The sequence below is a fragment of the Silene latifolia genome, chromosome 9, assembly GCF_048544455.1.
Source record: "Silene latifolia isolate original U9 population chromosome 9, ASM4854445v1, whole genome shotgun sequence".
Classification (NCBI taxonomy): domain Eukaryota; kingdom Viridiplantae; phylum Streptophyta; class Magnoliopsida; order Caryophyllales; family Caryophyllaceae; genus Silene; species Silene latifolia.
Window position 1 is genome coordinate 54,448,810 of NC_133534.1, and position 72,089 is coordinate 54,520,898.

The window sequence follows — 72,089 nt, forward strand, 5'->3', positions numbered from 1 at the left end:
CATATAAAAAAACAAATTCCAATAATGAACTAATTGCCTAATATTGTCCTCTTAAATAGCGCATTTTGTCGACGTAGATTCATTATTTATAACATTCAATCGCATCTATTAACAAAGTAATCCTAACCTCACAATATGGACCATATGAATGGATTGTCGATGTTTTGGGTGAAGGATGGCTATGGTAAGTTTGATGATATGCTAGTTTATTACAATGATTATAAACACAGACCATAAATTCTACGAGTATTACTCAATGACTTAAGCCTCGAAATGAGAAGAATATGGTCATTCCACATTATGGAATGTACCAAGGCAAGTATAATTTGAAACCAATAACATATATTTTCTTCAATCCAGACAATCCAAACCATTCTAACTGAAAATTTACCTTATACTCCTTATAAGATACACTTATTTATACTAATGACATTGTTTTATACCTTTTTTTATAACATCATTAGCAGGGGTAGTCTTAGGATTTCACCTATGGGAGTTCAAGTATATAACCTAAACTTTTGTTGCGTCTAGCAACATAATCGCAAGCCTAGTATCCTCCTTTGTTAGGTGCAAATCACATGGTCAAAGGGTTACTTTGATACCATTCATAACACCCGCGCTTACCATGGATCGTAAGCGGTGACTTACGGTAGCTCGCTAGGCTAGATACTTGGCCAATAATCAACACGAGTCCTTTCTCGCACATTTGAGCCTCACCCATTGCGGTTCTAGTCAGTTTATGGGCAACCTTATTAAGATTACGAGGAATAAAACTAAGACTAAGACAATGGAAAGATGGTAGAAGGAGATCGATATCATTAACAATGCTTTTGGTTAAATGATGAGGAGTCGCAACACCTGTAATTTGTAAAAGGATCTGGACACAGTTTGAAGAAGCCTCGAAATGTAGGAGGTTGAATGCACCGTCCATCTGAAGAGATTACGGATACCTACAGCTTCGGCTTGTAGAGCCGATTCTGCTCTCAAGGCAACAGCAGACATGTTGAGGCAAGACCCATCAGGGTTATAGACTATCCAACCGTAAGAAGCCGCAAGGGTTTCAGACCAGCTTGCGTCGACCTTTGCTCTAGCACAAGGACAATTATAGTTTTCACCTATCAAATAAAAAGGAACGCTATTCTTGATATTATCAATCATGACTAAATTCAAGTCTGGCTCCCTCATTAAGAGTGTTGCTCTGCTAGAATCAGTGAAGGAGAGAGCAGAGATTGCAGTTTGTGCCACCTTAGCCTGAAGATGAAAAAAGTGGTCAACCGAGAAATCGACGCCTCTAAAAATAGAATTATTTCTAGCACACCAAATACTCCATAAAACAGAAAGGAAAATAATGGTAGGAGTAGAAGAGTCATTCATCTTAGAGAACAGAGAAATTCAGCTGAAGATCCAATCAGACAAGGGCAAGCTTTCTGCATAATTAGCATTAATACCAAGGGAAGATAAAGCCCAGAGCCTTTTCACCACATTGCAGTCCCTAAAAAGATGATCAATAGATTCCGTCGACATTGGGTCATTACATAGGTGACAGTGATAAATAACCATCAAGTTTCTCTTTTGGAACTCGGTTCCGACAGAAAGCGAATTAGTGATAATTCTCCAAATGAGAATCTTCCAAACTTGGGGCCCTGACAAGTACCAAAGCTTAGTTTTGCAGAACTGTTTAACATTGCTACTAGCTCTACTATTATCTTTTCTCAAGCCAAACTTCTAAAGGTGAAAGCCGAGAGAAATGACATATCCGCTTTTAACAGAATATAGGCCTGAAGGGGAGAGGATCCAGAAAACCGTATCACTCACAACAGACGGGCAGATGGGTATAGCGCAAATTCTATTGGCCCATTCTCGATCAAAAAGTTCGTGAATAAGCTCATAATTCCATGACATAGACGGAAGAATAAGATCCTTGACGGTCAAACCAAGCATGAAAAAAGGCGGTTCAAAGCCAAAGCTAGTAACCTGCGATGGAGACTGTCCATCAATCCATTTTGAAGACCAAATATTCAAATTGGAGGTTAAACCAAAATTACATCCAATATTATGAAGGACAAGATGCATCCTATAAATAATACTTCGACAACCCCACGATAAGTTAGAGCTATGTTTAACCGAATCAGGGAAAATCATCAAATCGTTGCATAGAACCTTTGAGAAGAAAACACGGCTAAGAAGTAAGTCCCTTTCAGAAATAATTCGCCAGACTACCTTCCCCAATAATGCCTGATTCATACAATTAAGATTCCGGATGCCAAGGCCACCTTGAGATTTAGGCAAACATAGAAAGTTTTTACTACACCAGTGAATAGGAAAACATGATCTCGTGCCCGCCCACCAGAAATGCGACAACAAGGAGTTAATTTTGTTGGTCACACTTACTGGTATTTTAAATACCAATAGGACATAATTAGAGAGGGTGGGAAGGATAGACGAAATAAGGGTTAACCTACCAGCTGGTGATAGAAATATATCATTCCAAAAAGATAAACGTCTCTTGACCTTTTCAATAAGGTCATTAAAAATAGACTTTTTGAGGATCCAGAAGCGGTTTCAATAACCAAATACTTGCCAATACCATTGTGATGATTAACGCCCAAAATATTCAATGCCATAGAAGCCTTACCTAAGGTAGTGCTTGGACTAAAGACAACACCCGACTTTGCAGTACTAATAACCGCCCAGAAGCTTCCCAGAATTCGTCAAGAATATATTTCAATTTTAAAAAAGCCTCCCCTTTATCTTTTAAGAAGAACACAGAGTCATCAGCAAAAAATAAATGGGAAATCGAAAGGGAACCTCTAGCGAGAGAAATTCCATGTAGGGAGCCATCACTAACGGCGGCGCGTATATTCTGTGAATGAACTTCCATGCACAGAATAAATAAGGATGGTGAGATAGGATCGCCTTGACGTAATCCGCACAACGGACTGAATTGTTTTAGCGGAGCACCATTAAACAGAACTTCATAGGAAACAGGCGACACACAATTCATAATCAACTTGATAAGATTAGGAGGAAAACCGTAGCGATAAAGCGTAGCTTGGAGAAAGTCCCATCGTTTACAGTCATAATATTTGCTCATATCAGCTTTAAAAGCAAATCTACCAGATTTACCATATTTATGTTTATGAATATTCTCAATAGCTTCATTAGCAATAAGCACATTATCACAAATTTGCCGTCCTGAAATGAAGGCATTTTGAAAGTCACCAACCAGATATCTCATCACTCGGGAGAGTCTATTAGTGATACATTTCGTAATAATCTTCATAATAATATTGCAGAGACTAATGGGACGATACTCTCCAACTTTTTCAGGATTAGCGTACTTCGGGATCAGGACAATGAAAGTACGATTAAGCTCTTTTAAAATATGGCCCCCATTAAGCACACTTAGGACGACATTGATAACATCATGTTTAATTATAAACCAGCATCGTTGGTAGAACAGAGCCGGAAAGCCATCAGGTCCGGGCGATTTAAGTGCCCCCAATTGAAAAACGGCCCGTCGGACATCCTTTGCAGGGAAGGGTTTACCAAGAAAATCAACATCATTTCCTTAACCTTAATGTTAATCGACTGGAAAATAGGGTCATTTTCAGTGATAGGCGTAGAGTCAGTCATACAAGGATGGAAAAGATCGTAAAAATGAGTGTAAAAACGTTTACTGGCCGCCTCAGAATTATACTCCCAGGCCCCTGAGTCGTCTTTAACCCCCCCCCCCCCCCCCCCAAAATGAAATTACTACCGGCACGACCCTTAACCCAGTTAAAAAAGTATCGTGTGCAAGTGTCATCATCAATAGTCCATTTAAGTTTAGCTCTTTGTTTCCAGTAGAGAGTCGCCGCCTTCGCAAAATCAGTCACTTCGCTATTAACAGAAACAAAAGAAGCCTCATCACCTGTATTAATAGTTGTTTCCAGTGCATCCTCAAGTCGTAAATCAAAGTCCTCCCTTTTGTTTCGCCAAATAGATTTTTTATCAAAAGACCATTTCTTCATAAGGGTCCTTATCATAGACATTTTCCTTGCAAGTCTAAAAGCCGGAGGACCTACAAAAAAAACTCGACCAGGCAGAGTGTATAAGGGCAATACAGTCTTCGTTATCAAGGTTCCAAGACTCAATTTTATATGGCTTTTTATTGTGATTTTTCGTAAGGTTAAAGTCAAGCTCAATAGGGGCATGGTCCTAAATTTGTATCGGGAAATGCTTCACACCCGTATTAGGGAAGACATGGAACCAGTCCTTAGAACCATAAGCTTTATCAATCCTCTCATACACACGGTCAATACCCTTCCGATTATTACACCGAGTGAAGCGAGGCCCTTTAAACGGAATGTCGAGGAGTTCATGCTCAATACGCCATTTGTTGAAGCCAAGTGCACCAATAATGGCTCTTTTGCTCTTGCTTTGCTTTATCATGACAAAACTCTACTTGGTTGAAGTCCCCCAAAATAATGAAGGGATGAGTAAAGGACTCAATCCAAAATCCCAACTCTTGAAAAACAAACAGTCCTGAAGAAGAAGCAGGTTCACCATAAAAGAAGACAATATACCAAGGAACAGTAGCATATTTTTCCACTAAAAAGATGATGAATTTATTACAACTCATAACACATTTCACCATCGAGCCCTTACGCCAACCAACCCACAGCCCACCAGATGCTCCAACAGCATCAACCCCAAAAGTTTCCACAAAACCTAGAGCTCTAAAAAGAGGACTTACAACGTCCACATTACATTTAGTTTCCGAAATGAAGAGAAAATCATAAAATCTAATACCTAGGAGTGCTCTTATTTTAGGAATTATAGGAGAGAGCACATTATTGATTTCCCTACAATTCCATGCAAGACCTATCATATCTTCAGAGGAGGTTGAATAGGGCCACCCTCCGCAAAACTCAAATCACCATCATTGGCAGAATCTTCACTAGAGCAGAAATTATCATCATCCCCTACCTTGATACGGAAGCCGCAGCAAGAGTGAGACACAGTCTGACCATGTTGAACTCATGAGTTAAAACAAGCTTTTAATTTATAGCCAAGTGCGTGAGATAAGACTTAGCATGACCAACTGATGCCAAAGTAGAACCAGGGATATCAGCAGAGCCAGCCTCAGAACAACACTTACGTTTCTTAATAATAGAAGAGCCGTCAGATTCCTTTAAAGTAACAGCAGGTTCAGCAACAATATTCAAAGAGCTAGTCTTCTTGTGAGAAATACGGGGTTGATCAGTTATAGAGACACAAGGAAACTTAGTGCCAGAAGCACCAGAAAAAAATGACCATCAGACTGAACTGGCATAAGAGAAATTGAAGGGACAACAGACTGTAAATTGACAGGTTCCTTAGCCACATCAGCATGAATAATGCCCAGATTGAGGCTAAGCATAGTATTAACCTCACCCTCCATCTCAGCTTTAGAGTCTGCATCAGACATCAAATGAGAATTTCCATTATCAGAATCAGGGCTATGGATGGGCCACTCAGGAGTTGAATAATGAGAACTTGAAGAATCATCAATATTTATGACATGATCATCGCCCCCATAATTCTGAGGGTTCATAGCAGCTTGAATCTCAGAGTCGGTAGGCCTGTCAGAAGGTGCCTCAGAATTATGCTGGTGATAGTGAAAGATAATAGGTAACCCTTCCGGAGGTGGATCAAAGGTTTGATTGTAGCCTCTACTATCATCATCCAATCTCGACCAGCCAAAATCACTTTCAATCCTATTAAGTATTGCTTCCTGAATATGAATATCACGATCAAATCATATTGCCACTCCTCCATAATTAGAATACATAGCATATAGATCTCCTTCAGCCAAAAACCCCCCATCCCAATCTCATCATTATTAACCTATACCGGTATACCAGTACCAGAAGCAACCGTAACAGAAGGAGGGATGTCATTAAGAGCATCGGACATGACTTGGTCAACAGTAGGAATATGAGGCAGGTTAGAAGGATTATAACTGATACGAGCAGGTATATTAGCACCATCAGAAGTAGCCAAATCAGACGAGGGCACGCCATTATTTACGAAGGCCACAACAGGAACTTCGACAAGCAAATGAACCGGTACAGGAGCAAAAATAGTATCTTGGACAGGAGGATTAACATGTTGGTTATGAGTAACATGAACATCCGCGTTGGTATTGTCCCCCATAACAGTGTCATTATTATTATCATAATTATGAGCAGCAGTAGCCTCACCATTAAGGTTAACATCGTCATTGACATACGAAGACTGAACTCCACTACCAACATTAAACAGAATAGGTCCTGCGAAAAGCTAGGCAGTGACCGCAAACCGCATACCAGGGTGAACTTTACCACCAGGTGTAGTGCCCAGTTCAAAGTCAATAATATGTTCTTCTTCAAAGTTGGAGTTAACATCAGCGCCCAGATCATTATAACTACCAAGACGCACTTTAGCAGTAACATATTTAGTAGTGGAAGGGGTGGCCCTAAGATCCAAGTTAAACATTGTATGATTACTTTGAGCTTGAAAGATTGTAAACCCCCTTCCAGAAGCCTTGTCCAACATACCATTGACCCCAGAGACGATAGTCATAATATTTCACGACAACAAGCCCCAATATGACCAATTTTACCACAACGAATACAATATTTAAAGACGTCCTCGTAGGGAAACTGAATCCATAGAAGGTAATCGCCATCCATCGAAAGAAAGAAACCAGGAACTAACGGTTCATTTAATTGGATACGGACCTTGACCCTTATATAATCACTAACAGGAATTACCTCAAAAGGCTCCACCTCAAAGTGTTGACTAAGTAAATGACCAGCAATATTAGCCATCTCCATATTAAGGTACTCAAAAGGGAGACCGCATACTCGAACCCATAAATCTGCATATGGAAAGCAAATAGTCCTAGGAACACTATCTGGGAACCATCTTGTAAAAATCATCATAGCTCCATCAAAAGTAGAATAGGTGCGCTTTATTAAATCCTCACGATCATCATCAGATTCGCAGTGAATAGCGTAAATATCACCAAGCTTCAAAGCAGTGACCCTGCCTCTAGTCTTCCATTTTCGCCTAATCAGATCGTTAAGTTTATCAACCTTGAAAATACGATAATCAACGAGAAAACCCAGGACACACTGACCCCAGAACTCCCTTGACCGTCCCAGTGTAGCAGGATCAAGATTAAACATGGTACCAGTTCTGGGAAAACGCCAAGCACTTGCATGCATGGCATTTTGAGGCTGAAATTCAGCATTTGGGGTTGGACATGCATATATTGGTAGTTAGGGTAGATATTGTGTGGATCAGGCTTATTTTGATACACACCGGGGTTAAAAGGTTCCTGATTGGAGCTGTTGTAGTACCCAGAAACATTCGGGATTGAAGTAGCCATTTAAAGCTCCCAAAAAGAAGAAGAAAATTAAATGTGATAAAGAAGAGGATGATTAAAACGAAATAAATGAACCCCTTAAATAGGCCTCAAAGAGCGCATGCAACCCTATTGATGGAAGCTCAAAATCCATTTAGCTGCAGCCTAAGAATCCAGTGATTGGTCAGCCCTTGAGAAACCCTAGAAAAACATGCATGCCCAATGAAGAAGACAATCAGCAATGATAAAACTTAGATTTACACGAAAACAATCTAAACAACTGTGGGAAGAGAAGTGGTTTTTCATGGAAGCCAATACAATTTTGGGGAAGCATTGGGAAGATAAAGAGAAATAATAAAATAAAGCTCTCGCAGGGAGAGAAAAAAGCTCTCTCTACTTTTAGAAAGAGATGAATATGTTTATCTTGAGTGATTGGTTAATGATACTGTTAGGCCCAGTTTAACCTGGTCTGACCGTAACCTGGTCCGACTCAATGAAGCTGAATGGTAGAGACAAAGACCGGACAAGACTAACTACTATCTGGCTGGTGAAGAATATTATGGCAAGAAGACTACTAAATCCTGGAAGAGAAGCCTGATAATCAGTATATCATAGCTTGGCGGATTCCTGAAAATAGCCTGGATTAAGCAGATAAACAAGAAATACGATTGTATAAACTAAATAACCGTGCCCTATTCTCAAGGAAGACCAAGTCCAAACCTAGAACTATTTAATCCATGAATCTGGACGGAAAGAAAGGAAAAGGCTAAGGATTGGTTGAGTTGAGAACGGGTCAAGCAAGCTAATAGGAAGCATGCCCTATTATTCCGGTGACAGCTCCTACAATTTGGGGAAGAGGTTGCTGATTATGAACGTTGCTCATTATAACGTTAAAGGGAGAGAAAAATATAAATAGGAGATTTTGAACATTTGTAAAGGCATTCATTATTAATTTGATCCATACTTTATCTTCTTTTTACTCTAAAACTCTCAGATATTCATACAATATTGTGCCCGGTCTATCAAAGTAATAAAAACGTTATCCATCATACTTGTTTCATTCTTTATCATTTATCCATACCATTCTAATTTTATAGAACTAGATACCCTGATCACTATATAAATAAGCCGGATCCCTTCAGGAAAATCCTGCTAAAACAATTGGCGCCCACCGTGGGGCATCTAGTTCTTCAACCAGTAAAATTCTCCTTATTATCTTTCAATTAATATCCACACACAAAAATGGTGGAACTCACCGCTGAACAACAACTAGCGGCTGCTCTGGCCAAAATCAAGGAATTGGAAACAATCCAAGAGAAAGCGGCTCGGTGAAGGTAAATCGATAGGCTGAAGGAATCTGAGTCTAGCCTGAAGAAGAAATTGGAAAATCAGGCTTCGGGCTCCAGGACCAGATTCGAACCAGGAACCCCATTCTCCTCCATCATCAAAAACATAGACTTCTCTAATTTTGGAACCCCGGAGAAGGATACATTATCCGGCACTCCAACTATTCCCAATGATGAGACAAACAAAACTGAAGCCGCAATAATGATGGCTATGCTTCAGGAAATCCAAAAACTTCACAATAAAATAGAAAATATACCCGGAGTACGGACCACTCGTGGTCAAGTAGAAGTTGATGACTTTGCGGATTCACCCTTTGCGAGATGAAATTGCAAAGATTGATCTACCCAAGAAATTTCTTGTCCCATCCATGAGAACCTATGATGGAACTTCTGATTCACAAAATCATGTTGCCATATTCAAACAAAAAATGTTGGCCGCCTCAATACCCAGTGAACTCAGGCAAGTCTGCATGTGCAAAGGCTTTGGCACAACCCTGACTGGGGCAGCATTACAATGGTTCATCAATCTCCCAAATGGAGGTATCAAGAATTTTGCAGAATTGATCAATGCCTTCAATCAACAATTCGCAAGTAGCAGAGATATGGCCAAGAGACCAAGCAACCTGTTCAGGATAAAGCGACTTCGAAGAATCTCTCAAGGAATTCCTGGCCAGATTTGTCAAAGAAAAGGTGGCCATTCCAAGATGCGATGAAGAAACAGCAGTAGAAGCATTCAGGCAAGGAGTCCTGCTTGACAGTGATATTTATGCAGATCTGACCAAGAAAGCATGTCCAACCTTTGCCACCGTTCAATCCATCGCCTTAGAGCATGTTAGATTAGAAGAAGACCTCAACTTCAGGACGAACTCATCCGGAGGAAAGCAGGGCTATGGACATACTAACAGGAAAAGCTCCTACCAGAAAGGAGGCAATCCCAGATCAGCACCCTATTCCAGGCCTGAACGATCCGAAGTCAATATGGCACAAGAACATAAAGGTAACCTCTCTAGCCTCCCAACTATTCCTGAATATAACTTCTCTATTAATACTGCAGGATTAATCAAACGCCTGGAAAACCTGGGAGATACAGTCAGATGGCCAAAGAAGTCCGACAACCCCAGGAAGGATCCAACAAGATGGTGTGACTTCCATCAGGACATCGGACACACCACAGAAGAATGCATTCAGCTCAGGAAACAAGTGGCATATCTTCTAAAGAAAGGCTACTTGAAAGATATAATCCAATGACCAAAGAATAAAGATGAAGGACAAAATAAGAGAGACCCAGGAAGCGGCAGAGATCCTCCTCCTCCTCCTCCCATCTATGAAGTCAAATTCATAAATGGAGGATCGAAATCGTGGTCCGACCACTCTGCTGAGCCCAAGAGGATATCCAGGGAATCCGGACTTCAACCTCCTCCCAAGCCCGTGTCATTGCCTCGCTATCACCTTTGATGACTCGGACCGCAAGGAATATCGGTCTACACCATGACGACCTGGTAATCACAATGCAAATCGGCAAGACGACCAAAGTATCAAGAATCGATAGATGGAGGAAGCTCAATCAACCTGGTGATGCTTGACGTCCTTAAAGCTATGAAGATAGACGAAAGCAAGATCATAAAGAAATCCAGCGTCTGGTTGGATTCGGTGGAGAAACAAAAAACACCCGGGAGAAATCGGCTTGCCTACCTATGTGGAGGGCGTGGCTTCATATGAGAGATTTGGAGTAATGGATTGCTTATCCTCGTATAATGTAATCCTGGGCGGACCATGGATCCACAATGTCAAAGCAATCCCATCAACATACCATCAATGCGTGAAAATTCCAACAGAATGGGGGATAACCACCATCAGAGGAGAACAAAGGACTGCTCAGGAATGTTACACTCAGGCTTTGAAACCCTCAAAGTCAGGTAAGTCCCTTGCATAGCAATTAAAGTCACTGTCGGGGAAGAATACATAGCACAAACACAGATGGAAACAGGAGAAGTCATATTAGACCCAGAATTCCCCGACGGGAAAGTACTTGTAGGGTCGATGCACCCGACTCAATCGGACCAAATCTGGTCAGCTTTCTTAAAACTAAAATGTCTTGTTTTGCTTGGTCACATTTTGATATGGTGGCATAGATGCTGATGTTATTACTCATAAGTTGAACATTGACAAATCCTTTAAGCCTGTACAACAAAAGAGAAGAAAATTTGCTGCAGAAAGGCACGAAATTATCAACCAAGAAGTTGACAAGCTATTGGACATGGGAATGATCGGGGAAGTGATGTACCGACTGACGGCTTGCAAACGTGGTAGTTGTCCAAAAGAAAAATGGCAAATGGAGAGTCTGCGTAGATTATCTTCGACTTAAACAAAGCTGCCCAAAAGATCCATTTCCCTACCACACATCGATGCAATGGTAGATGCCCTGCAGGCCACGAAATGTTGACATTCATGGATGCCTCCAGCGGATTCAATCAAATAAAAATGCATCCAGCAGACCAGGAAAGCACGACTTTCATCATCGAAAGAGGTATATATTGTTATCTTTGCTATGCCCTTTGGATTAAAAATGCGGGTGCAACCTACCAAAGGCTAGTCAACATGATGTTCAAAGATCAGATAGGAGACACCATGGAAGTCTATATAGATGACATGGTAGTCAAATCAAAAAAGGCAGAAGACCATGTCAAAGACCTGGAAGTAGCCTTTCAAATATTGGAAAAATTCAATATGAAGCTCAACCCACAAAAATGCCACTTGAGTCTCGTGAGGCAAATTCTTGGGCTACATGGTGACAAAGAGAGGAATAGAAGCCAGCCCTGAGCAGATCAAAGCTATCCTGGAACTAGAACCACCAAAGACAGTCAAGGACATACAAAAAGCGACGGGGAGAATAGCATACTGAATAGATTCATCTCAAGATCATCGAGAAAGATGCAAATCATTTTATAACCTGCTAAGGAAGAACAAGGACTTTCAATGGACCCCGATCATCGACCGCCTTTGAAGACACGAAAATATACCTATCCTCTCCACCCTTGCTGGCTAAACCGGTCAAAGATGAACCCCGACAATATACACATCGATCCACGAAGCTGTCGGTGCGATCCTGGTCAAAGAAGCAGACGGACAACAAAGCACCTGTCTATTATGTAAGTAAAAGTCTGCATTGGATGCGAGAGATCGAGTACGGCCTACTAGAAAAATATGTTTTAGCTTTAATAATGAGTTGCACAAAATTAAGACCATATTTTGAAAGTCACCCTATAATAGTCAGAACAAATCTTCCTATTAAGTCCGTACTTAGGAGATCGAATTGTCCCGGACGAATGTGCAAATGGTCATCCCTAAGCACATACAATATAACGTTTGAACCAAGGACAACAATTAAGTCACAAGCACTAGCAGATTTTGTGGCTGATTTTAGTCCGACCCTAGAACCTGACCTAATAAAAGAAATAAATAAACTGACCAGCGACCAAACAGACCTAGAATGGACCCTATTTGTCGATGGAGCAGCCAACACAAGGGGCACAGGCCTAGGTGTAGTACTAAAATCACCACAGGGGGATAAGATAGTACAGGCCATAAGCTGTGCATTTGAGGCCACCAACAATGAGGCGGAATATGAAGCCCTGATAGCTGGGTTAAAGGTATGTATTGATCTTGGTGTGCAAAATTTAAAGGTACGCACCGATTCCCTTCTTGTCTCCAACCAGGTAAATGGCATATATACTGCAAAAGACCCCAAAATGATGCTTTATCTAGATGTTGTTCAAATGCTAAAATCAAAGTTTAAAAACTTTGATATTGACCAAATTTCCAGGGACTTAAATACCCAGGCCGATGCTTTAGCCGGCCTAGGATCCAACTTTAGTCCCCTTGATTTTGACAAAATACCCATTGTGCATTTATTAGAACCTGCAATAAACAAACAAAATGAAAGTTTCCCAATCTACATTGCTAATTCTTGGACGAAACCTTACTATGACTGGCTACAACAGGGAATCCTACCCTTAAATAAGCAAGATGCCAGAGCACTAAAAATAAAAGCTGCTTCGTATACTATTATTGACAACGTGCTTTTTAAGAAATCGCAGGCCGGACCTTACCTCAGATGCTTGGAACCACGGGAAGGCGAGCGGATATTATCGTAAATCCATGAAGGATCTTGTGGAAATCACAAAGGTGGAAGAAGCCTGGCAAGCAAAGTACTCGAAACAGGATATTATTGGCCCACCTTAAGAGCCGATTGCCTGGATTTTAGCTCTAAATGCAAAGCCTCGATTCACGGACCATATATCCATCCATCACCATCCGAAGAACTACATTCCATATCCGCACCCTGGCCATTTATGAAGTGGGGCATGGATATAGTAGGAAAACTACCTCAAGCACCCGGACAGAAAGTTTTCATGCTAGCAATGACTGACTACTTCTCCAAGTGGATAGAAGTTTCGAATCATACGGGCAAGTCAAGGAGAAAGATGTCATAGCATTCATCAAACATAATATCATATGTAGATATGGCATCCCCTCCGAAATAGTATGCGACAATGGCACACAATTTGTGGGAAAAAGAACAATGATATTCCGTGCTCAATGGAACATCAACGGTAACATCCACGCCAGGATATCCAAAAGCCAACGGTCAAGTGAATCCAAGTAACAAAGTGGTGATCACCGCATAAAGAAAAAGTGGAAAGAAGAAAAGGTAGATGGGTCAAGAGCTCCCCTGGTCCTTTTGGTGACAGAACCACGCCTAAAACATCCTTTGGCCAAACCCCTATTCCTTGGTCTATGGATGTGAAGCGAAGAATTCCTACCGAGGTGGACATTCCATCAGCCGGTGTAGCCTAAACACAACAACAAACAACATACCTCTAATGGAGGATAGCCTGGACTTAACGGAGGAGCTAAGAGATGCAAAGCAAGCATCGATTAGCGCAAAGATACCAAAGCAAAGAGTTGCGAGAAGCTACAACAAAAGCTGTCAAAGCCAGGGTATTCAGGGTAGGAGATCTCGTTCTCAGGAGAGTTTTCCAAAACACAAAAGAAAAGAATCTTTGGCAAATTGGCCCCAACCTCGGGAAGGCCCCTATCCGATTGATTCAATTGTTGGCCGGGGAGCTTATAGACTACAAACCCGGACGGCGAAATGATCCCGAGAGCCGGAATATTACACATTTAAAACTATTTCACATATAGAATATATCACACAATCCAGGTATAACTTTTTACTTCAAATACTTCTTGCCTTGAACCTACATGTATGATACTTGCAATTACATGAATAAATGCCATATATGATTTCTTCAATTTATATGTCCAAACACTTATTTATATTCTCATATTCATTTAGCGAAATCTTCAACACTTGTTTTACATATTGCATTTTAATTAAAACAAATCTCAAAGATTGGGGGCCACCCCCACCAAATATCCAACTGATACCCAAAATTCAGTTGCAAAACAGGCCTTTAAATACTGAGCTCAACATACAAACCCGGAAAATCTATTCCTGAATTGTATGACATAGGTGGGTCATAAGCCCTCCGCATGTGCAACAACCCCACCCATAACACATTAAGCGGCTCGATCAGTCGAATAAGCGGCCTCGATCGATCGAATAAGCGCGCTCGATCGAGTCAAAAAATCGGCTCGATCGATCGAACAATGGCGAGATCCGAGACATGTCCAACATCAGTACCTTATCAAAACACAAAAAGAAACAAAACAGAGACCAAATATTTATTCACCCAAAATACTGGTCCCACCTAATAACCATCCATCCCAGGGACATTCCCCCTGGATGGGCCAAAAAATTCCTTAAAACTCTAAAAATTCATTCCAGGGACATTCCCCCTGGATAGACCAAAACCCAAAAGAAAAACTAAGTTATTTTTGAGCCGAGAATCGACTCACAACCATCCACCATCTCCGATCACCGGACTTTGCCTTGGAAGGAGGAGAATCCACTTCTTCTTCTTGACCCATGTTGGCCAAGTCGGGATCTCGAGCATCCGAGTGTCTCATCTCGGTCCGGATTCCAATCGCCCGATCGATTCGGGTCCCTCATAGCATCAACCCGACCTTTTAAGAAGTCGAGTGCATCGCCCAACCTCGCCTCCACTAACTCCTTTTCAAAGAAGCAAGCTCTTCATTCTTTTTCAATCGATCTGCATTGCACGCTTCTCGACCTCCAACTCCAACTGACTGAGACCTTCTCGGCATTTTTCGCACCACCTCACAAACTATAGCACCCTGGTTGACTCCTTAGCCGCCGCCAACCGAGATTGGAGCACCACTTCATTACCCCTGGATGAGTGCGAGTCACGGTTTAGCCTATCCAGCTTTTCCTCCAAGTGGTAACCTTGGCACAGGCGTCCCTAAGCCGACGACAAGCGAGTGAGCCCAAAGATCCAACCCTGCGTACATACAAAATCAATTAGGCAAATACAAGGTAAAACAAAAAGCATATAAACTATAAAAAACAGATCAACTAACTCTCTCTAGCCGGGAAGCGAGTTCGGCGACCCTTGTTACAAGAGAAGTCGAATAGAAACCACCCTGGTAGACGAATCAAGGGTACTAGCAGACAACAGTTGGTCGCTCATCCTTGCAGAAAACTCATCTATCCGAGCCCGGGCATCATCCATGTCATCAATCCTAGCAGGCACCTGCCTTATACTCTGAGTGGCCGAGCCGGGATAGGTTGTTTCCCTCCTTCCTCCTCTTCCGAATATCATCCTCCCTCTTTCTTTTTGAGCTTGTATGACCCTGGTGACACTATCGGGCGGATCTTGAGGAGGTGGACATCGAAATCGGGATATCCAAAGTCTTGTCACTCCCACTAGTTTCTCGGCTCTTGGACTCGCTCGGCCAATCCTAGCCACCCCTGACCTTCAAATCCTTTGCAGAAAAGCTAGCTTGCCCTAGCGAGAAGATCTAAACACCGGATATATAAAAATATACGTAAATATTAAACTAAAAAGTGTGAGGAAAGAGACAACGCCAACATAAAAGCAAGTAGAAGGCGTACGGGGAAAGAGCGAGAGAGCTAGGCTTGCCTTTGGGTACTTTAACCCTTGATCGGCTTGGTCTTCATATACCGGGGCAACAATTCCCGCCCCAAGCAGGTGGCGTGTCCTCTCTTCCTCGGGAATGGCAAGGAAAGCATCTATCCTTGCAATAGCCTCTTCATCCAGAGGATCGTGATTCCAATCAGGAGCTACAAACATTACAAAAACAAAATATACAGGTAAGATTTATGTACCTCACTCTCACTCAATATAACCGCAAAATAAAAATACAGAAACCTACCACTCTCCAAAGGAGGATATCTCGAGTAATCAAAGCCCGATCCCGAGTCTCGGTCCCAGGATAAACGGGAAAGTCTTTGCCCAACTCTTGTCGTCTCGAGAATCCAGGTTAGTAATTAATGGAGTCATCTTTGACTTAATTCTCAAATTAAAACGACCAACAGAAGGATTTTTAAAATGATATAATGCCTTAATATCATTGAGAGTAATCACAAGATTGTGTTTAGCGCATAAATTTTCTATGGAATGAACAAGTTTCCAAACCATCGGCATAATTTGAAAAGGTGACACTTCCATAGCACGGATGGTGTCAATCATTAAGGGAGTAAAAGGTAACTTACAGCCTGCTTTGAATGCCCATTCAAAAATACAGAACCAACCAGGTGATACCCAGTTAGCCCTAATGGACAAGACTCGAGGAATCCATACCTCGGTCGATTCAGAATTATTTTCTTCTCCCTTAATATCTTGTCATAATTTGTTTTCAACAAGTTCTCTTCAGGAAAGTAAGGATCCAAAGATTGAAGGGCGGTGAATACAGAATCCTGGTACTTAAAAGCAACAATGCGGAAAGGAGGATCAATCTCCATCACTTCTTCTTCCGGACGTTTACGGAGTTCGGAGCTCGCAGCAGACTTTTCGGGATGTAGGGCGTTTCTTTGCTCCCATGTTCTTAAGTGTTTGATTTATTATAGAAATTGTTGAGAAAATACGAACGGGATTCTTGAGAAATATGGAAGAATTCGGAAGAATTTTAGAAGAATATTTAGCAAAGAAAGTGGAGGAAATTTGGTGGAAGATAATCTTGCCCTAAATACCGAATTTATAGAAAATCTATAACGGTGTGAAAACCCTAGGGATTGCAAAACTCTCAGCATGACATCACCTAGCCGTTATAGTGTCCAACGGTAACTAGGAGTCTAAGAGTCATTAATTAAGTGTAAGTCTCTTTATTGTTTAACCCGGTAAAAATTGACATTTCACCCCTGGCCTGACCCAGCACGGGTAAAATGTCAAGGGGCAATTGTTAGGCCCAGTTTAACCTGGTCTGACCGTAACCTGGTCCGACTCAATGAAGCTGAATGGTAGAGACAAAGACCGGACAAGACTAACTACTATCTGGCTGGTGAAGAATATTATGGCAAGAAGACTACTAAATCCTGGAAGAGAAGCCTGATAATCAGTATATCATAGCTTGGCGGATTCCTGAAAATAGCCTGGATTAAGCAGATAAACAAGAAATACGATTGTATAAACTAAATAACCGTGCCCTATTCTCAAGGAAGACCAAGTCCAAACCTAGAACTATTTAATCCATGAATCTGGACGGAAAGAAAGGAAAAGGCTAAGGATTGGTTGAGTTGAGAACGGGTCAAGCAAGCTAATAGGAAGCATGCCCTATTATTCCGGTGACAGCTCCTACAATTTGGGGAAGAGGTTGCTGATTATGAACGTTGCTCATTATAACGTTAAAGGGAGAGAAAAATATAAATAGGAGATTTTGAACATTTGTAAAGGCATTCATTATTAATTTGATCCATACTTTATCTTCTTTTTACTCTAAAACTCTCAGATATTCATACAATATTGTGCCCGGTCTATCAAAGTAATAAAAACGTTATCCATCATACTTGTTTCATTCTTTATCATTTATCCATACCATTCTAATTTTATAGAACTAGATACCCTGATCACTATATAAATAAGCCGGATCCCTTCAGGAAAATCCTGCTAAAACAGATACTATTTCCAAGTTTTTGCGCCTTAAATGTATGTTGAATTGTTTCTTCCAACTTCCTATTTGACTTATCTATCTATATCATCAACTTTAACATTAAAAACGTAGGTTAATGGTTAGAATTGCATAAACTTGGTAGGAATAGATAGAAAGTTTGCGAGAGCCAGCTAGTTTAACCTAAGACGGTCATAAGACCAATAGGACGTGACCCAAGCCTAGGTAATACCTTAATCTCGACCCCAACAATTGTTTAGAACCTTTGTTATTCTCTTATTGATAAAATATTATTACCCTTTTGTTGTCTTTGTTTGATCTTGTTGATTTATTCTATATCTTCTTGTTTAGTAATTCTTAGCTTTAGTCGTAACTTAATCCAAACCCAAACAACGTGACTTAGTGTATTCTGAAACGACAAATCTAACAGCTAATTACATCTCGAGTTTTTGTGGTTCAAATCCTACTCCACTAGTTACCTAGTTAGTTGAACTTTCGATTATTACTTTCATTTGCGTAGATTAGGGGTGTTAATGAGACGAGACAACTCATGAGAAATTCGAGATCAACTCGGTCAAAGCTCGGCTCGAGAGCTTAATGAGTCAAGCCGAGCAAACATTGGCTCGGCTCGAAAAGTTCGCGAGCGGCTCGAACTTGTGTGATTAGATAAGATATTGCTCATATTTTATAAAAATATTTTATCATGATTATATCTTTGTATCACGCATATCAAATGTCTCACTGATTTGCCAAATATTTTTACATATAACCTTCGAGCTTTGTTATTGAAAATATCGGAAGGAAAAAAAATAAAAAAATTAACATTATATATAGGCTCGATTTGAGCTCGAGTGTGGTTCGAATTCACATTAAAGCTCACAAGCTTGATAACGAGCACATTTTTTTCAAACTCGAGTTTTGGTTCTTGAGCACAAGTCGAGCAAAGCCAAACTCAAGCTCGACTCAACTCGTTAACACCCCTACCTTAGACAACCTAAGCCCTATAAAAAAACAAGAAGTATGGTGGAAGGTGCCAATTAGTTATTATTGTATCAATATTTAGTGGGTAAAATGTTATCACAACTCAAATTTGTTCCAAAGTAGAGGTGACAATTGGGTCAGTCAAGTTAGGACATATCGAGTCAGTTTATCCTTTTAAGTCGTGTTGGTTCATTTCGGGTCTAATGATATAACGGGTCGTGTCATTATCGAGTCAAGTTAAACTTAATAATTTTTTGGTCATCAATTTAATCGGGTCAATATCAGGCCGCGCTCATATCAGGTCGGGTTTGGATCACTGATCATCGGATCGTGTCGGTTACGAGTCAATTTCAGTTTGCAAAATTCCCAAATTCTATCTGGTCGAGTTTTCTCGGTTCAGGTCGAGTCAGACTTGCAAAGTTGCAAGGTCTACCCAAAATCCCAACTCAACAAATTTACAAGTAGGCCGGAAGCCCAAAAACAACTCCAAAAAAGTCAATTCTTATACCATGCACCCAAGAGTATGGTGCATGGTACTCCCATCAGTTTTTTTTTTAATTGTAATGTATAATGGGTAGTTATTAAAAGGTGCATATATATTTAAAATGACTTTATTTTTAATCTAACTACCAATTTTAAAAAACAAAAAATCACTAATGTTCATAATATTGTTTACTCAATAAAAAAAGATCATATTTGCTATATTTTTAAACTCGTTTATAATATTTAAATATATATTCACAAAATTTATTAAGTGACATATTTACATGTTAAATTGTGTGAATATGTATATTTTGTTAAATGAATATCTGTGAGTAACTCGATAAAATGTTTGTTGTTCTTATGAACAAGTAATTTGTGAACATGTCTGTTATATTGTTTGAATATCTATATTAGTTGTGTGAGTATGTGAGTTTTACTTTGTGAATATAATTTTTAATCTATGTGAATATGCTAATTATGTAATATGAATATCTGATGAGTATGTTAATTACGTGATGTGAATATCTCATTGTTATGAATATGTTAATTATGTGATGTGAATATGTGAGTAAAATTAAAATAAACACCAAAATATATCAAAAGTGATCTCTATTTATAGAGGAACGAAAATTATAAATTGTAGTACTAATTTTTATATTTTTCAAATGTATCAAATTTAAATTTTAAAGGTTTTAAATTTTAATTTTATAATTTTTCAATAACTAAAATTTTAATTTTATAATTTTAATTTTATACCCTACTCATGGAGTAGGATATAATTGTGACCACCAAAACAAAAGATGAAATAATCACCACCTCATCCACAAATCCTCTCATTCCTGAAATCCAACCATCCCAAAACCATACAATGTCACTCACATTATCCCTCTTCAAACCTCCACTCACCTCATCCAAACCCACCACCACATTCCTCCATGGGTCACTCTCCAACACCTTCTCCACCCTCTCCATCTCCTCAACATCACCACCACCATCCACCATCACTACCAAAACCCTGACCATCAAAGCCATGAAATCCATGCAGGGCAAAGTTGTTTGCGCTACCAACGACAAAACCGTCGCTGTGGAAGTCACTCGCTTAGCCCCCCATCCTAAATACAAACGCCGGGTTCGCAAGAAGAAGCGCTTTCAGGCTCATGATCCAGATAATATTTTCAAGGTTGGTGATTTGGTCCAGCTTGAAAAGTGTAGGCCTATTAGTAAGACCAAGACTTTTCTTGCTGTTAAACCTCAAGCCAGGAAGGTTTCTCCGGTCGCGGCCGATGTAGTTGCTCCCAATGAGCTTGGTTTACCACTTCAGTCTCAACAGCCTGATGAGGATAAGACTGTTTAAATCAATGATTTTGTTTTTAGTAGATGAGGTGTTTGATGAAATGCCTCAACGAAAATTGTATTGTAACTTATAATTCTGTGCATTCTGTACCGTTTCGGTTTAATTAGAGATTTGTGTTATTTTTCAAAATTATGTGTTTATGTTTCGCAATGCTTCAAATTTACTGCAATTTTGGAATCCACAATCTTCGCCCGTCTTGGTTAACAGAATTGTATGGTACTAAGGCCCTATTCTTTGCGGCTGATAGAACGGTCTTTATTAGAGTATTCGTGGACAGTTTTAGGTAAAATGTGATGATGTGGTTTTAAGTTTCCTTACCACAATACTTGAAATATTATCTTCTTGTTCAGTATGATAAGATTACCCAAACATATTTTCAGTTTTTTTTTTTTTTTTTTTTTTTTGAAGGGTAAACATATTTTCAGTTTTAGTTAGCCTTGTATGAACCCGTTGTAGGCACATAACAGTTTCGTTCAAGTGAGTTTATTGTATGCATAGAAAAATCTCATTTGAATTTTTGTGTTGTCGGGTTGAACTGTTTTGAATTTTCACAAGTAATTCAGGCTATAATTGTTTTATAATGGATAACCATGGACTCGGAATTGATGACTCATCTATAGATTATACGGGGAAGCTAGTAGTATTGATAAGTGATCAACAATGCAAAGAAATATAGTCATAGTTATCCATCGTCACATTGCAAGCTTCTCTTTATGTTATCTAATACAGTTAATATAAGTGAGCTAACGGGTTCTACAGATTCTGCAGTGAGCTTTGCTGTTGGAGAACCATTGGTGACAACTTGTATAGCGATAGTGAGCAAAGACCCACCTTCTGTATTCTTTTCTTTTCTGGAAGTTAGCACAAGGGACCTAGACTCCATGCCATCAGGGAGGATTGAAAAACCTGATGGCAAAACCGCGACACTGCTAGAGTCACAGCCTGTCATCACTGACTGTATGCTACTTGTGTCGACCGGGGCGTACACGACCATTGATTCATAAGTGTTGGTGCTGCTGTCCTGTAGTGCCCAGGTCATGTTTTCCTTTGAGTTCAGCGTCTGACATGAAATCAGGGAGTCAATTATGTTTATGAAGTTAAGATGTCTCTTAAGAAGACTTGACAAATGGGTTTATTCATGTTCGGCTTGGGTGGTGATTATTATCAGGTTATTTGAATTGCAGTTCAGTTTCAGTTAGGTCAGGCAATCCTGTCATTTGTTTGGTTCCTTCGAGCCCTAGCTATTTAGTTTTTTTTTCCAGATTAGTCATGTCGATTACTTTGGATTGAGTCAGTTCCATTAGGTCTACTCGTGAAAGTAAAACTCACTTGGATGCTGACAGCATTGCCACGATCTTGCCCCTTGGCCAAGTTCGCAATGGATTTTACTTGACACCCTTTTGCCATTACATCCCACTTCATTCAGACAGCAACTATTATCAGAAAGAGTTGGCACTAAAATAGTGAAACATTAGCGGTAAAACGACGACAAATTCAGGTTCTTTCGGTTAATACCGACTTTTACCTCATGGCGGTGAGCATCATCTCGTAAGAAATCGAAAAGAGCACTGGGAGATACAGCAAGCCAGACCGAAAAGACAGCACACAGAATTACTCCGATGGGTTCTCCGTGATTATTCAAGTTTTTCCGAGAAGTCACCTTAACATCTTCCCCCGACTTAGTTGTTACCTTTGTCCATGTATTGAAGCTGGACGCTCCAAGTGCCCTGCAGAAGTTACATGTCATTCTTTGGGCTAACTTTAGAATGCTCTTCCTCCCGGCTAATGTGGCAACTCCTACATATAATACTGATATCAGATTTCCGTTTGTTGTTTTATTTCTGGACAAAAAAACAAACAAACAAATCTTCCAAGATTTATCAGAGATTTTGTACCACTTGAATCCTTTGTGGGAACATTAGTAGCCATAAGGAATACTGAGCGTTCGCATTGGAGTTGCAATGTAGAGATCCACCGCTTTGCTCCGAAGGCTAGACCACTATTAACCATGCTTCTGTACAAGGAGTGAACTGTAGTCTTTTGGCAGTCCAAGTGCTCTACCCATGTAACCTAATCAAGTTAACAACACCAGATTAGAACCTGGTAATACTCTTAATCGAGTGCAAGTGTTGGATTGACGAAAAAGAAGTTTATGGCACCATAAGAACAGTCGTAAGCATTATGTTGTGTTGTTGGCACAGGACATGTAGCCATAAGTGATGTGTCGAAATTGGAAAAATCTACACACTTGCATCAATGAGCTCTGACTTTCTAATCGTCTGAAACTATGTTACTTGGGCACTATGCACTGGGCACTTCAGTTTGGCAGTGTTGCATGTATGACGCACTGCCATTCTGACACCACAAGCCTATACTCAGACACGGTGGTTCCAACTCGAGCTTGACACTTGCAGCAGAGTCGTAATAACATAGGCATGAAATAACAATTTATTGAATCCAAAGTCTCAACCTTGCAGTGGCCATTGGATTTATCTTCTATGACACAGCCAGAAGGCCGCTTTCTAAATTTGATCAGTGATGCATCTATGTTATCTTCTAGTTTGTCGATGGATACATCGACAATTGCCCACTGCTCAGCATTCAGCTGCTTGCAGTATCTTACAAAGTAAACCTCTCGTGTTGGAACCATTGGTGTAAGCATCTGTAGCTCTGCGTACATCTGCACAAGTAATGCTCAGATTAGCAACTTACCCTTAAGTCTTACAAATATTGCAGAGATCAGGTCTTCGAAGTATCATGTCATTGGTCAATTTCGACCACCTGTGGAATCTGGATCCATGTGAAGTACCGAATCCTTGTCTAATACCAGCTGGATGATACAGAATACTACAGTGTGATAAAGCCAAGGTAGCCGAATTCGTTATAAATACGCCACATCCAATATGCAATATGCTCTTGTCGTGTTTCTATACATCTATTTTTGTAAGTGCCAGATTTAATATATCTGGGGCCGGGTGAATCTAGTAACCGAGGATGAACCACAGAGAAAATCATCTTTTCTAAAAAAACCGATAAGGTTATGGGATAATTACTTGTAACATGCAACAATTTCTAAGGTTGAATAATTAGCAAACCGAAATTCCTATTGTCCGATTATATCGTCTCAAGTTACAAGTAGTAGCTGCTATGTGAAAAGGGACTTTTGGCACTAAGTTGAGTTGAGGTTGGTAGTGTAAGAAAGGTTGAGTCAGTTTAACAAGGTAATATTAGTCTGCAAGAGAATGATTATGTTTGAGGAGGCTACTTTCAGAAAAAGAAGCAATGTAACTGAATGACAGTGAGGTAGACACATAATTATATGATTTTCTACTTTTAATTTAATTTCTAAAGTTATAGTCAATTGTTAATGATTTATCAACTTTCAGGGTCAATAGTTCAATTACTACTACTCACCAACTGCACTGCACCATTTCTGTTAGGATCTTCACCAATGCAGATAACATCCACCACAGCTGCCTTCGAAATCAGGGATGGGAACATTTCCTTCCATTGATTCTGCAGACCATAACCAAGGCTTGTTTAGTGAAATGAAAGAAGTACGGAAAATACTTAGGTAAACCTCATAATCACATCGTAGTACACCCTAACCAATTAGAAAACTAGGATGGCGGCTGCAGGAATAGAATTTCCTAGAATTTAATGAAATTAATAAAAGCACAATGTTATTAGTTCTGGGGATTACGATTTATGATAAACTGGGACCTCATGTACCTAAATTTGTTTTCCTTATCTATTGAGAGCATATAGACCATCTTACCACATCCATGAAGCTTTGGACTAGCTTAGGAAGATCGACAAAGACAACTCTGCTTTCCCTAGATGCTTCTATCGATCTTTTAGGCTGTTCACCACTCGAGCTGTCAGCACAGACCTCCCTGAGATACTCATCATAGTTAAGTATCTCTCTCCCAGTCTCAACACTTGTTAGCCACAATGGTTCCCCTGACAATGCCATTTTCTTTAACTCTTCTAATGCTTGATTAACAGCATCCATTATTGTTGCTTTGTCGATTCCAAAGACACCGGTGTATAAATCTAATGAGCTTTTACTTTCTTGGTCACTTGAACTTGGGCATGTTGCGGTATGGGAGATTGCTCCAGGTGGGTATTTTCCGACCATTGCTTTGAGTTTTTCAACCTGTACAAGTACGCAAATATTGATATTTCTATATGTATTGAGTGCTACTTTTCTGGAATCTAGAGGGTGTGTGTTGATTAATAATGTGAATACGGTTTGGTTCTGTGCTATGGTATCAGTCATTTGACGTAATTCTTGATGCCGTTTCATTATGGATCATCGTTAGACAACCCTCCTTACTGTGAAGTTAACATAAAGGCAAGATTGTATACATCCAAACCGCCCCGCTGCCCTGCCATTAGTGGGAGCTCTAAGGCACAAGGATAATGTTATAATATAAAGCAAAGAACATCATAATTTTCCTAGACCAAAATAATTTCCAAGGTAGATGTACCTCAGCTTTAAGTCTAGCATTTTCGATCCTGAGTTGTTGCTGACCGTCGGCTGCTAAGGCAGTATCCCCAGAGGCAGTAGCAAATCCACAATTGGGACAAGAAGACTTCTCTATGTTATCTCTTAACGACTTGTTCTCGTCTCTAAGCTTTTCTAACTCTGTTTTCAGTAAGGAGTTTTCATGGCGCTCTTGAATAGCCTGATAGTAACTAGTATGATCAGTGACGTTAACACCTGTGTGTATATCTTGACAATAATCTATTGGACCTATAACTGTTCTGGCAAACTATTATATACAACAACATCATCGCCGAGTCTCCAAATTGTAGTGTAAGAGAAATATACGCAGAATTACCAACACGGAGATTCAGTTTCCAAGTGAAACAAAATGAAGTAGGATTAAATAGGCTATAATCAGAAGAATATACCTTAATCTGAGTTCGACGATTTTGAAACCAGAACTTAACTTGGCGAGGATGAAGACCGAGTTGCTTACTAAGTTGTTGTCTTTGCTTTTCATCTGGATGGGGGGACTCTTTAAACAACCTGCATTATAATGTTTATTAACACAAGGCACAAGTGTGATTTTGATGTTGATGGAGTTCGAACCCAAGTCATGAGTACCACATCTCATGACTTTACCAACTAAGCTAGTTGACATCCGTAATTGAAGAGGTAATTGAGTGATTGTGTCAACTGAATAACTGATCGTAGAAGACTAGAAGGGACTTAAAAGATTTGGTAAGTAGCAGTAGCACTAGAGCCACTAGTAGTAAGTTGTCATGCTATGGCTTTCATTATGGCCAAACTATCAAATTGGCAACAAAACTTCTGTAAAACTGACAAATCGACCCTAAACGGAGAAAAAACTCTAGGTGCGCCTTTCAAAAAATCATTACTAGCGACATATTATTAGAATATAAAAATAAGGTCGCATATAGTTGGTTTCGGAGCCTATTGTGAGCTGATAAGCAACAGTCTATCCGATCACAAATACGGAGTAGTATTTTTTTAAAATTAATGCCATTAAGTTTTGCCTGACTGAAACTACTACACAACGTCAAGAAAATAAAAATAGTACTGTTGACGTGTTGACAAAAAGAGTGAAAAATATTGTACAAATTCTTGTTTGTGACGGCACATATTCGTCACTCTTGAATGACGGATACCATTTTACCTCACAAAGTACCCACTTTTTCTCTCTCTGCAACATTATTCATGTGGTCCCCTTTCTCCACTAACCCATTTTATTACCATTTTATCTCACAAAATATCCGGCACAAATAGTAACTCATCACAAAGGAGACCAATTGAAAATATTGATGGAAGCGGAGTCCATGGACAACTTTTTAATGAGTGGAAACCATAAAGACATAAAAGACAATAAAGATAAAGAGCAACAAACATACGGTATCTACTCGATTCTCGAATTATTATAGACTTTTCAGCTTTTCAATAAATTTGTTTCTTACTTCTTACTTCCATCATGGTGATCGCCCAACAGACCGTCTTACTTTATAATTTACATAAGCAATATTTATACCATCTTACTTGCAAAGTTACATAAATACAGTAAATAAATAACACGGTTATATACGGATTGCATCAAAATAAATCATTACATATATGGTCGTTGTATACCGAATTACGGGTACCTTATAAATCTTACTTGCAAAGTTAGATAAACTATAATAACTACTAAGCTAAGGTAAAGACATTTCCTATAGAAAAAATCTTAATCTAGTTTATTGACATTCATAATAAGCTTACTTTTTACTTCTTTGGTAATGCAATTGGAAGATGGAATCTAGGAGCTAGCTAGATGATCAAAGAGTTAAGACAAGGGATGCTTGAAATTATTTGCCTACCTATATACGACCTTTTGGTACGACATGAAAGGTGTGTTTTATACACGTATGTTCAACTTATTTAAAGAAAAATCATAACTCCTATCCCTTTTATACTCCCTCCCATTCACAATAAACCTCCCATTTCATTTTGGCACAAATATTAAGGAAACACACTACCCCACCATATAATTAAATTTGAACCACACAAATACACTACCCCACCATACAATTAAATTTGGACCACACAAACACTTACCAAAAAAGGAAATAGGGAGGTTATTGTGAATAGACGGAAAAGGAAATAGGGAGGTTTATTTTGAATGGGAGGGAGTATAATTTTTGTAAAATTTCCATCTTTTCTAATTACAGAACTCGTATTAAAAACTCATTTTGTTAAAATAGAAGTACCAAACGTTATTTTTAAAAGAAATCAAACATATTTCATGAATGGTATCCCCTAAAAACTTACACTTATTTTGCTAAAAAAAAATGGGTTTTTAAGGTGGGAGTTTTGAAGAAAATTAAAAAAAGGTGGGAGTCTTTCAAAAATGGAAGTATATAAAATATGAGAATTATCAATTTTGTCAACTATTTATGGAAAATCGGGTGGATAGCCAGAAGTTAAAGAATTAAATTGTAGGTTTGGAATTAGTTATCATAAAATATTACAAATTATTATTTATGACGACTATAAGTTATGATGACAATCACAATCGATTTAAATAATGTTAAAAAGAAGGTTTGTGACTGAAACAATCAAAACTTGCTGTGAAAAAATATATCCTTATAACTTCTCTTGTAAGGAAGAGAAAGAAGTTGGGTTGGTAAAACAACCTCACGGTAAACTTATTTTAGTTCTCTCAGCATTAAATTTTATTACTCGTATTTCACACAAATACTATCCTACAACCAGTTGTATAATAGCATTGTACAACCGCTTCAAAGTTGTTGAGCCCTTACACAAAATTGTTGAGCTATTTTACAAGTTATAGAGCTATTTTGCGAAGTTATTGAGCTTAATAATTATTTTGGTAAGTTTCAATAACTTTTACCATAAATTCAATAATTTTGTTAATAGAGTTCGACAACTTTCTAACAACGCTCAGTTACATTAACTAAATCGTATATACAACTAGTTGTATAATACATTAACTATTTTGCTTGTGTAATGTGTATAAATAACCTAAACAAGAAGTCAAGAAGGTTGTTGGTGAAGACGTTGACTAATACGGAGTACTCCACTAGTAACTAGTAAGTGTGAAATAAATTAGGTAAGTCTACAATTAATTAATCTTGATTATGATTCTGATCAGAGATGCAACTAACACAAGAGAAGAGTAGAAGACGATTACGTAGGGTCGATTATTATTAATTTCAATTTGTCAACCGTGCCAATGAAAAACACTAAAACCCTACTCTCTTCAATAAATACAACAAAATGCCATACTACTCTTCTCATCTCATTATTGTGTGGTCATATTACACCCCAAATAACTAATTTGTGTGGTCATTTTCATACCATGCATTTTTTTAAATTACTTCTTAATACACATAATAAATTAATCATTATTAAGATACGAATACATGACTAGAAGAAACTAATTAGTACGGAGTACCAAGTACGTATTATTTTTGAGTAATATATTTACTAGTATAGATCCCGCGCGAATGCGCGGTTTTGTAGATAGGCATATTAGAGAAAATAATAATTATATTAATAGTATTTAACTACAGTTGACATTTAATTATAAAATTTAAATTAGTAATGTTTTGTATAAAAAGGTAAAAAGAGCAAGTTCAAAACTTTTAATCCGTATAAGAATGACAGTTTTACTCGAACTATTTTGTTAACTTTGTTTTAAAAAAAACATTGTTATTATATCATTATATCGACTAAAGGCGTAATATACCCGTTAAGTAATTATTGTAGCCATCAAGTTTAGTTTTAATAATAATAATAATAATAGTAAAATATTGCCTTCACATCATGCTTATAATCAGTACAATTTCATTTGTGTAATAAAATAAAAATATTCTATTAATATGTCTAATCAAATTGAAAAAATATTACTCCTTTTAAATGGGCTAAAATTATATATTTATTACCCCGTATATGAAATTAAACATTATGGCCCAATTTTAGATATGACATAATGAAGCCCAATTGTAGAGTAGTTTTCATTTAGGCGGGAAAATATTGAAGATATCTTACTTCCTCCATTCAACTCCACTCTACCTATTTGTATTTTGCACAAATATTAAGAAGGGTGGGATTGAGTGGAAAATATTGTAAATAAATAATGAGATATAATGTAATTAAGTGGGGTATGAGTGGAAATGGGTGGAGTTTGATGTAGAAGTAGTGGGGTATGAGTGGTAAATATTGTAAATAAGTAATGGGTATGAGGACAAAATGGTCATTTGGCATTCTTTTTTAGGAAATAGGTAGAGTGGAGTTGAATGGATGGAAAAGAAAAGATGGTAGAGTGGAGTTGAATGGAGCGTTTTGATTCTAAACCATTTCTAATTAAAATTAGTGAGATGATGAAAATTCACCTCTCTGGTTAGTTGGGGGTTGATACAAAAACAAAATCAAGTATGGTAAATATAAAATTTAAGCTGTGAGATTCAGCCAGTTCAATGACATTGGGTTCACCCTTTAACAACACAACAAAGATATTCGATGAGCAATATATATTCAATGACATATCTGATCTACCCTCCTTAGGTCAATTAACATTCTCTCCATTTTCTCTCACAAACTCATTTAATAATATTTTCTCATCTACACCTTATTAACCCTTTATTTCCTTACATAAATCTTGAACCTTTCGATATTAGCGGGATGCAATCCAATCCGTCGATAGGAAATGGCATCTCCATTTCTTTTTACGAAATGGAGAGGATCTTGACTCTCCTTAGGTATATTCATTTTATTTATTATTACCCTTTTTTCAAACCTTTCTTTATTTCTCTCTTATTTTCGTAATTTATTTTCGCAGTACGAATTTTACTCATTTCAGTACTTTTAACACCAAATTTTTCATTTCTCTACCCTTATTAAAACACATCAAACCTAATTCTCTCTCCCTTCTCTCTATTGTTGCATTCTTAACTATCTTCAACCTCGTCCCAATTATTCAATTATGAATAATGATTCGAATATAGAACACGTATTTAATTCACTAATCAATTATTATTAATCAAATTGACTCCTTATAGTTTTATATTTTTTTTAATTAGGGTTTAAGTTCAATTGTGTGGGACGATGATGGGATATTGGTATAGTCGGATGTCACCGGCGACATGGGAAGTCGTTGCCGGCAAGAAGGACGACGGTTTATCATGTCCTCAGATTCTGTTCGATTTAGTTTTGTAACTTAGCACGTCTATACCTCTGCATGTAGAAATTGATTAGTTTTTTCAATTTAATATGCAACATATGTGGTATGAATAATGTTAATCCAATTGGGTTTTTTCAGAATTTTTTTTAATGTAGTGTGTGTTTGAATACACGTAATTATTTGGGTAAAATTAGAGAGAATAATTAGAGAGAGAAAATGAAGGGGGAAGTGTAAAGGGTATAATTGTCAATAACGTACTGCAATGAGTAAAATGTGTACTTCGAAAATCAGACCCCTTATTTTCTTGTGACTTGAATAATACAGTAAACAAACAAGAAAAAGCGCTCCCGTCACAACAAAAATAGTCAAAGGGAAAAGAACGCCACCGGCCATACATAAAGAATCATAATTTCCTTAATGAAACCTTTTTGTACGGAGTACGTCATTTTCTCCCTCCTTCACTTCCCTCTTCGCAACTCACACTTTTACAGTTTTTCGCAAATTACTCTTTATAATACAATAACCCTCCCAAATTAAAATATCCCCAACAAATTGATTTTATTTCAACAATTTACATTCTAATGGAAAGTCAATTAGTAAACTAATTTGATTATTGAATTAACGGACAGTAAATTAGTAAATTAATTTAATTAACCAATCACAACCAAGCAAGGAGCACCTAACCCAAATCACAAAAATCACTACTCCCTCTATCTTAGTGAAGAATTTACTTTATTTTATTTTGTGAGAAAATCAACTAAACATAAATTATTTAGTCACTGGCACGGAAGGAGTAGATGTTTACAAAGTATGTGCATATTGAAAATGAATGTTTAAAAAACAAAACAAAACAAAAACAAGTAGGGAAACTTACGCTTCCATTTCACGAATTTGTTCAGCGGTATGACGATGATATCTCTTCCGCTTCTTCTTCTTTTTCCCTTTCTCATCCCCACCATCACCGTCATCGTCATCGTCATTGTCATCATCGTCATCCGCATTGTTCATTATAAAGTCAGCATCTTCGGACCTAGACCGAACAGGACCAGAATTCTCGCTGCTTATCTCAACCGTATCATCCCTCCGTGACGTGCCACCTCCGCCACCGCCACTACCCTCATCTCCCTCCTCCACACCTCCGCTTCTTGCTGGCGTCTCCGCTGCTCCTCTAAATATCCCCGCCTACCACAACCACAAACAAATTCAAATACATTACACATAATAATAAGTAACTAAGTAAGTCTCCTGAAAAACCGTGTTTGAAATAAAAAGAAATAAGATTAGGAGAAGTGAATCGAATTACGAGAGAGAGAGAGAGCGCGGGGGAAGAGAAGAAATCATTATTGTTAGGAGGGTTGTTGTTGTTGTTAGACATGTCGACGCCCATTTGCAAAAGGGGAAGGGAATAGAAGAAGTTTTTAAGTTGAGAAAAAAGGTGAGTGTTTTATGATAGTTGTAGAGAGAGAAGGAGTGGGGTCCAGAAAGGGGGAAGTTATTGATGTAAAAACAAAGAAAGTAGGTTTAGGGAGTGAGGGAGAGCGTGGGCTGGTAGCGGTTGACTGGTAGCAACTCTGGGAGCACCTCAGCTTTGGATTATTCTCCAAATTTTATTTTACAGTTTATAGAGAAGTCACAACAGTAAAGAGACTTTTTTTTTTTTTTTGTGGAGTTTTGGAGAGTGTTCCTTAACTAAATAACGAGCTGGCCTTCCTTTTAAGACATATACTCCCTCCATTTGGTCAATTGTTATTTTTTGATTTTGGCACAAAAATCAAGAAAAGATGAGAGAAACAATTACTGAATGACAAGTAAACCAATTTGAGTGTTAATGATCGAATTGTTCAACAAGTTCATTCTTAAAATAGAAAGGACAACAATTGACTGAGACATCATAAAATAGAAAAGGACTACAAATGACCGGGAGAGAGGGAGTACTATTTTGATTTGAAATAATAAGATGAGATTTTGAAATCATTTATAGCAAAATATGACCATTTTTGTGAAACAAGTTACGGTAAGGTGATAATTAAATTATGAGAGAGAAACTGGAGAGAGAAAGCTCTAAAATCTTTGCATAGAAGTTAGGGTTTGAGTATGACAGTCATGAAAATTGTTACCACAAACCGTTTTACGCCATTAAAATCTATCACAGAAACAAATCAAAATCCAAAAAATGCGCTTATTAACACTAATAATGCGTCTTCTTCGCAGCCTAAGGAGAAAGATGTTCGCTTTAAAGGACCAGCGGATGTACGTAAGACGAAATCTCTAACGGAGTTACATGGTATTCATGTCCTGGATTTGAGTGCAGCGAATGAGGTGCAGAATGATGATGGCTGGGTATTGAGGAAGGGTGGTAAAGATGTACCTGTTTTGGAGACCATAGATGAAGAGGAGGGTGTGACAGGTCTCCTTCAATTCACGTCTGCAGATATAAAAAAAAAAAGAGGTAGAATTCTGGAATAACTCAGTATTTTGTTATATCTTAGGAGCTAATCCTCCATGGGAGGTGGTTGAAACGTTTATATATGGATCAGTTTGAGATTGATAAGGTTTTCTTTTTGAAAAATGGGGCGTTTATTATTAGATTTACCAAGGTTGGGGCAAGGGAAGCCCTGTTGCAATCTGGTTATTACTTGTTCGATAATAAACCTGTGATTATTAAACCATGGAATTGAACGGGTCCACCAACTTTAGCTTCATATGGCAAATGGATAGGTAGATGCTCCATCGAATTGAAAAAAGAAGGCGGAAATATCATCTCAAGTTTACACAAAATTTCTGGTATTTGGTCTTCTAAACGACTCATGTCCTCAACTGATATCGTGGAGGAACACAAATCTCTAAAAAATTGACTTATTTTCAGAATCGCATTCCAAATCGTAGTCGGGAGTAAATTTTTAAAAGCCACGGGTAATAAGCGCTCCATGAAAACATGACAATCATGACTTTTCAACCCTTTCAACTTCAGTTCCTTCAAATCAACACAACGGCTCAAATCGGATGCATATCCATCGGGAAACTTCAAGTTGTCAAAATTATAAGGGGACTATTCAAGAATTGCTCCTAATGAGTAATTCTTGAACGGGTACTAGGTCATTATATATTAAACAAGTTGTCAAAATTATAAGGCAAATTTATACAATCCCCTAATCAAATGACATTACTAATTTAACAAAATTATAAGGCAAATTTATACAATCCCCTAATCAAATGACATTACTAATTTAACAAATTTATACATCATGCTCATTCTAACTTAATTTGGTTAATTATAAGGCAAATTTATACAATCCTAACATTATACTACCTTCATAAAACTATACTACCTTCAACAATACTACTTCAATATTACTAAAACTAAGTTACTACCTTCAATAATACTAATATTATCAAGATAACCTTCAATTACATCCCCTAATCAAATCACATTACTAATTTAACAAAAACCCCAATTTCTAACCCTAATTCAAATTAATTAACAAAAATGCTAATTAAATTACAACTACATACATTAATAAGCATCACTAATGTATAAATTACAACTAGATACTAAATAAGCATCACAACTTAAACAAAATATGAAGGATTGAAGTAATTAAATAGATTTGAGTCGAAAACAAACCTTTATTAAAAACAAAGGGTCGGTAGTGATGTGGTGATGTAGTGTGCGGATGGCGGCGGCGAGTGGTGGCGTCCGGTGGTCGTTGTAGTTGGTGGTGGCGTCGGGTCGTCGGGTTTCTTGACGATTTTTTTTTTTAAGTTGATGGTAGAATGAATGAAGGGGACAGGGTGAAGAAACTGGCAAAAAAAAAATATACAGAGGATTAGCGACCGTTTTTGTCGCCAATTTGGCGACGGGAAATGGTCGCCAAATTTGGCGACTGTTTTCGGTCGCCAAATTGGATAATATTCTGTCGCCCTTAGATTTCATACGGATTTTTGGATAAAAAGGTATAGTCGCCAAATTGGCGACGGGTAGTGGTCGCCCGAGTTTTTTTTTCTGTCGCCAAATTGGCGACTGTAGCATGTCTGTCGCCTTTGTCTTGTTTTCTTGTAGTGTCCTAGCATATTAGGAAATATTAGGTTTTTGAGTAACTTCTTACTTCAACTAAGTACATTTCCAAACCTTTTATTTCTCTTTTTAGCTTGAAAGGCTTAGGATTTTCATAAATCCTTACGTGTTGTTCGAACTTTAGTATGTGCAACCTCTTGACACATAACAGAGTGTTCTGTCCAACACTGAAATCGATCATCGGATTCTCCTCGAGAATTCATGACGTTTCTTCTATGGCTTGCCACTTATGCATATGATTCATTATTGGACATGTGCATGATTATTCTAATGGCGGAAACATTAGTAACTAATAATCATGAGATCAACCATTCTTAGGTTCAATGAACGACCATGACTGCTAATGGCAATTCCATTTTCATTGACATGAATAACCTATGTTTCTCGTTGATTCGATGTGTATATCTCAATCCTTATCCAACATCTCATGATGTAATTGGATTCATCATAGTCCATTTTCATCCAGAATTGAAAACTCAAATACTTCTTTGTGAAAGAAGGTATTAGCTCGTCATTCTCAATGAGTTAGTGAGTTATAAATTTTACAAGATGATTGCTCCCACTAAATTCCATGTCTTCACATGATAATTTCCAACTCCCACTTAATTCCACATGTTTCGTAATCGACTACTCAATTGAAACATTTAAAGAATTGAAATATATATATTGCTTTGCTAAGTTATTAAGATAAAACCATATATGTTCCCCATCATATCTGAAGAGTCTATTGATCCAAAATACTCAAGAGGGGGGGGGGTGAATTGAGGATTTAAAACTTTATGAAAGCTTTTTCGATTATGTATGTATAATTAATTATTTAAAGTTTATTGATTAAACTTTAACTAATTAACTAATTAACGAATTAAAAACAAAGCAAATAAACGAAAGAAAGAGAGACACACGGATTTTTGAAGTGGTTCAGTTTCACAAGTCGAAACCTACGTCCACTATTCTCGATTAATAAATTTAGTACCTTTCTCCGGATTACAAATTTACTAACCCAACTCGTACAACTAACTCTAGCTGTAACTCAATGAGTACCGTTAAATACTCGAGTGACTAACTTACGCTAATAAGAAAGCACTAATGATTCTTCTAATAGTTCACGTTAATGAACAAGTAAGCAATCAATTATAGCACTATTATCTTATAACGATAATGAAGAACAAGTATGCGAGTTTTTGTAAAGACACGACCTTTCGAAATTAGCAAATCGGTTTTCGTTAAAAACACACGGTTTGCTCTTTAAAATATGAAAAACAATTTTATGCTTAAGGTCTCTATTTTAGATGTTGCAAATGACAAAGTATTTATAGGCAAAGAGAAGGAGAGCTACACGGTTTCAAGGAAACCCTAATAGCCGAATAATAAGATATAACTATAAATTATATCTTCTTATTATCTCTTACCTAAAAGCCATAGAAGATAATAAAGAATATTCTAAAAGATAGAATATAATCTTTCTAATATTATCTTTACTATAAATTCTAAGATTATGATAAGATTTCCTGAAACAAGAAAATCTTTTACCATAAACAAATATATAAGTAAGATATACAAGATATGTAAAGATTATTTTATAGAATAAAATCTTTACCTAATCTCTTAGGCAACACAAACATAACACGGCTCATGGGCTCGTGAATCCATGCAAACCCTAATCTTGTTATATAATTAGAATTTAGGTTTTAAGAGAGGCTAGATGGAAACCCTAATTGATAGTAGAGTCCAACTCATAAGTCGACCCAAAAGCTATCAATTAATGCCAACCATAAAACCGGACTCCTCACTAAACCGGGCTTTACAAAATAAATACTTTCATTAAAACATATAAAATAGTCTTTAAGAAATTGTAAAACAATTTTCGAACCATTTAAAAGTCGTGTATAAAAACTCGGCATTTCAATGTTATAGTAGAAGAGCTATAACATTGAGCTCTTTTACTAGTAATGTTATATCTGCAAAGCTATAACTTTACTAATTAAGAAACTCATTCTTGATTACCACTACGAGATAATCACCTATACTATTCTAATCTTGAGAGAGATCTTGAGTATAGGCTACATCATCATCCAAGCTTGATTAATCTTCTAGAAGAACTCCGTCTTCACATAATGCTTGAACGAACCTTCGAATTGTTTGATCTTTAAACAAGGACTTGAACTTCTCATGTGTACATCACAATCTTCTTGGTTGCTCGTAATAAGTTAATGCTAAAACACTTAACAAACAATTACACGCAACAAGTATAAAACATGTAAGGCACCTTGACATCATCAAAACATAAACATATAAGCTATATGATCCAACAAATTCCCCCTTTTTGATGATGGCAAGTCTCCTAAAATTGTGACTAATGAACAAGTTCCCCCTTAATATAATACCATTATCTTGATAATAAAGAGTAACGCAAGATCAAACAATTATATCCAAATATCAAAGCTTTAAGGACTTTAAGAGACAATTGGTCTTGACAAGGAGCAAGCTTAGGTAGATGCTTACCATAGACGTTCTTTCCCCCTCTTGACATCATCGAAAAGTTAAGAACAAATCAAAAATGACTAGAATAATATAAGACGAGACAAGAGATAAAAACGTCATAAGAAAATAAGATAACATGCAAGACTAAAAGCATCCAAAAGATAATAAACATCCAAACTAAGAGTTAAACATGTCTAAAGCCAAATGGGCCGAATGATCACATGTTTAATAGAACACTTGGGCCATAACCACAAATGTAAGCCAAAATGGGCCGAATGATAGTTTGATTAACACACCACAAACAAAGAAGCTAATGAAATTAAAGGCTAATGATGGTAGGACGTGAGGAATCAGATGTTGCGTGTCTTATATGGGTTTACGTAGTCGGGTCGGGTACGGTGCTCCAAAGCATCCAGACGGTCGAAAGAACTCCTAACCAAGCGTGAAAGAGTCCCAATGCTCCTCTCAAAATTAAGGACCTTTAAGGAAAGGGCCTTTGTAGCTTCCAACGTAAGAGCTTGATCTCCCGCCATCGCTTTCCCGTGCATCACCAACGCACCACCCTGACTAGTAAGGAAGGTGAGACGATCACCATGTGGGAACACTTCCCCACGGATAGCCTTTAGCTCCCTTTCAAAACCCGCCAATCTCTTATCCACACCCTCCATCCATGAGTACACCCGACTAGCATCTAATTCCGAGTCTAAAGACCGAGATGGTCCAACTCGTGTGATGTGATCCGTGGCCAAGCTAGCCGAATGCTCCTCAAATTTCTGCATTAACCCATTCATAAATCCTTCCAATTTCGATTCAACGACTCCTAAACCCGAATCCACGGGAACCTTTTCAACATCTTTCACAAGTTGCAATTCGGGTCCATCAAAGAACCAGACCCATTAACTTGATTAATTTGTCACACATACAATCTCTAGCACTAACACCATAACACATCAGGCCCTATTACTTGCTTAATTTCCAACAACCGAGAGATCCACATACCGTAAGGCAAATCAATCGTGGTGCTCAACTTATCCTTTGTCACCGTAAGACCAGTTTGAAGAATACGGTGCAAAACAACACTTGCTAAATTTACCTTTTGACCCTCTAACCAAGAATAAACCATAATTGCCTCATAACTTGACACCTTATCACGGCCCCCTCTTCTCGGCACTATAGTGTTCCACAAAAAATTCAAGAAAAATTTAATTTTGGCCGAAAGAGGACGAACCACGATATTGACACCCTCCGTCATCTCCTCAAAATATTGTTTTACCAAAGATTCCTTTTCACTCCCAACATTAGACCATTCAAGACTCGGATTTAATTCAATCCCTTCATTAGGAACCGAAAAAGCAGAGCAAAAATCCAAAACAGAGACGGTAACATCGACACCGTTAACAACCGCATGCAACACTCCCTTTTTAATCGACACACTAGCAAAGAACTGTACCACTTCAACCGGGTATACAGGACCGAAAACCGACTTATGTGACTCCAACCTTGAAAATCAAGAAAATTGATAAAGAAGGAAAGAGCGGGTACACTAACCAACCAAGACTTCGGATAATACCGACCACCATGAATAGAATACCTCATAACTCGATTTACCAAGATGCTTTCATCGTGTGTAAGCCGAACACGATTCAATCCTTCCTTCGTCGCGGCTTTCGAAGCATCTTTGAACAGAGCGCGAGTAACACCATTCCGAACCATCACCTCGGGTTCCTCCACACCAGCTTCACCATTATCAACTACAACCTTATTTTTACCTTTGAAAAGACGGCGTCTTTTTCCTTCGGAGACCGATTCGTCCCGACTACGAAACAGGGGCGAGTTTTGGTTGGGTTGAGGTGAAGGACAATTCATGGAGTGAGGAGTATGTGGTGGTAGGGGTGATGTTTGGTGAGGAAGGGGACGGTTTTGGTTGATACGGGTTGAGGAACGAGTGGTTTTTGCATGGGATGAGTTCATGATGATGGAGATAGTTTGAAAAAGGGATGATGGTGATTGTTGGAGTAAAGAGGAAGATAAGTAATGATGGTAAATATTTGAGGGAGGAAAGAGGTAGGCAAGTGGGATGGGTGGACGGTCAAGGGAAGGGTAGATATAGGTGTAGGTGTTCTAGGGTTAACAAGTGTAGATATTTTATGGTAAGTGTGGTTAATTAGGAATAGGAGAGTAATAGGATGAGATTTAGGAAATTGAGTTGAAATAGGAATCATTGAACCGAGTATTGTGAGCTGATTTTGTGAGATTTTCTTTTGATTTTTGGAAAAATACAAGAAAATATGGTGTGTTTGTTTATTGAGAGAATAAGTTTGGACATTAATTAAATTCTAAATAGCAAAAAGAATCTTATGAAAATAATATTTCTATAAACGCATTTATTCATGCAACGCAATATACGGACGGTTTCTGATCATACAATCTTAACTTAACTAGTCGAGTCATAAAAAGATTAAACATATATAGAAGCTTAGGTACCACCGATTAAACCAATTTCCAACCGTAAAGTCTCAAATCGTTCTCTAGCTAATGATTTTGTCAAAATGTCAGCCCATTGTTTTTCAGTACTACAAAATTCAAGTTTTATATTCCCCTTCTCAACATGGTCTCGTATAAAATGGTGTCTTATTTCAATATGTTTGGTACGTGAATGTTGTGCGGGATTTTTAGAAATAATTATCGCGCTAGTATTATCACATAAAATAGGAATACATCCTACATCAACACCATAATCACGTAATTGTTGCTTAAGCCATAAAAGTTGAGTACATACCAGTCCTGCAGCAATATATTCGGCTTCGGCGATTGAGAGAGAGCAACCGAATTTTGTTTCTTGAACCCCACGTGATGATACATGGTCCGATAAAAGTGGCGACACCTGACGTGCTTTTTCGTCGTCTAGAGAACATCCCGCGTAGTCGGCATCGAATAGCCGACTAGGTCAAAATTGCATTCCATAGGATACCATAGATATAAGTTGGCCGTTCCAATTAAATAACGTAAAATCCGTTTTACGGCCGTCATATGCGATTCTTTGGGAGACGATTGATATCTCGCACAAACGCATACGCTAAACATGATATCGGGTCTACTTGCGGTCAAATATAACAGTGACCCAATCATCCCACGGTAAGTAGTTTCATCAATGATTTCCGGTTTCATCCAATGTCAATTTCTTGTTCTCGACCATTGGAGTAGGCATAGCGTGTGAATTTTCCATCCCGAATTTCCGAATCAACTCTTTGATGTATTTTTGTTGATGGATCTTAATGCCTTCATCTGTTTGTTGTATTTGCAGACCTAGGAAGAATTTTAATTCTCCCATCATACTCATCTCGAACTCGGAAGTCATCAACTCAGAAAAGTATTTGCATAGGCGTCGGTTGGTTGATCCAAAGATGATATCATCGACGTATATTTGAACAACCAAAAGGTCAGAATCCTCAGTTTTCAGAAATAGGGTTTTGTCGACGGATCCTCTACTGAATCCACTGTCAAGTAGAAATTTGGATAATCTGTCGTACCAAGCCCTAGGTGCTTGCTTCAATCCGTATAGGGCTTTGTCTAATTTGAATACGTGATCCTCAAATTTGATATTCTTAAAACCAGGGGGTTGTTCAACGAAGACTTCCTCTTGCAAATATCCATTCAAGAATGCCGTCTTGACGTCCATCTGGAATAGCTTCATCCCTTTGTGTGCGGCAAATGCTATCAGAAGTCTAATAGCTTCAAGACGAGCAACAGGTGCGAAAGTCTCGTCATAATCTATTCCTTCTTGTTGATTATATCCTTGGACCACCAATCTTGCCTTGTTTCTGACAATGACCCCGGCATCATCCAATTTGTTCCTGAAGACCCATCGAGTTCCAATGACTGTTCGATCTCTTGGTCTAGGAACTAAATGCCAAACCTTGTTTCTTTCGAACTGTTGTAGCTCTTCTTGCATAGCTATAATCCAATCTGATTCGGCAAGAGCTTCATTGATGTTCTTTGGTTCGATCATGGATAGGAAAGAGTAGAAAGAGCAGAAATTGTTCAAAGAACGTCTTGTTTGAACACCCTTCTTAATATTCCCAAGAATATTGTCCATGGGGTGTGAATTCTTGTATTTCCACTTCGTTGAAGTGCTTGGTTCATCATCGTTATTTGAGCTTGTCCCGACTTCATTTGGATCGGAATTAGGGGAAGTTCCCCCTGAATCCAATTCGGGTGTTGTGTTTGAGTCGATTATAACCTCGGACTCTACACCTTGATTTGGATTCACCATTCTGATAACATCATCTATAACATTGGTTTGGGAGTTCTTATTTTGAGTGGATGTTATAGTATCATCAACTATAACTTTATCCTTCTCCTTTTTGTCTTTTGAGGAACGATCGAGTTCATCGTTTATTCCCTCAATTTCGTTATCCTCTAATTCCAAATCCGGGGGATCATCTCTTGAGAGACGGAAGTCGGGTTCATCCAAGTCTTCTTCCTCATCCTGTAAAGGCTTATCGAACATGTTATCTTCATCAAAGATAACATGGACACTTTCTTCAATACAGAGAGTTCTCTTATTGAATACTTTATAAGCCTTGCTATGATCTGAGTATCCTATAAAAACCGCCTCATCACTCCTAGGGTCGAACTTACTTAAACGGTTTTTACCGTTATTATGTACAAAACATTTACTCCCAAAACAACGAAGATGGGAGATATTAGGTTTTCGACCTCTAAGGAGTTCATATGGGGTTTTCTTAAGGATAGGTCGGATCATAGCACGATTATGGATGTAGCAAGAAGTACTAATGGCTTGAGCCCAAAAGTTACGAGGTAAACCACTACACAGAAGCATTGTACGTGCCATATCTTCTAAAGTTCTATTCATACGTTCAACGACACCGTTTTGTTGCGGAGTTCTTGGTGCGGAAAAGTTATGTCCTACACCATTAACTCTACAATATTCTATAAAGGTTTGATTATCAAATTCGGTGCCATGATCAGTACGAATAGATACTAGATTAGTCTTATATTTATTTTGAACACGTTTCATAAGACAATCAAATTCATCAAAAGTTTCATCTTTTGAATGAAGAAAGATAGGCCATACATACCTTGAGTAGTCGTCTACAAGAACAAAGACGTACCTTGATCCTCCTCTACTTCTTACCTTCATAGGTCCACATAAATCCATGTGTACTAATTCCAAGGCTTGTTCTGTGCTTACTACTCTTTTTGGCTTGAACGATGATCGTACTTGTTTACATCTTGCACATGTGTCACACATCTTTTCTTGGTCAAACTTGATCTTAGGTAACCCTTCTACCAAGTCCCATTTCTTGAGCTTGTTCAAGGTTAGAGAGTTAATGTGACCAAAACGCTTATGCCATAAACAAGGATCATCAAGAGTAACTTTCATACACGAAAAAGAGTTAGTAGGCACAACATTTAAATCTACCATATAAACGTTCCTTTTACGGTGGCCTTCAAGAATGACATTGCTAGTTCCTTCAATAATAATGCGACAACTATCAGTATGAAAGACTACTTTGTTACCTTTGTCGCATAGTTGAGATATGCTTAGCAAGTTGTGTTTTAGACCATCTACAAGATAAACGTCACTTATTGCGTGAGATTTGGAGATTCCGATTTTGCCAACTCCTATTACTTTTCCCTTTTTATTATCCCCGAACGTCACTTTTCCTCCGTTGAAAGGCTTGAGTGAAAGAAACAGATTTTTGTCTCCGGTCATGTGTCTTGAACATCCCTTTGTCAAGATACCATTGGTTGTTTTCTTTCACTTCTTCCTGTAGAAAGGATTAGATACAATTTTTAGGTACCCAAGCTAAGTTGGGTCCCTTATGATTAGTTACTCTAAATATTAGATCCTTTCGAACCCAAATACTTCTAATCACCGTCTTTCTAACTTTAGGTTTATTTATCTTGGGAGGATTTCTAGGGTTAGGGTTTTCTCTAGGTCTCGGAACTTCTCTAGGTCTCGGAACTTCTCTAGGTCTCTCTTGACTAGATGCCTTGTGAATAGGTTTACTAGGTTTAGATTTGCAAGGGCTTTGTGAGGTGCTAGGTTTCTTAGAGTAGTCAAAGGCCATGTCATAGAACCAACGGAATTTATTGTTCCTTTCTTCGTTAGGTTCGTCAGTGGGAGTTTCCTTATCCTCGTCAATCGTGTCAACAGATTTTGGCATGTTCGGCATTCTTTCGTAAATCGTGAGCCTTTTTGACACAATTGATTTGGATATGACCCGTATGACCACAATAATTGCAAATCAAATATTCAGGAAGATCAGCATACTTCCTTTTTCTAAAATCAAAATCCGAAGGTGTTGATTTGCATTTAGAGTGATCTCTACGGCTATAGCACTCATGTCCTAACCCCATCTTCATATTATTGTCAGATTGTTCGGTTAGGAAGTTCAGGACTTTCGTGCTACCTTCCCATTTGTCATGCACCTTTCTAGCGTGTAGAAGAAGGTCTTTTAGGGTTTTAATTTCCTCTTGACATTTCGTGTGATCTACATCATTGTCCTTTTTAAAGTTGTCACGAAAGTCTTGGAATCGTTTGTTAAGAATGAACACAACATCGGTGTGGTGTTTCTTAACATTGATCATATCGGTCTTAGATTCTTTTAATTGCTTTGAAAGGGAATCTATCTCTTTCTTTTGATCCAAGATTACTTCTTCATTAGAAGTGACCTTAGCTTCCAAAAGTTCTCTGACTTTTCTAAGTTCTAAAGTTATAGCTTCATTAGCTATAACTTTGGCTTGAAGGTGCTTGATTTTAAGCTTTAGGTCGGAAGTTATAGCTTCATTAGCTATAACTTTGGACTCTAATTCCTTCTTTTCAGCCATAGTAGAATCTAATGTTGTAGCTTTCTCTTTTGTAACTTTAGATTTCAACTTCTTAGCTTTAGTCTTGAGATTATGATTCTCTTCCGCAATATCGAGAATCTGTTCCTTTAGATCTTTCAATTCCAAATCCTGTTCATGGCACTTATCAAGAGATTGTTCAAAGAATTCAATTAGAGCACTTTTAGACAATTTCTTAACACGTTTTTTAAGCTCAAGGTAACTTACCTCTTCATCGTCATCTTCGTCCGATTCTCCAAGAAAACAATAGTTTGAGTGAGAGGTTGTGCTTTCATCATCACTGTCGGAGATTAGGTCAAGACTAACACTTTGCTCGGACAAAGGTTAGCCACTTCGTCGTCTTGATTCCTCGTCATCTTCGATTCAAGGTCTCCCAACACGAAGCCATCATAACTTGCTTGAATTCTCTCTTTGTCTTCTCACGTTTCGTCTTGTCCTTTATCTTCTCCCATGTTGGACAATCTTTGATCATATGACCAGATTCTCCACATCTGAAGCAACCTCTATTTGCGAAAGATGACTTTGAGTCATTAACCTTTTTGTTGAATGACTTGTTGTTGTTGTTGTTAAAGGATGATTTTGTTTGTTTGTTTCGAAATATTTTGTTTTTGAAACGGCGTGCAAAAACAAACAGTTTCATCCTCTAATTCGAGTCCACTTCTTCACTCTTTAAGGCCATGCTCTTATTTCGGCTTGGTTCAGCGTCATCTTTGTTAAGAGTAATTTCATGGGCCATGAGAGCACCTATGAGTTCTTGATAGGATAGGTTTTCAAGATCTCGTGATTCCTCCATTGCAGTGACCTTAGCACGCCACTTTTTAGTAAGGCTCCTAAGAACCTTTCTAGCAATGTCCTCAGTACTGAATTTCCTACCTAGGTTTTTCAGTTCGTTTATAATGCTCGAAAATCTTGCAGACATGCTATCTAAGGACTCATTAGGCTCCATAATGAATAGCTCGTATTTTTGCATAAGCAAATCAATTCGGTGCTTCCTAACAATGGAAGTACCTTCATAAGCTAATTCGAGCCCATCCCATATCTCCTTGGCCGTGGAACAAGAGGAGAACCGATCAAACTCTGTGGAAGTCATTCCGTTTTGCAGAAGACTTATTGCTTTGGAGTTCTTCTCGGCTTTCTTGTAGTCGGCCTCGACATAGTCTTCTTCTTTCTTTTCATAGGTAGTGCCTTCCTCGGATGCCACAAGAATTTTATGCGGTCCGTTTTGAATAATCCTCCAAAGACTCCCAATCGTGTCCTTTCACATAGTGAGTCATCATGTTTTTCCATAATCCATAATTCTTCCCATCAAAGACGGGACACTTGAGATATTTGGAATCCATTTATCACGTGATAGGCAGCGGAATATAAAACAGTAAGATAAATGAAAAACAAGATAGATCAGCCTCTTTGCGGTTAGGCAATCAAGAGCACGAGGCTCTGATACCAATTGAAGAGTCTATTGATCCAAAATACTCAAGAGGGGGGGTGAATTGAGGATTTAAAACTTTATGAAAGCTTTTTCGATTATGTATGTATAATTAATTATTTAAAGTTTATTGATTAAACTTTAACTAATTAACTAATTAACGAATTAAAAACAAAGCAAATAAACGAAAGAAAGAGAGACACACGGATTTTTGAAGTGGTTCGGTTTCACAAGTCGAAACCTACGTCCACTATTCTCGATTAATAAATTTAGTACCTTTCTCCGGATTACAAATTTACTAACCCAACTCGTACAACTAACTCTAGCTGTAACTCAATGAGTACCGTTAAATACTCGAGTGACTAACTTACGCTAATAAGAAAGCACTAATGATTCTTCTAATAGTTCACGTTAATGAACAAGTAAGCAATCAATTATAGCACTATTATCTTATAACGATAATGAAGAACAAGTATGCGAGTTTTTGTAAAGACACGACCTTTCGAAATTAGCAAATCGGTTTTCGTTAAAAACACACGGTTTGCTCTTTAAAATATGAAAAACAATTTTATGCTTAAGGTCTCTATTTTAGATGTTGCAAATGACAAAGTATTTATAGGCAAAGAGAAGGAGAGCTACACGGTTTCAAGGAAACCCTAATAGCCGAATAATAAGATATAACTATAAATTATATCTTCTTATTATCTCTTACCTAAAAGCCATAGAAGATAATAAAGAATATTCTAAAAGATAGAATATAATCTTTCTAATATTATCTTTACTATAAATTCTAAGATTATGATAAGATTTCCTGAAACAAGAAAATCTTTTACCATAAACAAATATATAAGTAAGATATACAAGATATGTAAAGATTATTTTATAGAATAAAATCTTTACCTAATCTCTTAGGCAACACAGCATAACACGGCTCATGGGCTCGTGAATCCATGCAAACCCTAATCTTGTTATATAATTAGAATTTAGGTTTTAAGAGAGGCTAGATGGAAACCCTAATTGATAGTAGAGTCCAACTCATAAGTCGACCCAAAAGCTATCAATTAATGCCAACCATAAAACCGGACTCCTCACTAAACCGGGCTTTACAAAATAAATACTTTCATTAAAACATATAAAATAGTCTTTAAGAAATTGTAAAACAATTTTCGAACCATTTAAAAGTCGTGTATAAAAACTCAGCATTTCAATGTTATAGTAGAAGAGCTATAACATTGAGCTCTTTTACTAGTAATGTTATAGCTGCAAAGCTATAACTTCACTAATTAAGAAACTCATTCTTGATTACCACTACGAGATAATCACCTATACTATTCTAATCTTCAGAGAGATCTTCGAGTATATGCTACATCATCATCCAAGCTTGATTAATCTTCTAGAAGAACTCCGTCTTCACATAATGCTTGAACGAACCTTCGAATTGTTTGATCTTTAAACAAGGACTTGAACTTCTCATGTGTACATCACAATCTTCTTGGTTGCTCGTAATAAGTTAATGCTAAAACACTTAACAAACAATTACACGCAACAAGTATAAAACATGTAAGGCACCTTGACATCATCAAAACATAAACATATAAGCTATATGATCCAACAAAATCCTTTCAAAATACCTATTTTGAAGAGGTTTCATCTTAACCTTATGAAAAGAGATTCTAATCTCTTAACTCATTCATATTGTGATGATGCGTAGCAATGTCATTATTCAAATGTGAATTATATCTAATACACGTCCTTCAAGATACCCTTCGGAAGGAGGTTTAACCATTTCATTTTCATAATGAGGTTAAGTAATGACATTAGCGAGGTTAATACTTAACTCAACTTTTGTGGATATCGGCATATCAACATTTGCAACCTTTTGGTCATAAATCTCACTTATTTTCGAGGATGCAACTTTGTTTCATTTAGGCTCTTAAGTAAATATCAATATTGAAACTATTGGTCAAAAGTTGTTCATAAACTTAGTCATAACTTATGGTTTAGACTTTAAATTAGTCATTCTCATTCCAAAACTTTCTTTTGGTCTCCTCGTGTAGTTATCTTGAGAACATATTATTTTGATTACTTCACTTGGTCTCTTTTGTCATGTAGATCTATTTGAACAAACTTCGGAAGAATTCGGGGTCGATGTTGATCTCCATGTCTCGAGAGGAAGTGACTGTCGGTCGTGAACTCTCGTTGGGGAACATAATCGGGAACTAATCTCCATGTCTCGAGAGGGAAAGTTTATCCGTGTACTCTCGTTGGGGAATATAATGAAGACGTGTCGAAACACCTGTGAAGGAATATCTGCTCGTTGTGACAAGCAAAATCTTGGAAGCGATAAATAACGTATGATAGTCTGCTGTTGTCTTCGAAATGCGGGTCTGAATGAAAGATAATCGTTAAACGGACCAAAAAGATAAAATAGCATTGGGGAAGAGGCGCACCAAAGATGGGCCCACAAATAACGAACTCAAACGAATTTTTGAAAACTCGTATGGAGGGAATACCAGGAAGAGGCGCAGCAAGAGCTGTGTCTCTTGGAATAGGCGCAGCGCCTGCTGCGTCTGTTCCCAAGGGTGTATTTCCTGCGTAAAAACGCGATAAACAGAGGGTTTGCAATTCATTTACTCGAAACACAAATCATCCTTTTCTCTCTCAAATCTTAACCATTTCTGCCAAGGTTTGATCTAAAAGCTTGCATTAATCATGACTAATCGAGGTATGTGTCTCATTCTTGCATTAAACTTCTATATTTGCTCAATTTGGATCGAAAAAATTAGGGTTTTCAACCAAATTAATTCGAAAATTTGGGGCTTTTCCCCCAAATGTATTTGCCTTGTAAAATTGACATTAGAAATGGATAATTGGTGGTATAAGGAACATAACCATGTATTTGTGTCGAATTTTCGTTAAGTTTTGAGCATTTGAGTGAAATTGAGACGGTTTCACAGCTAGACCGTAAATTTCTTCGAAAATAGCCTTAGGACTACCCATTTGCGATGAAACTTGATATTTGGGATCCTTGGATGATGGGTAAACTTTCTACCATCTCGGAATTTTGGTTTGTGACGGCTTTTTCAGGACACTTTTCTAGGGCATAATCGTCGTTATAACGAAATGCTGCGAAATTTCGACTCGAACGCGGAACTAGGCTTCAACTTAGGCTTGACTTGACCCTAATTACCATATGAGTGATCGGGTTTATGAGAATATGGTCAAAGATGGTGAGAAAAGAGCGATTTCAGGGCTTTCGAAGGCTCGAAAATCCCTTAACCAAGGCTTGTCGTCACGTGACGCGGCCTAAATTCGCTTTAATATTGCAGGTGATGAGGCTTCTACTTATGGGAGCGCTCCCATGGAGATAGACGTTTCTGTTGTCGAGGAGGCTTTGGATCAGACTTTCACCGCCGCGGTGATGGCTGCTGGGGACGAGATCCATGAGGAGGAGGCTGTTGAGGAGGAGGAGGCCCCGAGGTGGGCCAACGTCGGGCGAGGAGGTCGTCAGCTGAGGGGAGCATCCGCGTGGGCTGAGACCTGGGAGAGCAGGCACCTGCTTTGGGCTGCAGAGGGTCACCTGTCCTACAGGACGGTGAAGAGTTTGGTAATTTTGAATTCATTACTCATCACTCACCTTCTTTCATTTCATTTGCTCATATCTTATCCAACTTTCATTCAAAACTAAAGATAGCTTTTTTTTCAAATCACAATAGGAGGCCGGGAACATCAGGTCATTCTCGGGTTACACGACAGTGATGGAGTGCTACGAGCGGCTGTCGGTGGAGGAGCGCGCCATGATCGAGCGTGGAGCGTTTGGTGCCTTGGTGCAGGCCTGGAGGGATATCGAGAAGAGGAAGTTGCGGTCTAACCTTAGCCTGGTCCGTGCTTTCTTGGACCGATTCTGGGACACGACTTCCACTTTTCACATGCCTTTTGGTGAGGTGGGAGTCACTCTGGAGGACTACGACATGATTTCTGGTCTGCCGTGTGGGACTGAGGCGGTGGAGTGGCCGGAGACTGCCATGAGGGTGGACTCGGCCGAGGCTAGGAGGTTTATCAGCTGGAACTTGTCGCCGAAGGCTGTTACAGTGCCTGGTTTGGTGCCCAGTTCCTATGTTCGAGACTACTTTGCGGGGAAGACCCCGGTGCTGGTAACGATTGACGGGAGAGAGACGGCCCCTCCTCCATGTACTGCTGAGCAGAGGGCCCGCTTGTGGCTTTGGTGGTTTCTGTCTTCGATTTACCTCGGAGACAAGGGAGAGAGACTGTCAACGAAGCTTCTTCCCTTCCTTTCTAACCTGAGCTCCCTAGGGCGTTGGGACTGGGTCACTGCTGGTTTTGCGGTCCTCATCCGCTTCATGAGGGCCATGGTTCGTCCGGAGTTGATGGAGAAGGGGACTTCTCCTGGTGCTGTAGGACCTGGACTACTGCTGGAGGTATGAACCATCATTTAGACTAAAATCAATTCTTTTCTTTATCAGATTACGGAAGACCGTTATTGACTATCTTGATTTACAGGCGTGGGTGTACTCCTACTTTCCGAGCCTCTCGCCCAAGAGGACGAAGCCGCTGGGGAGAGCCTATCCCGTGGTGAGGGATTGGGTGATGTGCAGGACGAGGAGCAAGCGTTCCTCTCACGGTGTTTACTGGCGGGACGTGAACGCTCTGTAGCTGGACAGCGTGAGCATCTCACTTATATTCATTTTGCTTCTTCATTACTTCTAACCGATCATAAGAATGATTCCTTGTTTATCTTGTCCCAGTGGGTGCCCAGGCTTTGGGCGGAGTACGCTGGAGCGCCTCCTTTTGTGGCTAAGGTCCTTCGTCCTAGGAGCTCGAGCCGGCTGCTGTTGAGGACGTCGATGGATCCTGTGTGGTACTTGGGCGAGCGCTTGGCTCGTCAGTGCTCTCGGGACGTGTTGACGGTTCCCATCAATCCTCCTAGGACGATGTTCGGGGAGCCTTCGAGGCCGAGAGGGAGGCGACTTGGTCGGGCGTTGGTGGTGACGCCCTCCTTCTTCCTGGCGAGGACTACTCGGCGTTCCTCTACGGGAGGTTGACGTACTGGCCGGTTGTGGTGAGCATATTTTCTCTCCTTTATTCTTGATTTTAAAACTACGATGAAAGATCATTGATTAATGGGAAACATTTGACTTTGCAGGAGGTTGAGGCGGCGGGCATCGAGCCCCAGAGTACCCCGAGACCCTCGAGTACATTGACGCGACCGGGAAGATGACGATCTCCGAGCTACGTGACTTTGACGTGGCGTGATTGGACGGATCTTGGCACGGACGATCGGGCAAGATCATCGATTCGGAGGGTGAGCCTCTAATTTGCATAATTTTGTGTAAGAACACATTTGATTGAACTTATTCAATTCTTGAGAGCTTTTTCTTGAAAATGCAGGTCGCGCCGTCTCGGTTTGTGGCATTATGGAGGGTGGCCAACCGGCTGCGAGATACTGCCGTCGAGGCACTTGTCGGCGGTCGAGGTCGTCAGGTATGAACCTTGTGCCTATTTCATTTTTTGATTTTGATTTTCCTTGTGATTGCTTGAAATGATTGACATGAGCCAATTTTGTTGTTTACAGGGGGACCGTGAGCTGGAGCGAGAGTTGGCCCAGTCTCGGGAGGAGACAGCTCGCTTGTTGAGGGAGCTTGAGGTTCGGGACGCCGAGGTTGCTGCTCTCGCGGCAAGGGTTGCAGAGCTGGAGGGCGATTGGCAGTAGTTTTGTTTTGTTTTTGTTTGTATTTTGCACATTTGTACATTTTGGACCTTTATTTTGGACATTTTGGACTTTGCTTGGGGCTCGAGCCCTCAGTTTGTTGTACATTTCCCTTTTTGGTTGTATATATGACGGCCTGAGTGCCTTTGCTGCTGGGTTGCGTTGCTTGTACCTGCAGGTTAGCTTTGAACAGGTTTTGTAGATGACGGTTTACGCCGTCATGCTGCCGAAATTTACATAGAAATCGCGCAAAACATACATTTGTATATACATACGGCCTAAATTAGCGCAAAACGAACGACTCAAAGGAACGCAAAAATGCAAGAGAAAATGCAAAAATGTAAAAAGTTTGTCGGAAATAACCGGACGGTAGGGAGGGTTACCCCCTAAAAAAAAGAAAAATAGAACCCTATAAGTTAGAAATGAAATGGCTAAAAAGACCTAAAAGAAATATAAAAATGAAATGAATATTTTGAAATGAATTAAATTGGAATTGAAAATTGTTTCCTAAAATGAATTACATTAATAATGAAAGTTATTTCCTAAAATGAAAAAGTACAAGTGTGGTAAAATGACGAAAATGTTGATATCGCCTCGAGATGCGTGCCCGCGGAATTAGGAAACACGAAATATGGTAATTTCCACGTATTTACCAAAATAATAACCCGTAGGAATAGGAAATTATTCGTCGCGGAATTAGGATAGATTCAACGCGGAAAATCACAGAAACCTTGGTGAGGAAGAGGCGCAGCATGAGCTGCATCCCTTTGAAGAGGCGCAGCAGGTGCTGCGCCTGTTCCCAGGTGTGTCTGCTCTGGCAGATTTTAGGAAACAGAAATTAGTATAAATAGAGACGTCGATAGAGCTTTTATTCACATAATTCTTCCGTCTCTTCTTCGTCTTATTACATAAAATTCTCAAAACAAGCACTCATCATGAATACTTTGGAGATTCGCCTAAAAGAGTGGACTAATGAGTTTTCCAACATGGAGAAAAATGACATGGGCGCCTATAATCTTGGATCATTGTTGAGTTTGAAGCTCATCAAGGTTGTTAAACCATTCTTGGATGCTTGTCTTGATTACTGGGACCCGAATTTTGTGGGATTTATCTGTATGCATCCCTTTAAATATACGGACTATAACGAATTAATCATGATGAAAGCATGTCATAAAATAAATTGCATAAACAAAAAGGGTAAAGAGATGACGAAATAACCTTCGGTCCTAGCTAATTCGGCCTATGAACAATATCGCAATGATATTCTCCTATCAGTTGCACCAACGATGCTCCGAGAAAAGCCCTTTGATTTTGCTAGAATCGATTCCTAAATTTTCTGAAAAATTTTAGGTTATTTTTGTGTTTTTTCTGATGAGAAGAAACAAGAAGCAGTGAAAAATTAGGTTAGGATTATTAGGGTAGAACAATGAGCTCCCTCTTCCTCTTATTCTAACCGAAAAAGAGGAGTGAACGGGGAGATATTTTTACCCTCCTAATTTTCGGCCCAATGCTAACCGAAATAAGAGAGATCCATTTCTCTTTTTTTTCGGTTTTTCCAAAAATGTATAAAATGTGTTAAATTGTCATCTAGTGAGGATCGAACTCATGACCTCTTGGTTTGAGTACCCTCACTATTACCACTATGACACATTCATCTTGTTGATATTAAATATAACCGATTACATTTAATTACGAATTAACAGATTAATTCGTCCAAGCTAACATTACATACATTTAATTAAATATAACTTATTATATTCAATTTACGAATTGTGATTAATTCGTCTCAACTAATATTATTTAATCTTCATTAAATAATTGTCTCATCAACACATTGACTAACTGTTTAGTCATATAAGGCATCAATGTGATTATATTTCTATAACCACATCTCTCAAACACATCCTATAGGTGTGACCTTTAGGGACCAGTTGATCACCGCCATCTGTATAATGATAACGTCAAACTTTCTAGCAAGCCAACCGTTATTAGGTAATCGTTAATCAACTGATTAAAATACGAAGTATACCCTTGTGAACCTTTAAGAGATTTATTAATGTTATCACACTAATTTGTGGAGGACACAAGCTCCAACAAACTCCCACTTGTCCTCACAAGTGTATGTGCGATAACCGATTCTCATATCCTAAAATTTCTCCCACTCAATGTAAAAAAATTTGCAAATCCGTATTCACAAAGGTCGTATTTTACAAGCGATCATCATCAAGAGTGGTTTCCCCGACTAGAGAGTAACTTAACTGATAAACGAATCATCATTCGAGCATGGCCATGCATTTCAATTACAACTCCTCGAGTGGCCCCGAGAAATAACTATACCTGATAAGGGTTGGATATTTTCCTCAACTCGAATCCTGCAGATGTAAGCACAGTATGAAATGACCCAGAAAAAAATCTACTTAGCCTCCAGTTACGGCAGACCGTGGGAAAGAAACCAAAGTCACCCAAAAACTGCCTTAATCTCAAGAGACACTCGATAGTCAAAAGAATCGACTCTAGGAAGACAATGTATGTCCTATCCATGACCTGGCACCGAATGTTTTTAAACATTTAGGACTCCATTACGTTGTCACAAAAAGTTGTCCTACGAGGTATCGTTATAATCTCGCATCTGTGATCGATCAGCCGACCGTTTGACTTATGGCTCGTTGAACCCACCATCAATCGACTGCACAATATAATAGCCGGAGTTATCAGCTCACATTGGCGATTACAGACCAAAACAAATATAATGTAATTCAGTTCACTTTGTGGCGTTCAATGTTCTCAGTACAATCCACATGAAAAACAAAATATTATAAAAACGATGAAGTTATAAATAGTTTATGAAAAAGATAACGTATCGAATTCATAATCAACTACTATAACTCAGGTACACGTTTAATTCTCATGGAAATAACGTGCCCTCCATGCTTATCATATTTCAATGGCGCATAGCTTAGTATCTCCTCCATAAGTCAAACCCTATCCTTACTCCTCCGTAGGTACTTGAGGATATTTTTAAGAATCCGCTACAACTTCCTGTTTGGAACCATTCCAGCTGACCGCAGCACCATTAAGAGTAACAACGAATCTAGATTGAGATTTCTAATCATCTCGATCCGTTTGGAAGCTAGCATCACAGAATCGATTGCGCATAGCTTAGTATCTCCTCCATAAGTCAATACCCTATCCTTACTCCTCCGTAGGTACTTGAGGATATTTTTAACAGCTATCCAATGTGTTTCACCTGGATTCTTTTGGTACCGACTCGTCATAGTCAATGCATATGCCACGTCTGGACGTGTGCATATCATGGCATACAAGATTGATCCTATTGCAGATGCATAAGGAACACGACTCATGCGCTCAATCCCTTCAGGCGTCGTGGGTGACTGAGAATTGCTCAACTGTATCCCAGACGTCATTGGAAGGTTCCCCTTCTTGGAGTTGGTCATGCTGAACCTCTCAAGAATCTTATCCAAATAAGACTCCTGACTAAGTGATAACGTCCGTCGTGATCTATCTCGGTAGATACGGATTCCCAAAATGCGTTGTACCTCACCTAGATATTTCATCTGGAAATGGTTCTTCAACCATCCTTTAACCGAAGATAGGAGAGGAATGTCATTCCCAATCAAGAGTATGTCATCGACATACAATATCAAGAATACAATCTTACTCCCACTCGACTTGGTATATAAGCATGGTTCATCGACCGATCGAGTAAAACCATACTCTTTTATCACCTGGTCGAAACGATGATTCTAACTTCGAGAAGCTTCCTTAAGTCCATAAATGGAACGCTTAAGCTTGCATACTTTCTTAGGATGTTCAGGATCTGTGAAACCTTCGGGTTGCACCATGTACAACTCTTCCTCCAAATAACCGTTTAAGAAGGCGGTTTTTACATCCATTTGCCAAATTTCATAGTCATGAAATGCGGCAATCGCTAAGATTATCCGAATGGAACGTAGCATGACTACAGGTGCAAAAATCTCATCATAATGCAATCCGTGCACTTGAGTGAAACCTTTTGCCACTAGTCGTGCCTTATAGGTATCGGTTGCGCGTCTCACGTAACGCTTTATTTTGTAAAGCCATTTGCACTGTAGAGGTTTTACCTTATTAGGTAAATCAACTAGATTCCATACGTTATTCTCATACATGGAGTCCATCTCAGATTGCATGGCTTTGAGCCATAGCTTTGAGTCGGAACAGGTCATGGCACCTTTATAGGTAGCGGGTTTATTACTCTCCAGGAGTAAAACGTCATTCTCCTCGACCATACCAATGTATCTGTCCGGAGGATTAGAGACTCTCCCCGACCTCCTAGGTTCCTCAGGAATATTAACCGTATCATCAGTTGGAGGAATAACTTCCTCTATCTGTTCCTCGGTTGTTGGTTCTGGAACCTCCGACAGCTCGAAGGTTCTATTACTTGTCTTGTTCTCGAGAAATTCTTTCTCTAAGAACGTCGCACTAGCCGCAACAAAAACTCGATATTCGGTAGGCGAATAGCAGTAATGACCAAATGTTCCTTTTGGATAACCTATAAAGTATGTCTTGACCGATCGCGGGCCGAGCTTATCCTCGTGTCTCCACTTGACATAAGCATCGCAGCCCCAAACCCGAATAAAGGACAAGTCAGGGACCATTCCCCTCCACATTTCATATGGAGTCTTGTCGCATGACTTTAGTCGGACTTGGTTTAAGTATAAGAGCGGTGACAAAGAGCATAACCCCATAATGAATCAGGCACTACCGTGTGACTCATCATGGATCGAACCATATCCAGTAAGGTTCGATTTCTCCGTTCGAACACACCATTTAATTGAGGTGTTCCAGGTGGAGTTAACTGTAGTACGATTCCACAGTCTTTAAGGTGTTGATCAAACTCATTTGAAAGATATTCGCCACCCCGATATGAACGGAGTGCTTTAACCTTTCTACCCAGTTGGTTCTGAACCCTGTTATGGTATTCCTTGAATTTCTTAAAGGACTCACTTTTATGCTTCATTAAGTAGACATATCCGTATCTACTCAAATCGTCCGTGAAAGTGATAAAATATCTATAGCCATCTTTAGCGGTAATTGACATAGGTCCACAAACATCAGTATGTATGAGTCCTAATAGGTCACTAGCGCGCATTCCAACACCTTTGAAGGAAATTCGAGTCATATTGCCAATGAGACATGATTCACACGTGCCATATGTAGAAAATTCGAATGCGGGAATAGTCCCATTATCGACGAGTTTCTTTACGCGTTTCTCATTTATGTGTCCCATTCGACAATGCCATAGATAGGTTTGATCTTTGTCACCAGCCTTTAATTTCTTATTATTCATGTGTAATTCTTCCGTGGTTTGATCTAAGATGTAAATTCCATTCATGGAAACTGCTTTGCCATAAATCATTTCATAAAAAGAAAATACAGCTATTATCCTTTATTGAAAATGCAAAACCGTCTTTAGCAAGTACGGAAACTGAAATAATGTTCTTAGATAAACTGGGTACATAGTAACAGTTATAAAAATAACTCAAAACCACTAGGGAGTTGGATTACGTATGTTCCATTCGAGACTGCAGCAACTCGTGCTCCATTCTCGACTCGCAGGTCCACATCACCCTTTTCGAGAGGCATGATGTTCTTTAGGTCCTGCAAATAATTACACAGATGAGAACCCTAACCAGTATCAAGTACCCAAGTTCCGAAACTTGCATGGTTTATCTCAATCATATGAATATAAGATGACATACCAACAGGAACGACGCGGCCTGCTTTTATGTCCTCACGGGACAGTTCCTCCTCCAATGTCCAGTCTTGTGACAATGGTGGCCCTCAATGTCACCGCCCTTGCTCTTTGTCTTGCCCTGTGAGCTACTCGTCTCACCAGGCCCACTCTTACCGTTTCCCGGCATCTTGAACTTTGGCTTACCTACAGCTAGGTCGCCATGAGCCTTGCCCTTACCTTTACTTTTATTGGAAATCATGAGAACATCCTGCTTCATGCTCCCACTCAATTTCATATCCTTCTCGGTCTGTACAAGAAGAGAGTGTACCTCACGAGGACTCTTTTTGATGTGACCATAATTAGCGCATATTTAGCCCCCGAATTAGCCTTGTTCCCATGCTTTTTAGTGCCTATTTGGGTCATTTCTTATCGTTAGTTCTTTGTTTTGCATATTCTTTGAGATTTTGATCCCTTGGTAGGAAAGGAGTAAGAATATTGCATTTTCATGGCAAAACGAGGCTAAATTGATTGTATTCAATGACCAAGCATCAAGAAGAGACAAGACTAGAAGGCCTTTGTACATATCATAGTAGAAGAACAATGTTGAGAAAGGATCCTTGCGTCCCCAAGGAAATCCCCAAGGAATTTATGAAGAAAAGGGAAGAAAAGAAGAAGAATTGACGCTGACCAACAATCCGAACGGATTGCAGACAATCCGTCCGTCCGTCCTCAACAATCCGAGCGTCCCTCCTTGGAATCCGCTCGGATTCCCCTACAACAATCCGAGCGTCCCTCTCCTGAATCCGCTCGGATTGCACCGCCCAAATCCGGCCGTCCCGACTCTAATCCGCCCGGATTCCTGCACAGCACGGATTTCATTCTTCAAGCTACGAAAAGAGAAGCCCTTCTCTCAGAAAATACCGGGTCCTCCTTGCTCAACTTAAAAAGTGTAATTACTAGTTTAGCCCTTAGTTAACCCTAATGCATCCTCCCTAATTTTCACTATAAATACCCCATTAGTCTAATTAGAGGAGCATGTTCTTCTTATCAATAATTAGTGCAGTTAATATCAATCAAATCTCTCTCAAATATTGTAATCAAGTATTAATCAAGTTTTAATCCAAGTTTTAGTTCTTTAATCTCTCTTTTGTTCATCCTTTATTTTGGGTAATTGAAGATTATTTGGGTTATTATTGGGAGATTGACAACCTCTCAATCTAGCATTCAAGTACTTCTATTATTCTTGCTTTATTATTGGAATCATTAGTAGGTATAATCTCTTAATCCCTTTTTAATTATTGTTAATTACTTTCATTTATTCATCATGTTTCATATTGTTGGTATGATTGACAACCTTGCTAGCATGATCAACATGATAATGAGTGAGTAGTCTCTTAGCTAGGGTTTAATGGGTGATTAGGGAAACCAACATGGGGAATGATTCATGCTTAAATCAATATGCTTTCATATCTTATTTGCTTGCTTGTTTTGATCTTAATACATGCACATGTTATATTTGATGAAATGCTAAGCCTATGAATCCTTGCATTTACTATCATCTCCTATCCTTTCAACAAGACTTGTAAGACATAACCCAACTCGAGTTTTGTTAGACCATGCATGTGTTGAGTAGGAAAGATTAAGTCGACTTGTAGGTGTTGTACAATCTAATCGATTCGGCTCCGGGACCCAAACTTTCATAGGATTGTAAGATATAACCCAACTCAATCCATCACAACAATAATTGCTTGCTTATAATTTGAGAACATGTTTGTATGATCATATCCCACGATTCCCCTATGAACCCATGACACCCTAGTGCCTTTAATCAATTGTTTACACCCCTTATTTTATTCATCTTGCTAGTTTATTTTCATTGTTATTTTAGTTTAGTGACCTTCTACACCAACCCAATTTGTGACACCCCTAGACACTACTAGTTACAATAGAATTCTCATTTCAATACCCGTCCCTTGGGATCCGACCTTTACTTGCCTCTTTACTAATTTTAGAGTTGTTTGTGAAGTATAAATTGTGTTTTGTATCGACCATTGACCAACGACCACATATACTTAATTGTGAACACGAAATGGCCTCGATTAAAAATGGCGCCGTTGCCGGGGACGGTGTTTAATTGATTTAAGATTTCTTTTTATTGCTATTAGTTGTGTCTTTCTTCACCTTGGGGAAGTAAAACTCCTCAAGGTTTGTTCTAATTGTTTTTGAGTTGTTTGATATTTTGCATGTCTAGAAGGTTACAAAGTGATTTGTTACCTTTTGACCGTGAAATCGAAAGAACCTTGACGAATAATAGGAGACTTGTTAGGAGGAATTTGAGAGGTGTTGGTGAAGTTGTTCAACCTACTAGTGAGTTTGTCAATCCTTTCGCAATAGAAGGAGAAGAGAACCCATTAAACAATACCACACAAAATCCACCTACAATGCCTAAATTCTCATCACACTCTATACCCACCGAGGAGAATCTACCAAATGGTACTCCTACACCACAACATCTAACCGGAAATTTTATTGCCAAGTCCGCCTTCATCCAATTAGTTGAGAGGAGCCAATTTGGGGGATGCCTAGTGAAGACCCTCATTCTCATATGGAAACCTTTTGCGACTATTGTGATGCTATCTCTCAAACGGGCGTGACTCAAGACCAAATTAGATGGGTCTTATTTCCTTTTTCCTTAATCGGCACCGCAAAGCAATGGTTGAAGGGCCTTGATAAGGCCAACCTTGGAATAGATTCTTGGAAGAAGTTAGCTCTAGCTTTCTACAAAAAATTCTACCCACCGGAAAAGACCAACATGCTAAGAGCTCAAATTACGGGTTTTAAGCAAAGGGATGAAGAATCTTTGTATGAAGCTTGGGAGCGGTTCAAAGGTATTTGTCGCTCATGTCCTCACCATGGACTTAGCGAATGGTTTTTGGTACAGCAATTTTGGAATGGTTTATATGAAGATTCTAGGAACATTCTCAATATGGGATCAAATGGAATGTTCACCGAAGTTGATGTCAATCAAACATGGAACAAGATTGAGGAAATGGCGGTCCATAATTCACAATATAGTAGACCTCGCAAGGCTACTAGAGGAGGAAAGCATGAAGTGGACTCCGTTACTCAATTGGGTGCTCAACTTAGTGCTCACATTGACACAATCAACTTGAAGTTTGAACAAGCTATGGCTAGACTTGAGGAAACCTCAAAATCATCAAAGCATCATGTCAATGCCATGACGGCATCCTCATCAATCCCAAGTGGGATATGTGAGAATTGTGGAACTTTGGGTCATGACCCAAGTGAGTGTAGGGGAACAACCGAACAAGTTAATGCTTTCCAAGCTTACAAAAGTGGTACCCCTTATTCAAATTTTTACAATGAAAACACCAAGTTCCATCCAAATCTCTCATACAAAAGCCAAAATGTTCAAAACCCTCAAACAACATACACTCCACCACCCATGAGAAACCAAAATCAAAGACCCTTTTACAATCAAAACCAAGGCTACCAAAATCAAAATCCATACAATCACCAAAATGACCAAGGTTTTGATGTCCAAAAAGCGGTCCTCCAAATGCAAAAGAATCAACAAGAATTTTTCACTCAAATGTAAAAAGATAGCCAAGCAAAAGACACCACCATCAACAACATTCTAGCTCACACCAAGATGTTGGAAACACAATTGACTCAACTAGCATCTTCAAGCTCACAAAGACAAAAGGGGCAATTACCACCTCAAAGTAATCCCCCTAGACATGAAACGGTTAGTGCCATTCACTTGAGAAGTGGTACAAGGTATGAGGCACCGAAGAAGCAAGTTGAGGATGAAGTTGTGGAAGCTAGTGAAAAGGAAGAAATTGTGCAAAACTCCAAAGATGGAGAATCATCAAAAGAAGAAAGTTCAAAGAAAAATGAAGACAAGGCCAAAGAGAAGGAGCCCATTGTGATTAGACTTCCTTTTCCAAGTCGTCAAGCCAAGCCCAAATTTGATGATCAACTTGGAAAGTTCATGGAGATTGTGAAGAACTTAGAAGTCTCAATTCCTTTCACGGAATTAATCAATCACGTTCCGGCCTATGCAAAGTACATGAAAGATATCCTCACAAAGAAGAATTCGATCCGGAAACTTGAGACTATCGCCTTCACTAAGGTGAGTAGTGCAATACTTCAAGGGAGTTCACCTCCAAAGTTAAAGGATCCGGGAAGCTTCTCAATACCGTGTACCATTGGCGACACGACGATCAACAAAGCCTTATGTGATCTAGGGGCTAGTGTGAGTGTCATGCCGTACTCGGTGAGTAAAAGGTTGGGGATGAGAGAGCTTAAATGCACCAATATCACACTCCAAATGGCCGATAGATCGACGAAGACACCATTAGGGATATGGGAAGATGTCCCCGTGCGAATTGGGAAGTTTTTCATCCCGGTAGACTTTATCATTGTTGATATGGAGGAAGATTCCAACATTCCAATCATCTTAGGAAGACCTTTCCTACACACCGCGAGTGCGGTGATTGATGTGAAACATGGAGAGCTCACTCTAGAAGTGGGAGATGAAAGCATAACTTTTAATCTTGACAAAACCATGAGAGCTCCTCGTTTGCATGAGCCATGTTTCATGATTGATCATTATAGCCGGAAGGATGAAAGGAAGAGATCGGAACTCCAATGGAAGAAGAAAGATGAAGATGCTCCATTCAAAGAGCAAGTGAATTGTGACAAGGAGAGCTTGCAAGGCTCATCAAAATCAACCAAGGAAGAAGAGGATGGCCTCATTGGCCAAGAGAAGAAATTGGGAGAGTTGTCTCCATCTAAGCAAGAGATTTTCAATGATCAACTCAATGAAGTTTGTGGTCTTTGGGACGACGAGTTTGAAGGGATTTTTAATCCCTACATTGGGCATGCCATCGATGATGATCAACAACAAGGGGCACGGTCTATTGAGGACCTCTACCATAATAATGAACAAGCTTTTGATTACTTTTTCAAGGTGTTGAGCAACATCAACAACACCTTGAACATGCCCCCTTGACATCTCATCAAGAATGAGAGTTTGGTGGAGTCCTCCCTAAACCACCACTTGTAAATATTTCTAACTCCCTAACTTACATTTCAATTCTTGTATTGCATTTTTTGTCATTTTTGGATTTTTATTTACTTTGATCAAAATAATTGTCATGTAAGAGAGAAGTGAGGGAGGGACTAACGACTTCAATTGATGTGTAGTGCTTTACCTTAGTGTGGGGATGGCAATTGCCTAGGCTATTCACGCCTTAGTAGTGCCCCCACAATGAAGAACACAAGATTTGAAAGAAAGAAAGAAAGAATGATAAGGGAATGCGTTTGTGCACGGGTGGAGCTGAATCCGTGTACAACAGGGAAGAATCCGAGCGGATTCACGAGAATCCGTCCGTCTTCAACAATCCGAGCGTCCTGCCGAGAAGACGTCCGTCCCGACGACTGAGCTGAAATTGAAGAATTCTTGATCGTTAAAGAATCCGAGCGGATTTACGGAAAGACGCCGTCTCATAGAATCCGTCCGTCTTGTGAAGAAGACGCCCGTCTTTTGGTGAAGAAAACAAAGAAATTTCTCTCGAATCGAAATCCGTCCGTCTGCAAAGCAAATCCGCCCGTCCCAACACGGAAGAATCCGAGCGGATTCCCAGAATCCGCCCGTCTTTAGGCGAGCTTCGAAAATTTTGAAGGTTTGGAGAATCCGCACGGATTGGGCCTAATCCGCACGGATTGCCCCTGTGTTTTCGAAAATTTCGACTTCTTTAAATACCCTCCCACCTTCATTCATTCCTTCATTCATTCATAAACACTACCCACAACATCAAAACCCTCATCCTCTCCATCACAAAAACAAAAACCCTCAACAAAATCCACCAAAATCAAATCAAACCATCCTTCAAACAACAAATCAATCACTCCATCTTCAATAAAAATCAAAACCAAGAACAAAATCTTCAACCTTTGAGTCGATTTTTGATTTCATAAAGGCAAAGCCTTTCACCTTCAAATCGATTTGGGCATCCTACAAATTGAAGATTTTTGATTCTTTTCTTGGTTAGTTCATCAAATGGCAAGGACAAAGGGAGCAACAAAGGCACCAAAGGCAAAGGCTCTCTCTCAAAGGCAAAAAGCTCTCCAAACAAAGAAAGCTTTGGCAATGGTGGTATCAAAACCAAACTTGGAAGTGCAACAACAACAACAAACTTCTATGGGAGCATCACCTTCTACTCCGGTAATCGATCAACTCTTGCATTATCCGGAGGTAACTTTTATTTCCGATACCCATAGAAATACATTTGTCAAGTTTGCTATGAAATCAATTCAATCCACCAAATTCATATGTAAAGATGCCTTGGAGAAATCGGGTGTTCTTGAACAAACAAAAGCCTTTTTCAATGCCATGGGTTTGAAGAAATTGTTTGAAACAAAGGAATCGACATACCCCTCCCTTGTCTTGGAATTTTTAAGTTCTTTGAAAGTCACCAAAGTTGAGGATAGGGAAAATCTTGAGTTTCGTCTAGCTAACATTAGTAGACGCATTACCTTTAAGGAATTAGGTGAAATTTTGGGTCTTAGCGATGAATCGAGATATATTAAGCATTATGGAAAGTATGACCCCGAGCCTCTTTGGGAGGCAATCTCCGGGAAGAAATTTGATGATTTTCATGCTTGTCGTGCTCTTTTGGTCCATCATCCGGGCATAAGAGTATGGCACAAAGTTGTGGGAAATACCATAATTGCTAGGAAAGACACCAATCATTTCACAAGACTTGATTTTATTCTCCTTGAATTGGCTTTGAATGTCGGAAGAATCCATACCAAGCCTTTCATCAATTCTTTGAGGCTATTGGTTGATAGATGGCTCAATGTTGATAGTGGGAAGAAGGGTACAACCGTTATTGTTAATGGCGGCCTAGTCACGGTCCTAGCCAAGCACTTTGATCCTAATTTCAATAAGGATAGCAAGTACAAGGCAAAGGAAGGTGGCCATCTTATTGATATGCCTACCATGATTAACAAGTTCAAGTGGGTTGCTCAAAACCCCCTTGACACCAAGTGTGGATGGCTTACTAGTGAGGCTCGATCATTCACTTTACCCGCGAAGATTTGTCGTCTAAGTGTCCACCGAACCAACTATCTACTTCCCCTATCCGAAGAAGCCGAGTACATCATTCAACAACAAAAGGGTGATCATGAAACCCCCTCCTCTTTCATTGTTATACCGCCTTACCCCTTTGTGTATGAAGAGTTCAAACCGGAAGGAGTTGAAATTGGGAAAGACTATGTCACTCTTCTTATGCAAGCAATGCACAAGCAAGCTTATGAAGATCGGAAGAATGCATATTTGGCTCAATATCCTCCCCTCCTACATTTAACTAGGCAAGGACTCCTTGATCCATCTTGTCCTTTGCCTAGTTGGGCGGATAAAGAAGCCTTGTTTCCGGGTGCATCTAGGGACGTGGTGGGAGATAATGAGGTTGTTGGAAATGGTGAAGAAATTGATGATAATATTGAGGAAGAAGCAAGTGGAGATGGAGAAAGAGATGGTGAAGATGATGATGAACAAGATGATGGAGAAAGTGAAGAAGAAAGTGACAAGGAAAGTGGCAATGTGACCACTTCTCACGAGGGAAGTGGTGATGATGATAGCATGATGGAAGACTAGCAAGCCTTGGAGACTCCTACACTCCCATGGTTTGTCTATATCTCTTTGTATCTTATTTCATTTTGATCATTGTTGGTTTAGTCCTAGCAACATCAAAGGACTCACACCTCGGTTCCATTGAGGTGTTCTTCTTTTATTGTTCCCATTTGTAAAATCCAAAATGACAATCTAGTTTCATGCATAGCATAGTGTGTGCATGAACTATACCCATCCTTGGACATTAGCAATAGTGTCTCACTCGGTTTGGGGAAGTTAATGCATACACAACGGGAGGTAATCTAAATTATCCTCTCCGTCATAACAAAAACCATGCATCATGTAGTGTAGCTTAGTATAGAATTGCATTTAGTATAGAAATCATGCATCATCTTTGCATAATTTCCATCATTTTGGCCATTGAGGACAATGCCCATATTAGTGTGGGGATGGGAATTCTAACATTTAACTCTTATTCAAAAACCCATAAAAATTGAAAAATTTCAAAAAACCATAAAAATTGAAAAATTTGAAAACCCAAAAACAAGTTCATTTCCTTTGTATATATTGTCTTGTATATATTGTGTTTATCCTTGTTCACATTGATTGACTACGCCACATCCGAGACATGAGGATATTGAAGACCGCATGGTATGATCTTTCCAATCTCCTTTTTCCTCTTTATGTTAATGACTATGTGGCTTTATTTTGATTGATGCGGAAAAACAATGTGAACTTAGGATTGCATTTAGTTTATATGGCATATTAGTTGGTAGAATCATTTGCATTAGGATGTGTATATGTTAGTTGCATCATGGCATGTAGTTTGCATGTTAGAAAAATTTTGCGAAACCGTCTATTTGGGAAGCTTGACAAGTGTATATAGGCCCTAGTAGATGCTTTTTATTCTTAAGACTTTGCTTGTTAGAATTCTTGTAAAACACCCTAGGATGTGTCATGCTAGTATCCTTTGACCCATGGTTTAAGGCCGAGTTAAGAGTACCTTGTGGTGTGATAACTCCTTGGCTACCGTTTATTCCAAGGTGACCCTTGAAACCATGCAACCATCATTCATCCATGTTCTACCATATATTTTTGTCATCAAAGGGAATGGGCACAAAAAGAAATCAATTTGAGTTCAATGAAATGAAAAGTGAAAGAAAGTTTGCAAAAATGCATCAAATGAAAAGAGGAGCAAAAATAGAACTCCTAAGCTTCAAATACAAGGCACCCTCGTTATTAATTGGGGTGACTTTGAAAATGTTCAAAAAGAAATACAAAAAGTTGTCAAGTATTGAAATGCCAAAAATCAAAAAGAAATGGCAAGAAAGTGTTCTCAAATGTCAAATGCCACATGAAATTGGGGGGGGGGGGAAACAACAATGAAAGCAAACTCCCAAAGTGAAACTCAAATATCTATCGATCCCTTTATCCATCGTATCCATTTTTGTGCATGGTAGAGAGGGGACGACCCTTCTTCTTGTCTAGGCAAGAGGGGGAATTCCGCGATCCTCCAGTGTTTCTAACACCATAGGGAGTCTACTCTTGACAAAAGCATTTAACGATTGAGGACAAAGGTACCCTAGCTTGACACATTTTGGAGGTGATTTATTGGTATCCTTCTAGGCTTAGTAGTTTGAACAAATTGCATCTATGAAGGATTGTGTACCCTTGAATTGCTTCCCTTGTAGATAATTTCCGCCACTTGATGAGGGAGTGGCTATTCTTTTTGTAGATGCATCCATTATGTGATTTTATGTGCTTTAATGTTTGGATGTGTCGCCATTTTGGCAAGACCCACCTTGCCTTGCAAGAAGGCATCCTACCTCATGGTTGTCTTGTTGTGAGTTGAAGGGGCGGAGTGAGACCCGCTAATTGTCTCATATCGGCTATTATTAGGATAGGTTAGTTTTGGTCCTAGTCTTTGTCACCTCTTTACTCGGGACGAGCAAAGGTTCGGTTTGGGGATATTTGATGTGACCATAATTAGCGCATATTTAGCCCCCGAATTAGCCTTGTTCCCATGCTTTTTAGTGCCTATTTGGGTCATTTCTTATCTTTAGTTATTTGTTTTGCATATTCTTTGAGATTTTGATCCCTTGGTAGGAAAGGAGTAAGAATCTTGCATTTTCATGGCAAAACGAGGCTAAATTAATTGTATTCAATGACCAAGCATCAAGAAGAGACAAGACTAGAAGGACTTTGTACATATCATAGTAGAAGAACAATGTTGAGAAAGGATCCTTGCGTCCCCAAGGAAATCCCCAAGGAATTTATGAAGAAAAGGGAAGAAAAGAAGAAGAATTGACGCTGACCAACAATCCGAACGGATTGCAGACAATCCGTCCGTCCAGCCTCAACAATCCGAGCGTCCCTCCTTGGAATCCGCTCGGATTCCCCCTCAACAATCCGAGCGTCCCTCTCCTGAATCCGCTCGGATTGCACCGCCCAAATCCGGCCGTCCCGACTCTAATCCGCCCGGATTCCGCACAAAGACGGATTTCATTCTTCAAGCTACGAAAAGAGAAGCCCTTCTCTCAAAAAATACCGGGTCCTCCTTGCTCAACTTAAAAAGTGTAATTACTAGTTTAGCCCTTAGTTAACCCTAATGCATCCTCCCTAATTTTCACTATAAATACCCCATTAGTCTAATTAGAGGAGCATGTTCTTCTTATCAATAATTAGTGTAGTTAATATCAATCAAATCTCTCTCAAATATTGTAATCAAGTATTAATCAAGTTTTAATCCAAGTTTTAGTTCTTTAATCTCTCTTTTGTTCATCCTTTATTTTGGGTAATTGAAGATTATTTGGGTTATTATTGGGAGATTGACAACCTCTCAATCTAGTATTCAAGTACTTCTATTATTCTTGCTTTATTATTGGAATCATTAGTAGGTATAATCTCTCAATCCCTTTTTAATTATTGTTAATTACTTTCATTTATTCATCATGTTTCATATTGTTGGTATGATTGACAACCTTGCTAGCATGATCAACATGATAATGAGTGAGTAGTCTCTTAGCTAGGGTTTAATGGGTGATTAGGGGAAACCATCATGGGGATGATTCATGCTTAAATCAATATGCTTTCATATCTTATTTGCTTGCTTGTTTTGATCTTAATACATGCACATGTTATATTTGATGAAATGCTAAGCCTATGAATCCTTGCATTTACTATCATCTCCTATCCTTTCAACAAGACTTGTAAGACATAACCCAACTCGAGTCTTGTTAGACCATGCATGTGTTGAGTAGGAAAGATTAAGTCGACTTGTAGGTGTTGTACAATCTAATCGATTCGGCTCCGGGACCCAAACTTTCCTAGGATTGTAAGATATAACCCAACTCAATCCATCACAACAATAATTGCTTGCTTATAATTTGAGAACATGTGTGTATGATCATATCCCATGATTCCCCTATGAACCCATGACACCCTAGTGCCTTTAATCAATTGTTTACACCCCTTATTTTATTCATCTTGCTAGTTTATTTTCATTGTTATTTTAGTTTAGTGACCTTCTACACCAACCCAATTTGTGACACCCCTAGACACTACTAGTTACAATAGAATTCTCATTTCAATACCCGTCCCTTGGGATCCGACCTTTACTTGCCTCTTTACTAATTGTAGAGTTGTTTGTGAAGTATAAATTGTGTTTTGTATCGACCATTGACCAACGACCACATATACTTAATTGTGAACACGAAATGGCCTCGATCACTTTTTCAAGTCATTCATGTAGTAGTTCGCCCTGAAAAGGGCAGAACCCTCATGAAGAGAATGAAGCATTCGGTCAATGACAATGCTCTCACTGATTTTGCAATTAAGTGCCTCCAATTTCTCGACATTCTCAATCATGTTAAGAATGTGTGGGCTAACCGATTGGCCCTTTTGGAGTTTCGCATCAAAGAAGCGACAGGTATGCTCATAAGTAACGATTCTCGGTGCCTTTGAGAATTCGTTAGTGAGCGTGGTGAAAATCTTGTTTGCACCTTGGGCAATGAAGCGTCTCTGCAAATTGGTTTCCATTGCAAAGATGAGTACGTTCTTTATCTCACCCGCTTCCATAACGAAATCACTATAAGCGAGTGACTCGTTGACTCCTGCATTGGGGCCTGGGTTTACCGGTATTGGCTCAGTTAAGTACCTGAGCTTACCGTCAGCAATGGCAGCATTCCGTAGTGCTGCCTCCCAGTCCGTAAAGTTGGACCCGTCATTTTTCAGACGTGTGAACTGATTCATGTTTTCCATAAAAACTTTCAGCCAGGACGCGCGATCAAGTGTGGCACTTGGCATTGGGATTTCGTTATTTCCAGCCATTTGTTGTAACAGTAATGTTCCGGGTGTAATTCCGGAGCAGGATTTGCTACCACGTAAGCTTGTATAATGATGACTTTGCTTGACTCTTCCTTTCGGCCTCTCCTGAAACAATGAACAAACTGAGGGCTCGGCTTGGTACCGAGCGTACTCACTCCGATGCTCAAGTCAGTAAACTTAAAAGAGATTAAGTTGTGTGTTACTTGGCCAAGTATATTGTGGAGAGATAAGGGAGTTTATACCAGATTAGTGTATTGTGAGATGAATTGTGGATTATTCGATTATTTTCGGATCCTTTACTCAATGAGAGAAGTGGAGTATTTGTAGACTTTCACCTTTTGTCACGTAGTGGCCAAGTGGCAGAGCAGGTGGAAAGACTGTTCTACCCTCGGCCGAGGGACCCATGGCGGGCCGGCTGGCCCGGTTGACTCCATGCCGAGGGGGCTTGGATGTGAGTACGCGGATATGCCTCCCGGCTGGCTAGTTATCCGGCCGAGATACAAGTGACAGGCCGACAGGCTGCGTCGGTTAGGCTGTCCAAGATGTTGACTTGCTGTGGATATCTTTGACCTTGCTCAATATGTTGACTCGGTCAGCGGGTGCAGAATATGCCCCATCAATTTGCCCCTAGCGAAGTCTATGCCGTGGTATGGACCATCGATGAGTGTTGAGCGTATTCTGCGCAAGTTGAATTTCTTCCCCGGCTTCTTCTTCCTCGGCTTGGTTCTGCTAAGGCCGTATCATATCCCCCCTCCACATGGATGTGTAATGGACATCAAATGTGGAAAAGAAAATGGCGCTGGCTGAGACCGAGGTTGAGAGTGCCGTGTGCTTTTGATTGCCCCCGGCCGGTGTTGCTAAGCTTGGTCGAACAGCGGGCCGTTTGGCAAGTAGATACCAAGGAGCGTGTTGAAGAATATACGTCAATTGGCATTCTGTCAAGGAGCGTGTTGAAGAAGATACGCCGATTAGCATTCTGTCAAGGAGCGTGTTGAAGAAGATACGTCGATTGGCATTCTGTGCTGCATGCTTGACACGTGGCTCGGCGTTGATTGGTTGACGCTTCATGGGCTTTGCCCTGATTGGTCCGTTTCATGGGCTTTGCTCTATAAATAGAGCCGTTAGCCCCTGATTTTGGCCACCAAAAATTCACTTTCTCAAAAAAAATTTCTTCTCTCTAGCTTTCTTCGATGAAAACTTCTCTCTAGTCTTCAAAGCGTTACTCGGCGTAACACTTTTCCAAGGTAAACAAACAAATTTTTTCAACTTTTATTTGTTAAGTATTTGTTGTCATGTCTTCTGCTGATGCTGGACCCAATACTTCTGCGCCGGGGAGCGAACCATCGCGTCCTGATGAAGAAGAGGCACTGGTTGTCACCCCGATAAGGTTTGGGGGTCCCAAGCCGCTTTCTCCTGAGATTGATCCAAAATTTTTGGAGGGTTTTGAGGATGATGATGATGATGAGGATGATGATGATGATGAGGCGACCCCTTCTGTCGTAAGGAGGCCGCTTATTTCGGAGCACGGTGATGCCTGCTCGATCAATCCTAACCGTGCCTGGACGAACAACTTCGCCAGTTGTTCTGGTTCTGAACTTTTTGAACACCATTACTCCTTCGGCAGGGGGTATAGAATTGTTATCCCTGAGGAGGGTCGGGCCGTTTGTTGCCCTCCCGAGGGTTGTATCGGCGTATACATCAGACACCTGGAGTATGGGCTCCGGTTTCCTCTGAATGAATACGTTGCTGCTATTATTAAAGCGATGAATGTCGCCGTGGCCCAACTGCATCCGTTGGCCATCAGGACGATTGTTGGTTTTGTATGGTTGTGTCTTTTCAAAGGGGAGGCCCCAACGGTGAACCTCTTCCGCCGGCCCCACCATCTTAAACAAACTACCCTAGGCGGCCAGGGGTGGTACAGCATACAAATCGAGCCGGGCTTCGTCACCGTTTCCAAGCTGACGTCTTGCAAGGACTGGAGGGGGCGGTGGGTATACGTTGAGGTTCCGGAGGACTATCCGCTGCCCCAGTCCTTCCAGCACCACGTCAATTTGCGGTGCGAGAGTAAAGGGGAGCATGATAGATACGTCTCCCGGAATAAGCTTAAGATGGACGCCAGCAGGGTCCCTCTTAATGAGGACGAAAAACGGGCAATGAGGCTGTTTGAGGCCGAGAAGGATGGGACGCCGAAGGGATGGATGCCCCCGACGCAGATCGTTCTTCAAGATGAGCTGCTCTGCCACGTCGGCCTCATACCGGCCCTCGAACAGGGTGAGTGGGGTCGGTGTGAGGCCCATCTTTGCTTTTTATGTTTCTGTATTTTGAATCTTGGTTTATTTCCTTTGTTTAACTCCTGCTTTGTTTCTTTTGCAGACCGATTTGGCCCGGGACTGTCTGTCTCTGCTCTCCAGAGGTTGGGACTTGACGAGAACGGGAGAGTTGTTGAGCTGCATCCTAAGGCCCAGACACGTGATCGCCGACCGGCTCCTAACGAACTCATGGACCAGCAGTTGAAGGCACTGGATGTGACGGCGGCTCAGGCGAAGGTTGCCAGTAACGTGCCGCGCCACAAACCAAAGACAACGTCTATGGCGGCGACGGCGTCAACTCCGGCTCAGCCTTTCCTCCCTGCCATCTTTTTTGGCGCTTTCAATTCTCATGTCTGTAACCTTTTGCTGTACCTTTGTTTTTTTGTTGAACTTTGGTAGGTAGTGTTTAGGCTATCCCTATGGGGACGGCCGTCGACTTCTTTCTTGTATTACCTGTGAACATTTTTAATAAGAGTTTGTTTATTTTGCCTCGGCTTGGCCGGGGCTTTGATCACAATCCTTCATTCAGTTGTCTTCTTTCGTTATTAATTGAGCGCTTTTTTTTTTCGTTTTTACCTTCGGCTTGGCTGAGGCAGTTAGAATGCGTATCTCAACTGTACTTAACGTTTTTTAAACATTTTGGCATGTCGGTCGCTTCCTCCTTCACTCTCGGTCTGGCCGAGGTGTCAGATTTGCGCTTCCCAACCGCCGTTGTGAACATGTTAGCGTATCGGTCGTTGTGTCCCCGTCACTCTCGGTCTGGCCGAGGCAATCGAGGTTACGGCTCGACAGCGTTCGTATCTGTAGACGTGTAGATCGCTTCCTCTTTCACTCTCGGTCTGGCCGAGGCGTCCGATTTGCGTTTCTCAACCGTACTTATACGTTCCTAAGCATGTTGGTCTCTTTCGCGAGTATCAACTGATGTTGGCAAATCGCGTTTCCCTCGTCACTCCCGGCTTTGGCCGAGGCAACCGAGTTTACGTTTTGACTGCTTTCCGTATCTATAGACATATTGATCGCTTCCTCTGCCACTCCCGGATTGGGCGGGGCAGTCAGATTTGCGTCTCAACAGTGCTTATACGCTTTTATACTTCGGTAGTGACTGCCCGGCTTTGGCCGCGGCGTCTATTCTGGCATGACTATGGAGGGGACTAGTATTTGGATGAAAAACTTGGATTATTCTTCATAAGGTGTA

At 39.5% G+C, this 72,089-nt stretch overlaps 3 protein-coding genes and 1 non-coding gene across 5 annotated transcripts; 1 reads left to right on the top strand and 3 right to left on the bottom strand.

Annotated features, from left to right (window-relative positions):
* Nucleotides 1-6,584: 6,584 nt before the first annotated feature.
* Nucleotides 6,585-7,235, bottom strand: LOC141601054 (uncharacterized). Its single transcript, XM_074421315.1, has one exon. The coding sequence runs from the start codon at nt 7,233-7,235 to the stop codon at nt 6,585-6,587; it is 651 nt and encodes a 216-aa protein (XP_074277416.1).
* A 12,777-nt stretch (nt 7,236-20,012) lies between these two features.
* On the top strand, nt 20,013-20,719 carry LOC141599780 (small ribosomal subunit protein uS17c). The gene has a single exon (XM_074419888.1). It carries the CDS (start codon nt 20,105-20,107, stop codon nt 20,588-20,590), a length of 486 nt encoding a protein of 161 aa, XP_074275989.1. The 5' UTR covers nt 20,013-20,104; the 3' UTR covers nt 20,591-20,719.
* A 464-nt stretch (nt 20,720-21,183) lies between these two features.
* LOC141599779 (homeobox-leucine zipper protein GLABRA 2) lies at nt 21,184-31,963 on the bottom strand. 2 transcript variants are annotated; one of them, XM_074419886.1, is made up of 11 exons: nt 31,580-31,963; nt 31,151-31,458; nt 25,511-25,628; nt 25,084-25,281; nt 24,369-24,749; nt 24,005-24,106; nt 23,061-23,270; nt 22,486-22,660; nt 22,116-22,387; nt 21,920-22,006; nt 21,184-21,650 (listed from the first exon to the last, which is right to left on the bottom strand). In XM_074419886.1, the coding sequence occupies exons 1-11, from the start codon at nt 31,661-31,663 to the stop codon at nt 21,273-21,275; spliced, it is 2,313 nt and encodes a 770-aa protein (XP_074275987.1). In that variant the 5' UTR covers nt 31,664-31,963; the 3' UTR covers nt 21,184-21,272. The 2 variants fall into 2 exon arrangements, with proteins under 2 accessions (XP_074275987.1, XP_074275988.1); XM_074419887.1 differs by lacking the exon at nt 23,061-23,270 and having other exon boundaries at nt 31,580-31,761.
* A 27,445-nt stretch (nt 31,964-59,408) lies between these two features.
* LOC141602775 (small nucleolar RNA R71) lies at nt 59,409-59,515 on the bottom strand. The gene has a single exon (XR_012524685.1). It is a non-coding gene; the product is annotated as a small nucleolar RNA R71 (small nucleolar RNA).
* Nucleotides 59,516-72,089: the final 12,574 nt, after the last annotated feature.

Coding starts and splice junctions, on each gene's coding strand:
- LOC141601054 (XM_074421315.1), bottom strand. CDS start 7,235: ATGCATGCAAGTGCTTGGCGTTTTCCCAGAACTGGTACCATGTTTAAT.
- LOC141599780 (XM_074419888.1), top strand. CDS start 20,105: ATGTCACTCACATTATCCCTCTTCAAACCTCCACTCACCTCATCCAAA.
- LOC141599779 (XM_074419886.1), bottom strand. CDS start 31,663: ATGGGCGTCGACATGTCTAACAACAACAACAACCCTCCTAACAATAAT. Junction 24,750..25,083: donor ATGCTAGACTTAAAGCTGAG/GTACATCTACCT, acceptor GTACTTGTACAG/GTTGAAAAACTCAAAGCAAT. Junction 22,007..22,115: donor ATGATGCTCACCGCCATGAG/GTAAAAGTCGGT, acceptor GTCTGAATGAAG/TGGGATGTAATGGCAAAAGG.